This window comes from Dama dama, chromosome 4 (genome assembly GCF_033118175.1).
Source record: "Dama dama isolate Ldn47 chromosome 4, ASM3311817v1, whole genome shotgun sequence".
Taxonomy (NCBI): Eukaryota; Metazoa; Chordata; class Mammalia; order Artiodactyla; family Cervidae; genus Dama; species Dama dama.
Genome location: NC_083684.1, coordinates 59268249 through 59324076, shown reverse-complemented (window position 1 = coordinate 59324076; position 55828 = coordinate 59268249). Strand labels below are relative to the sequence as shown.

Below are 55828 nucleotides of genomic sequence, written 5' to 3'. Positions count from 1 at the left end.
ATGTCCTCGGAGCGATCCTTGTACAGAATCCTCCAGATGCCGTCCTTGTCCGGAATCTCCTTGGGAATGGTGGTGTGGTTAATGTCCTCCACAAACTCTACCAGGGCGCCCTTGGGCTTCTTGTCCCTCGCGGCTCTCATGTTCTGGGCAGGAAGACCAGCTGCAGGACAGCTTTGATAGCTGCCTGCTCCAGGTCCTCTCGGGGGCCCCCTGCACTAGTTGGGGCCTCCTGGATGACGAACTACAACTCTCCCTCCTGCTCCAGCCAAGTGTGACCCACGCAGCCCCTCCCAATCCTGCTAGTTTCTTTGGTCAGCATCAGAGCTGGCAGCAGGCTTTGGCTCCCGAGGCCCTGGCACCGCCCCCCTCTCCCATTGGCTACCTCCGGTTCCATGGCAACCGCTTTTAGGCTGTTGCCAGCGTCTGAGCATTTGTTTTGAGAAACCCAGTGAAAATGGGAACGTGTGTTTTGTTGGTTCACTGGACGGGTCTCACACCGAGAACTCCATTCCACTTACTCGGGGACCAAGTCTGTGGGGACCAGCCTTAATGTGGGGAGGTGATCAGTCCTCACTCGGGATAATCTGGGTCTGGAGTGAGTTTAATGGTGAGGGCCAGGAGGCGGGTGTGGACTGAAGCCGAGGCTGGGGTGGGGATGCAAGTGGGAAGTCTGGGTCCCGGCAGGACTAAGGGCCCTGAAGGTGGCCGGGTGAGACGGAGGCTGAGTCGGGGTCCAGCAGCGGCCCGGGCTTGGGGCAGAGGTACGGTTGCTGTCCGGGTTTTACAGCCCTCTGGGCTGGGGTGGGACCTTCTCTGTAGAGTGGAGCAGGTGGGGGGCAGGGCTCGGAGGTCAAGTCCCGCCCATGGGAGGGGCCTCAGGCCAGCCCAGAGCATCTTATGATAGTGACCCTCAGGAGGCCGCTTAATGGTATCTCAATACCTGCCCCATTGACACCCCAAGGGCTCCCCAGTATGATCGAGACTGCACCCCATGACACCTCCGAACTGCCTCTTCAAACCCTAGGGCCTGCTGTCCCTCCTCCCCTCCCCACACTGCGGTGGTGACCCAGGCCCCAGGCTTCAGGATGGGCCCCAGGTAACGACATTCATCCCCTCCTTCCATCTGGGCAGAATATGAGAGATAAAATCAGCGATTCCTTTCTCCCCAGCCCAGCTGGTGGCCGAACTGTAGGCGTGCGCAAGTGCGTTCCCACCTGCAAGCCCAGACGGAGAACTTTCCTGCCACTGGTTCTGCTTGGGGGCAGCAAGACCGCCTTTCCTGCCGCCCTGTTGGCATGAGACCTGGGTCCCCAGGAATGAGGGGCAAGAAGCCTCAGGAACCTACGGCAAGTGAGAGTGTCGGGTCTGAGAAATCAGGAAGACCCTTTCCGAGTCCCCTCAAGTCCTGCCCCAACCCTTGGAGCGGAGGTAATGTCTGGCAGGGCCCTGAGAGGCCCCTATGCCCCATCCTCTTGGGACGCTTGGAGAATGCTGTAGGGAAGCTGATGACACAAAACACTGGGTTTCAAGTAAAGAAACCAAATATGTCCTGGGATATGCTGAAAAGGGACTTCAGTGGCTCATGTCACTACAAAGTCCAGGCTGAATTAGCTTCACGTCTGGCTGGTTCCAGGGCCTCTACTTCCATTTATTCAGCAGAAGACTCATGACCAGCTCCCATTGGATCGGCCGGGCCACGTGCCTGCCTCTGCGCCAATCACAGTGACTGGAGAGGGACTGGGAGCTTTGATTGGCCAGGTTTCCGTGAATGACGGTTCGTGATCCCCACAGGAACCACCTGGATCACTCCAGGTGAGGGAGAGGATGCTACAAAGAGAAATGGACATGAATCACTTAGGAGATGGGGGTTGGGGGTGTTAGGGCGATGTGTTTGGACACTGGGCTGGAAAGCAGGAGATTCTGTCCCAGTGGGATGAGGGGCAGTAATGAGACTCAGTACCTGGATTGCGGAGGGCCTGAAAGGGAGTATGGGATCTTTTCTTTGGCTGTGGGTATTTGTTGGAGAATCTCTGGAGTCCTGATGGGGAGAAGAGCATTCACCCATTTAGCTGCTCACTGGTCATTCCCGCCTGGAGACTTCATTCATTCATTCAGTGTTCCTCTGGTGTCTCTTCTAGGACCCACCTGTACAGGTCACTGGGAACAGTGATGATTAAGATGGGCTCTGTCTCCTGGAGCTCAGAGCCTCCGTGATCACATACGGAAGTTAGTGCTAGAAACGAAAAGGCTGGATCCTCAGGGGAGGAGGGTCGAAATAGCTGGAGCTGATCCTGGATCGGGACCCACTTCCCAAAATAGGTGACATTGACCTGAGTCTGAAGGGAGGAGGTGACCCTCTGTGAAGTAGGGACAGGGAAACAGTGCTTTTGAAGGGGTTGGTGTACAAAAACCTCGGCGGCAGCATGAGAACCGGAAGAGCTGATGGAGTGAGGTGTGACTGAGTGGGGAAAGCTGCAAGGCCAAGTCCACGGGGAATTGTGAGCTGATCATGCCAGGGATGTGACCAAGGAGCTGTTGGGTCACCAGGACCAGAGCTGGAAGTTTCTCTGCAGTTTAGGCGCTGTGTGACGCTGGGAGAGTTAAACAACATCTCTGAGCCGCACTTTCCTCCTTTGTGGGATACTTTGAGCTAATGTGTTGAGTTAGGCACGTATAGGGCTTCGCACAGGTCCTGGGGTGCAGTAGGGCTTTACGTGGCGGATATTGGTATTAATCCTCCTCCTTCTCAATACTGTCCTAAATCCCTTTTTGTCTGGAGAGATGAGACGATGCTTTAGGGATTTGCTGCGTCAGAGCGCCCTCTGGTGGTCACAGGCGGACATAGCTCACAGAAGAAAGAAGGACCAGAGGTTTCTATCTTAAAGACCTTTCTTTCCTCTCTCCCTCCCTCCTTCCGGTCTCCCTGTCGTCTTTCCTTCCTTTCACATACATTCCCGCAGGACCCTAACTGGAGACCCAGCGGGGGTCCTGGTTTAAGGCAGGCGTTCCCCCCCCACCTCAGCTTGGAGTCGTCCCCAGTCTGGGAGTCTCAGGGCGCGCGGGGTGGGCGCGGGGCTGCTGGGTGGGGCTCCCTGACACGCGCCTACGGACCTGACCGAATCTCCAGCCCAGTGTCCCCACACACAGCTCCGGTTGGTGGTGGCGCCCCTTCAGCCCACGGGGTCCGAGCTCCCTGCGCCCCGGGGCAGGTCCGGGCTGAACCTGGTGAGCCCGAAGGATAACCTAGCGGGGCCCTCGGGGAGGGCTCTGTGCGTCCATGGGCAGGCGCGACCCTCCCAGCTCCTACGGGGTGGGGGGGGTTGAAAGTGCGCGAGGGGCGGGGGTCGCTGGGTCAGGGGACCCTGCATGGAGGTCTCCCTGTGGATCTGATTTTGTTCACGTGCTTATAGTTGCGGATGTGGGTGTTTCTCTTTGGGGCTGAGGCGTCTGTAGTTTATCTGTGTGTTTCACTTGTGAGGACTGGGTGTGTCTCTCCGTGGGTGTAGGTGGGGCGAGTCTCGGGGTGTGTGCACAGTGTGTGTGTGTGAGCGCGCGCGTGTGTGGCTATGTGTGTAGGCTCAGTCCAAGTGCGTATCAGTTAGTTTGTGTGACGCAAGTGTGAGTGTGTGAGCCAGTGTGTAAGTGTTTTGTGAGTGTGTGATCGTGCGATTGTGGCACGGGCTGACCTGAGCCTGGTGTCACACCTTGAATTGAGCAAACCTCCAACACCAGCCCCTTCAGTCTGGAGGGAGGGGCGGGGAGACAGATCTAATGTCCGAACCTGAAGTCGCAAGTGTCCGGCCTGGGACCCACTCCCTCAACAGTCTCCCCACCTCTCAGGGATGTTCCATGTGGTAGAACCGCGGAGACGGAATAGTGGAGGCTCTGGGAGCAGTAGGTGAAGGTCTGACGGTGCCACGTGAGCCGGTTGGAGTGTCTGCAGGAGAGGGCTGTGGCTCCCGCATTGACCACCAGGCGGCGCTGCAGGACTGCTACTTGACGCACCTGCGAAGGCGCTTTCCCAGAGCTCAAGAGCGTGAGCGAAATAATGTGCTCAAACAGATTCAGCTCCGATGTAGGCGGCTGGGGTCAACACTAACAGCAAGAACGATGCTATTTATAGATGTCAATACATGCGCGCTGATTATTTAAACGCAAGTGTAGGCGCTTTTATTGTACACATTTTACAGATGGGAAAACAGATTCAGAGAAGGTAGATGACTTACTCAGAGTCACCCAGAGCTGGAATATGAACCCAGGCGGTCTGGCTTGACTCAAGTCAGGTCCGTGTGACTCCAGAGTCCCTGGCTGGACCCGTTCCCTGCTGTGTCCCCAAACTCTGGAGGGAGAGGAGAGGGGAAAACTGGACGCGGAGGAGTGAGGGCTGGGGAAGTGGCCAGGATGACCTGGTGCAGAATGTTAGGGACCCGAGGTGCTGGAATGGGGACTCGGTATTGGGACTCGCAGTGGTCTCTGCGTAAGCTGCCCCCATTGCGATCACGGTAAGGTGTGGGTGATCTGGAAGCGACTGGCTGCTGATTCATAACCTCAGTAAGATTTGCTGAGGGCTGCTGGCGGGGGGAGGGGGTTGCTGGGCACCAGCATGCCACTACCTCTCCTATCTTCCTGATGATGGCAAGAGAACGTGATCCCCATTTTCAGGGACATGAATGGAGGATGGAGAAACACCAGCCCAAAGTATTAAGGATGGGACAGGTGCGTGCTGGCTACTTTTTGCTGCATAACCAACCACTCCAGGGTTTCCCTGGTCGTTCAGGGGGTAAAGAATCTGCCTGCAATGTGCAAGACCAGGTTCAATCCCTGGGTCAGGAAGATCCCTTGAAAAAGCAAATGGCAACTCACTCCAGTTTTCTTGCCTGGAGAATCCCTTGGACAGAGAAACCTGACAGGCTACAGTCCCTGGTGTCACAAAGAGTTGGACATGGCTGAGCCACTACACACACTCACATACACAAGCCACACCACAGTGTCATAAAACGCAAAATGTTTTATTATGTTCATGGAGTCTGTAGGTCAGCATAATGAAAAGGCACACTGGGGATGGAGTTTTTCAGTTCTGCAATGTCTGGTGCCTCAGCTGGGGTGGCTCTGATGACTAAGATCTGGAATCAGCCAGAAGCTTCATCAGTCATGTCTGGTACCCCATCTGGGGTGAACTGAAGACTGCGCTTAGCTGGAGATATTGACTTGAACACATACATTGGTCTCTCTATGTGAGTTGGGCTTCCTCACAGCATGGCGTTTATGCTTCAAGCAGGAATGTCCTGGGAAGGAGGTTTCAAGAGTAAATATTCCAAGAGAACTGGGCAAAAGCCTTATATCTGGCTTTGGGAGACACAGCATCATTTTTGCCGTACCTGTTGAGGCAGTCACAAGTTTGTCCAGGGTCAGATTCAGGAAAAGGGAATGTGAACAACCCCACTCCTAGACGAGGATCAAAGAACTTGTTGCCTTGCTTTAAAACTGTCATCAGTGTCTCTTCTTGGGGGAGTGGACAGGAAAAAGGTAAAATGTGATGAACGACCATCTTGCAGCCCTGCTCAGCAGGTAAAATTACAGATAAGATACGTAACTGGTATTGCTCTAAGACACTTTACCAACAGTGATTAGAAAGTGGGTAACATTAGGGAGCTTTCGATTGACCTGTAGACACTGTTATATTTAAATTGGATAACTGGGACTTCCCTGGTGGCCCAATGGTTAAGACCCAGAGCTTCCATTGCAGGGGGTGCAGGTTCAATTTCCGGTCTGGGAACTAAGATTCCACATGCCACGTAGCATGGCAAAAATACAATAAAATAGATAACCACTACTGTATAACACAGGGAACTCTGCTCAATATTATGTAACAACCTAAATGGGAAAAGAATTTGAAAAAGAATATATATGAATCACTTTGCTGTACATCTGAAACTATCACATTGTTAGTCAACCATACTCCAGAAAAAAATTAAAAATTTAAAGACATGAGAAATGAATGGAGATGGATACCATACAAGGAATCGTGCAAGTGCATCATAAACACCCCCAACCAGCAATGCACAGTTTGCAAGAACACATGGAAATAAAGGGACAGACATGAAAATGTACAAAACAAAGTTGTCCAGGGTGATAGAGGAATGGGAGAAGGGGGTGAGGATCAGATGTCATTTTAAAGACACAGAGGCAGGTGGAGTTGACAGTTCCTTGGATCTAGATATCCTGAAAGGCATGCCACCGGCCACTGAGACTCAGACACAAGGCAGTGAAATGAATTTTGCTTTGAGGATCTGCTGTTGTTTCCCTGGTAACCACTGGAGGGAGAGATTGAAGAAAGAGGAGCAGAAAGACTACGGAGTGGGGACAGACAAGCAGTGAACTTCATTCCCATGAATCATTTATAACCTGCAGGAGAAACACCCCCAATCACCTTTTTCTTATCTGAGGGCCCTAGGGTACCTTTTGTTGTAATCTCCAACTCAGTGGTTCTGGAATTGCTTGGTCTCAAGACGTCTTACATTATTAAAAAAATCAAGGACCCCAAAGAGCTTTTGTTCCTTTGGGTTCAATCTGTCAATATTTACCATTGGAAGAATGTCAACTGAGCAATTAGAAGTATTTACTTATGAACTTGTTTAAAAATAGCACTAGCAAACATACGTTACATGTTCACCCAAATAACATATGTATAGCTGTATTTTCCAAAACAAAAACAAATTGAGAAGAGTGGCATTGTTTTTATCTTTTGGGAAATCTCTTTACTGTCTGACTCCACAGAAACTGGTTTCCCATACCTGCTTCTGCATTTGTTCAGCTGCCATATCTCATGTGCTGTTGCCTCTGAAAAATTCCACTGAACACTCGAGAGAGAATGTGAGTGAAAAAGACAGATAATGTTTGAGCAGGATTATGAAAATGGTGTTGGTCTCATGGACCCCCCTGAAAGGTCCTTGCGGAATCCTTAGGGGTCCCATGACCACACTTTGAGACCCTCTGCTCCAATAGTGCTGCTATTGTTGTTCAGCGGCTGACTTATACCAGACTCTTTGAGACCCCAGGGACTGCAGCACTCCAGCCTTCCCTGTCCTCCCATCTCCCGGAGTTTGCTCAAACTCATGTCCATTGAGTTGGTGATGCTATCTAACCATCTCATCCTCTGCATCCGCTAGTATCCTTCTTAACAAGCAGGCTCAGTGTTTGTCCTCAAACACAGGGAGTGGGAAGAATTTTGCAGAACATTTGATAAGCTCTCTCTCTCTCTCCTTTTCTTTATTTCCAGCTTGGAGGCAGTGGCTAGGCCAGTCATGGGTCCCATCTCTGTCCAACAGAGCATCCTAATTCCAGGACAGATATCCAGAGAGGGGCTAGGCAGGACATTGGGGTTCCCAATGCCCTGCCTGGCTGGCCCTTGCTCTCCAATTTTCTACTCGGCTTCTGGGACCATGTTCCCGCTCAGCTCTGGCTCACTTTGATCAGGAGAGAAATGAGGGAGAATTCCATCTGCAGAACAGTGCGGCCAGCAAATGGAACAAAGATCCATTGCACCTGTCTTTCGTGAGTAAATATGGGCTTAAGTACGAAGAGAAATTGAAATTATGCAAGAAGGATGCCGGGGGCCCTAGAATAGAAGCTGCCACAGTCAGTGGTGATGAATACCACTTTTAAAACGATGCTGTGTGTTTGTATGTTACATGGAGTTAGGTTCTGAGCTGAGATCACTGTGAATTGTTTTTTTTTTTTTTTAATAGGTGAGAATGCCTGGTGGGATCCCCAAAAGTAGGGGAAGATGTGGATCAGTTCAAAGTTCATGACTGTTCCTGGCAGCCTACACACAGGCTTCCCAGATGGGGCGCTAAACACTTCAGGTGCCCAGATCACGTTTGCAAACTGCCCTCCGGAGGTCAAACTGCTGTTAATAGAAACTCCTGAAATATACTTCAGGGACTTGCCTCTGAATCTTAATTTCTATTTCTTCACCCCTACCACCACCACCTGACAACCATTGGTTTGTTTTCTGTATCTATAACTGTTTCTGTTTTGTTATGTTTGTCCATTTGTTTTTAGATTCCACATATAAGTAAAATAATATAGTATTTGTTTTCCTCTGACTTACTTTGCTCAGCACAATACCATCTAGGTCCATCAATGTTATCCCAAATGGCAAGGTTTTTTACTTTTTAAAATGGATCTTTAAATAATAAATTCCATTATATTTAGTGGAATATTACTCAGCCACATATATATATATATAATCTTCTTTATATATAAATACATGTGTAAATACTATATATAATATACAATAAAGATGAAGGAATCTTGTTTATCCATTTTATCCATTCATCTGTTAATGGACACTTAAGTTGCCCCCACATTTGGCTATTGTAAATAAAGAATAATGTAAATAAATGAAAATCTATTCCTAAAATTCATTTCCCCTGGTTTTTATGTATTGAAGGCAGCTATTAGCAAACTTATATATTACACATGTGGCTTGCCTTGGGGTCTTGCATTATATTTCTTTCAGACCACTGCTCTAGAGAGAAGAGTGACATCCATTTGGTGGAAAGGAAAGAAAAAGGGAGAGGCAGGGAAAATGAAAGCTGGGGGGTAGGTAGGAGAGTGAGTAAGCAGTTTGGTTTGCCCTAGGACCAGTTGCCATGGTAACCTTGCAATAAACTCTCTTCTTACATTAAAAACAACAAAAACAAAGTGTTTTGGTTTCTTTTTTAAAAATTTCCTTCTTTATTTATATATTTATTTGACAATTAAATGTATATATTTATATTAAATGATTGTATAAAGGGTCAAGAAAGAATGAATTCCAATTGCCATCTTTCAGGGAGCACCAGTTCTGGGCCAACCTCTGTTCCAAGGGCTTTCGGGGATCATCCCATTCAATCCCCATAAGGATCCTATGAAAGTGAAAAGTGAAAGTGTTAGTCGCTCAGTCCCCTCTGACTCTTTGCCACCCTATGGAGTGTAGCCCGCCAGGTTCCTCTGTCCATGGGATTTCCCAGGCAAGAATACTGGAATGGGTTGCCATTCCATTCTCCAGGGGGTCTTTCCAACCCAGGGATCAAACCCAGCTCTCCCATGTTGCAGGCGGATTCTTTAACATCTGAGCCCCCAGTGAAGCCCAAGGATCCTGTGAGTAGGGTTAATGGTTATGGCCATTTCACAGAGGGGCAAACTGAGGTGTAGAGAAGCCCAGGAAACTTCCCAGAGTCATAGCGAGGGCAGCAGCAGAAGCCCAATGGCTGGGCCACAGCGCGTAATTTATGTAGAGTTGGGGTGAGGGCTAGCAAGGATGATGAAGGGGAAGTGTGTTCGGGGTAGCTATGACATTCACCCATCCCAGCCTGTGGACCAAGTCAGGATCAAGGTCTTTTCCGGAAGTGATGTCTAATCTCACTGCTGATCACACCCACACACGAACCATATCCAAAAACACACAGTTAATAGTATACCGGCTCCAGAAACATCCGTAAGAGCGAGGCCTCACTGAGCGAGGCCGGACCCCATCAGTGAGGGTTGTGGACCCTAAAGGGTGCCAGCACCTCGCAGCTGAGGCCTGTGTATCCTTACTGAAGCCGATTCCCACCGAGTGAGGCCCGAAAACTCTGAGCGTGGCTTGCACCTCAAGAGTGAATCCTCGTTCCACCGTGGGCGGCCAGAGGCCCTTGATCTAGGTCTCTGCAGCCTGAACGCCACCTGTACACGGTGGAGGGCTAGCAGCGTCTACCTCTGAAGGAGATCGCGGGTCTCCCTAACTGCTGTCTCGCCCCCTGTGAATATGGCCTTTGGAGGGGCTCATCACTGATGGTGATCCCAACCCCCAGAGTCTTCCTTTGCTTGGGCTGGTCTAGAGCTGGATCCCTTCAGACCCCAGCAACTGCGACCCAGGCTGCAGCCCTGGCGTTGCCATGGTGACGCGGCCCAGCTGGGAGCAGGGCAAGCCTGTGTGCGCAGGCGCAGGGCCGAGCAGCTGCCTCCCCGCAGAACTGCAGACTGAGCGAAGGGCGCACGGCCAGACGTGGCCGCGGCTGGGCGACGGGGACGCGCCTTTCCCAGCCGCTCTAGGTGCCAACCGCGCCGCCCTCCCCAGCACCTGACCCGGGCGCCGCCGTGTCACCCCGCCTCGGTCAGGCACAAAAGGCGGAGCGGAGGGGCCGGTGGCACCCCTGGATTTGCCACGCAAACTGCCTGTGGGTGCTAGGACTCCCATGAGAAGAGAGCCTCGGGAAGGGCCGCCGGGTCAGCCGCCCGGGAGCAGCAGGAGCCCGAACCTGGCCACGTTCACCTGAACCTGAACTCCAGGCCCTGCGGCGCTGTTCCAGGGTGGCATTTGCCTAGGGCCCCGCAGCCCATGTGCGCCTCGGGCTCCCTCCTGCCCCGCGATCAGCGCCAGAGGCGGCACCGTGGCCACGGGCCCTCCGGGGGGACTGATGCAGGGGGCTGGCCCTGGACGTACACGGGGCCTCCCAGAGAACGTGGAGCCGGCGGCCATCCAAGCCGTCCTGCAGCCGGTCTTCCTGCCCCAGGGCACGTTCGGGCTGAGGAGCGCCAGGGCCATGAGGGTCGAGAAGGCCAAGGCCACCGTGATGGAGTTTGTGGAGAAAATTAATCATGGCGCCATCCCCAGGCAGATCCGGGCAGGGATGGCGTCTGGAGGGTTCTGTGCAAGGAAAGCGCATGGGACACGAGGGTCCTGAGGCAGATGAGACGGTGGCTGCTATATGAACTTCTCCCCTCCCCGCGAGGCGGCAGTGGCCAGGGTCTCCGGAGACAGGTCCACCCCTCCCGCTTTGGAGACCCAGGCCCGCGGATAGGAGCCGGCGGTCAGGCAGGCTGACCTCGCTCCTGGTGCAGCCAAAGATGCTAGAACATCCGGTCATCGAGATCGCTGAAACGGAACCAGAGGCAGCAGATGGACCCAGAAGGGCAAGAAGAGGGACTGTGGAGGGCGGCCATCCACAGCGGGGAAGCGGGAGTCCGAAGACTCTTCTGAGGAGAGCCTGGGGCTCGTGATCCAGGAGATGGACCGGGAGGGCCTAAGCGGGGATGAGGGTCATAGCATGCTGCAGGCCGCTGAGGAGGAGTTAACTTAGGTAGTGGGCCCTCTAGAGCCAAGGAGATGAGGGGCAAGATCCTCCGTGAGTTCTTGGCCCTGGCAACGGTGACGGACAAAGCCAAGAAGAGGAAAGATTTCCCCTCACCCCCACTCCTCACCCCACACCCAGGGAGGGGTCGACTGATCGGCCATACTGGAGACACGTCGTGGGAGACACGTCGGATGAGGAGACCACGGACAAGGACGCCTCCCAAAGCGAGTCCCAGGAAAACGGGGATCAAGAAAATCCTGAGTTTGTGGCCATTGTGGCTTACACAGACCCCTCTGCCCAGGACGAGGTGTTGAAAATCGCTTCAGTGATGGAGTCGCTGGGCTGAAGGACAAGGAAGACAAGAGACCCTGCTCCAGGTCCTGTCTGTCATGGCCGAGGACACCTCCGAACCACGTGAAGGTGCAGGAGGCAGGCCGCCAGGTGGCCACCGAGGTCCTGAGGAAGGCCAACGACAGCACCTGCTGGAATGAGTGCGTCTCCACCAAGACTGAGCCCCAGACCCCCCCCCCCCAAAGGGGAAGAAGGCTCCCCGAGGCCCCCTGGGGAGCTGGGGGGATGAGGAGGAAGATGGGGGAGGGGCTCCTGGAGCTCGCGGCGCTCCCGGAGACCTAGGACGTGGCTGAGGTGATGGAGGGGAAAAAAGGAAAAGGTCTGGGAGGGCGGGAGGTTGATATTCTCCAAAGGCCACCTGGGGGAGGCCTTGGCGCTGCAGGCCGCCCGCGGGAACCGGTAGTCGGAGGAGGCTTAGGACACAGGCTCGGAGGAGGCTTTGGAGGGCGCGGAGAGCGAGGAGTCCGAGTCCGAGGACCCGGCGGCCAGGAAGCCCCTGGCCCAAGCGGGCCCGCACGGCCTGCAGGGCCCTGGGTCGAGCAGGCGGCGTCAGCTCCCGCCCCGTCAGGGACCCGCAAAGCCCGAGAGGAGGGGAGCGGCGGCCGAGGCTGGAGGGGCGCCGTCCCGAGACGAAAACCCAGGAGGAAGCGGCGGGAAGCAAGAGCAGGAAGGAGCGCGCGGGAGCCGGGACGCAGGCCGAGGCCGGCCCAGGGCTCAGCCGCCCGCGGGCTCCAAGTCGGCGCGTGGGAAGAAGACGGGTTGGGGCAGGAGGCTGCACCCCATGTGCAGCTAGGGCCGCCCCGAGGGGGCGAGGCTGCAGCTGCCGGTGCGGCCCCAGCTCGGCGCGCCCCCCGCCCTCCCCGCCGCGGAGGCGACTCCGGTCGAACCATGCACTCCCGGCTCTTCTCTGCCCGCCGCCCACCGCTCGCTCTTTGGTCCTTTCAGTCCCTGCTTTGCAGGTGGCGCGAGCGATCCTGATTCAAGAACAATGTAACGTGTAATGAGCGCCCGCGGAGGCAGCAGCCCCAGGTGATGGGACGGTCTCAGGGCCCACCCAGGCGGCTTGGCTTTGGGTCTCCCGGCTTAGCACAGGGGCGAGTGTGTCCGTGGACACCGGGCACCGGGGGAGCCCAGCAGTGCCGGGGCGTTCTTTCTTGTTCTCCATGGAGCCCCGATCCCGTCCAGACTCATGCTTCTGGCCAGCGTCTGTTCCTCATCCCAATCTGATGGGGGCTGGCCTGTGTGATGGAGGTTCCAGCCGAACAAGGAGAGTGTCAGGGTGCAGCTGAGCCAGGAGGCTGAACCTCCTGCTGGGGGAGGAGAGGATTCCAGGAAGAGAAGCCTGAGAGCCAGGGGGGTGTGCTCCTGGGGGAGGGGAGAAGAGCTGGGGGAGGGGAAGGGAGGGGTGGGGACCAGGGGACCAGGAGCAGGGAAGGAGGAGAAGGAGGAGAGGGAAAGACTCTGCCCAGCTGAAGTGCAGCTGGTACAAACGCACCAGTTTCTCAGCGCCAAGGCCTCCTGCTGGTGTCCACAGGCTGAATCTGTCACTCGATCTGCAGTGTTTTCAAACAATGGGACTTCTTTGCCACACTTTCAATTTGGGACAATTCACATACGGTGTGTTGGCTTTTCTCTGCAGTACCAAGCAGTGCAACTCCCACAGGTCTGTGGCTCCCCCTAGATGTCCCACCAGTTCTCCCCTACCCACCTCCCGTGGGGTGACAGTCCCCTGGGCGTTGGAGGGAAGGGGTGAGGCGGGAGGATGCCCGGTGGAAGCGCACTCAGGAGGCAGAACATCCTGTGCAAAAGCCCCAAGCCACGGTGGAGATTGGGGTTTATTTATGTGTAACCCTTGAGGCCTCGGGGTCCAGGATTCCCTGCTGGGCATAGGGGAGACCACGTCTCCAAACAGGCCACCTGCCTTCACAGGGTTGGCAGTCTATTACATTCCACGTGACTGGAGTTAATTGTGAACTCTGCCGAGGTCCTTGGAGTCGGAGCGTGCAGACATGCTGGGAGCGTGTCCCCTTCTCGGTCCTGGGACCACTAGGAGGAAGCTGTCCCGCCCCTCGGTTGGCTCAAACGGAGAGAGGGACGTCCTGAGATTCTCGGGAATGTCTTCTGGTCCTGGAACGGCCCGGAGGGAGAAGCCAGAAAGCGATAAGCCTTTCCCACTGTTAAGTTCTCTAAGATCTGGAGCCCACGAAGCCCCGCCCCACACAGCACGCTCCGCCCCCCTGAGAACTAGGCCTGCGGAGGAAGCGTCAACCCAGGCGAGCGCGGCCGTGGTCTATTTATCCACTAGGAGGCGCTCTAAGACCAATGGCTTAAATCATGCGCACAAGGAGCCTTCTTGGGGTCCACCGCTTTGAAGTTCCTCCTGTTTTCTCAACGCCAGGCAGCCCAAAACCGACTTTCCAGTAAAGCTGCAAAGTAAGGTCCTGAGATAAACTGCACCCACATCTCCTGGGAACTTCTTAGCAATACATATTCTCAGGCCCACCCCAGACTTACAGTCAGTTCAGTGGCTCAGTCGTGTCTGACTCTCTGTGACCCCATGAATCACATGCCAGGCCTCCCTGTCCATCACCAACTCCTGGAGTTTACTCAAACTCATGTCCATCGAGTCAGTGATGCCATCCAGCCATCTCATCCACTGTCGTCCCCTTCTCCTCCTGCCTCCAATCCCTCCCAGCATCAGGGTCTTTTCCAATGAGTCAACTCTTCACATGAGGTGGCCAAAGTATTGGAGTTTCAGCTTTAGCATCAGTCCTTCCAATGAACACCCAGGACTGATCTCCTTTAGGATGGACTGGTTGGATCTCCTTGCAGTCCAAGGGACTCTCAAGAGTCTTCTCCAACACCACAGTTCAAAAGCATCAATTTTTCGGCACTCAGCTTTCTTCACAGTCCAACTCTCACATTCATACATGACCACTGGAAAAACCATAGCCCTAACTAGAAGGACCTTTGTTGGCAAACTAATGGCTCTGTTTTTTAACGTGCTATCTAGGTTGGTCATAACTTTCCTTCCAAGGAGTAAGCGTCTTTTAATTTCATGGCTGCTATCACCATCCCCAGACCTACAGACCTACTGAATTATGTCTAAGAAGGCCAGGCCAGGACTGCAGCCTGTCAGGAGGACCCAGCTGGGCTTTAAACCTACCTCCAAGAATTTCCCTTTATCCCGCCTCTATTGAGGCTGGGGCATGGTTATTTGCTGTCTGCTTTCCCCGGGGTTAGGATGGGTTAGGGGACACAAGACAATACAGAGAGAAGTCCCCCAGCTCCCAGGGTTTGTAGCAACCCGATTATAAGTTCACTGTAGTAACTTGATACACTGCTCACTACCACACCACAATCCACTTCTTTGGCCTGTTCCTATTGCAATGATTTTTCTCGAATATATCCAGTGACCAAGCTGCCCCAGATTCTTGGCACGCACAGCCTGCTCTAGCAATTCACAGCTCTTGATGTGAAGGGCCCCTGAACCCACACTTTGGACATGTTTCCCAAATTATTCTTCTGTACACGGTAACCAAGAAGGGATGAAGCCTGTGAACTGCAGGACCTGGACCCACCAAGCCTGCAGAACCCAGGGGTGTGGGCATGGCAGGAAAAGTGACTTAAACACGGGTCAGCATCACGGAGGGTGGGAGTAAAGGGGACACAAGGCTATGACAAAATCACCCCGGAGCATTTTTCAGTTGCCAAGCCAGAGCCAAGAAATAAGTTGGTAAATATTTTTATTTGCATGTTGACCTGCGCCCTCTTTTCCAGTTCCAGGAGGCAGTGAGTGAAAGTGTGCGGGCAAAAGGGGGAAGAAAAGGGGAAAGAGGAAGGGATTTCTCCTTTGCTTCGCTCCCTTTTCCAGCTGAGCACCTCGAGTTGCATTTGAGGAAGTTAAAATCATGGGGGATGCAACTCCATTGTATGGGTTTCTTTCATTACATTCCTTGGGTTACTATAAAGAGTCTCTCTATATTAAAAAAAATCAATGCGTAGGGAATTCCCCGGCAGTCCAGTGGTTAGGACGCAGCGCTTTCACCACTGGGGAGACCTGGGTTCAATCCCTGGTCAGGAAACTAAGATCCCACAAGCCATGTGGGAAAAAAGAAAAAGAAAGATAGAAAAAAAAAAAAAAATCAACGCATAGAAAATATAATTTTAATAAAAAGGGGAATTCGGTAGAGACGTGAGAGGCACTGCCGGGCCCTCACTCTACCTCCGTTTTCAAGTGTGGAGAGTCAGAGACGGGCCGTGAGTGACCCACACGGTGGCCGGCTGGGGTCCTCCGCGGCCCCCCCTGCCCTCGCCTCACAGCTGATCCTCTTGCTCTTCATGGTCTGCCCCTGCTCTGGCCTCGGCCCGCAGGACCCTGAGGCTCCTGGCCTCGCCTGCCCTGGGGACTCTCTTGGGTAGCGTGGGCAACCGGGGAGTGTGCCAGAAGGCTCTCTGGCGCTTCCGAAACCATGAAAAACGTCCGGGGGTCTGGAACCTCACTGTCTTGACTGGTTTCCGGGTTCGAGCTCCTGCGGTGGCCCCTGTGGCCCTTGCGGCAGCTGAGGATTCAGCCTCCTGGACAGCCGGGGTCTCGGCCCTCTGATTACAGGCAGCTTCTGCCCTCTGGACCGATCCAGCTTCTACCCCATCAGGTCCGGCCTCTGCTCCCTGGACAACCAGGACCTCTGCCCTCGGATCCTCTGCAGCTTCTGCCCTCTGGTCAGCCGGGGCCTCTGCCCTCTGATTGTCCAGGGCCTCTACCCCTTGGACAGGTATGGCCTCTGCTCCTGGGACAGCCAGGGCATCTGCTCTCTGATTATCCACAGCCTCTGCCTCCTGGACAGCTATGGGCCCTGCTCTCTGATTATCTACTGCCTCCCCCCTCTGATTACCTACAGCCTCCACCCTCTGATTATCTATAGCCTCCACCCTCTGATTATCTATGGCTTCCCCCCTCTGATTATTTACAGCCTCCACCCTCTGCTCATCTGCAGCCTCTTCCCCATGAGCTCTGGATGCTGTTTCCTCCCTCCTGCGACGTCTGAAGGAAGCCCAGTTGATCTGGGGCCTCCATCGCCTTGGGGGGGTCTCAGGCACCCGCCCATCTCGTGCATTTCCCACGTTACACCCCAGGCTGGCGCTGCCTGGCACCGATGCGCTGTCCCTCTCCACCCTGGTAGAGGCCTGCCTGGCCTCGCCCACCCCGGGGCTGGACTTCGGTGCCCAGCCCTTCACCCTCCGCTTCAGCTTCCCCCAGGACACCTGGCTGACACACTCCCGCCACCTGTCCGCTTTGGACTGCTGGGGCCCCGGGCTGTCGTCAAACATGGGCACGGGCAGGTTCACCCGTCGGCGGGGAGGCGGTGCGCTGGCTTTCTTCTCCCCTCGCCGGAGGAAGGCCTCCACCAGTTCCTCATCATCCTCGCTCTCCAGGTCGCTCCCGAGGAACTTGCTACCCAGGTAACTGACGGGCATTTTGCGCACCTTCCTGCCACTGCCGGCGCCTTTGCGGCCCTTGTCAGCCTTGTTCCTGGAAGTCTCGAAGTCGCTGAACTCGCTGTCGCTGGCGTTACTGCTGTCGTACGTGCCCACGACCAGCCGCGGGGGTGGGGTCACCATCTGCTGGACTCTCCTCCTCACTCGGGGCTCCTTAGGCTTTCTGGGGGGCTGGGGTGGATGCGGGGTGCTCTTCTCGATGATGCGGGCCACGTCCTCCAGGGTGCGGCCTTCTTCTTCCAGAAACTGGATCAGCCGTTCCCGAAATTCCGCCTCCTTGGTGGCCGGCTTGGAGATGACCCTCCAGACGCCTCCGGCCAGCCGGACCTCGCGGGGGATGAGCAGATAGTCCACGTCTTCCCCAATCTGCAGCATCCCCACCGTGGAGTCCTCCTCCCGGCGGAACACCTTGCCGATTTTCTTAAAGGTCCCCACGGGCTTCAGGGCTTCCACGAGGACGTCCAGATCAACGTCTTTGCAGACGTCCGGGACGCTCCAAAGGATGAGGCAGTCGGGGGACGGGAGGAAGCCCCAGGGGAACCAGCCCCCCACATGGCTTTTCTCGAGCGTCTTTAAGATCTCCAGGGTGAAATCTGGGCTGGGGGCAATGAGCCCAAACTACTCGTAGCCTCGAGTCTTGGGCGGGGGCAGGGCGTGGGGGTGGGGGTAGGTTGCTCTCCCTGCAGCGCTGCCCGGAGAGTCTCACCTCCCACTTTTCTCTACAAGTCCGGTCTCGATCCGCTCCCCGCTAAGGATTAGTGAGAATCAATTTCCAGGATCCTTACGTGAGCCGGGGTGAGGTCAGTTCTGAGGCTCCCAGCCCACTGCAAGTTGCAGACGCGGTGTCCCGGCTCCAACTGCGGGCGCACGGGGCTGTCCGGTGGTTCTTCCTGTTCCACGGATGCGCCTGGAACTTGAGAGAGGACTTCTTAGACAAAGGCGGCTCAGCCTTGGCTATTCAATATGGCTGAGGCGCTCGAAGGCCGCGGCGCAGCTCCCCAGGAGGGTCTCCCACTCCTAGACAGGCTGCCACCCCAGGCCAGGCTGACCTTGCCGCGCCTCCCGCCTCCCAGCCGAGGAGCGAGCGCGCGGGCAGGAAGTTCCTCCTCGCCGGCCCCCAGGATGGGGCCCACCTTCCCCCTTCTCATCTTACACTCCGGGACTCGGGAAGACTGACAGGGGGGCCGTCCACTCCCTTCGGGACGCCCTCATTCCCCTCCCCCACAGGGGTGTGGCCGCGCCCCGGGCCTCTCTGGGGCCCCGTCTTCCTAGCCGATCGCCCCGCGCGGAAACGAAGCCCACGTCAGCAGCTTTCCCGGGGAAAGGCGGCCGTTCCCAAACCTGCCATCCCAAACGTGCGGGTTCCAGCCACTCCCGGAAGGTGGGCGTGCAAATGGGGCAATCCTTCTGAAAGCCGTTGGCACTGTGTATTACTATTTTAAAATCACGTGACTTTTGGTATCAGCAGTTCCTACCTATAGACCCAGACGGGCATGTAGAGAACTTGGTATCAGCTCCAGGATGGAAATTGGCACACAGTAGGTACTCTAGAATACTTTTGAGTGAATGAATGAATGGTTGGATGGGATCACAGGCTTCACTGCACAAGAGACTGGGCAAACTCCCGGAGATAGTGAAGGACAGGGAAGCCTGGCCGTGCCTGCAGTCCATGGGGTTGCAAAGAGTTGGACACGATTCCCTGGTGGCTCAGACGGTAAAGCGTCTGCCTGTATTGTGGGAGACCCGGATTCGATCCCTGGGTTGGGAAGATCCCCTGGAGAAGGAAATGGCAACCCACTCCAGTACTCTTGCCTGAAAAATTCCATGGACTGAGGAGCCTGTAGGCTACAGTCCATAGGGTCACAAAGAGTCGGTCACGACTGAGTGATTTCACTTCAGGTAGCCACCAAACAACAACCACCTGATCATCAGTAGAAACTCTGTTCTAACAGTAAAATATTAAGCAGCTATGAAAAAAAAAAGTGACTGAGGATAGTCACCTTTTATGGAGCACTGCTGCTGCTGCTGCTAAGTAGCTTCAGTCGAGTCCGACTCTGTGCGACCCCATAGACGGCAGCCCACCAGGCTCCCCCGTCCCTGGGATTCTCCAGGCAAGAGCACTGGAGTGGGTTGCCATTTCCTTCCCTAATGCATGAAAGTGAAAAGTGAAAGTGAAGTCGCTCAGTCGTGTCCGACTCTTAGTGACCCTGTGGACTGCAACCTACCAGGCTCCTCCGTCTATGGGATTTTCCAGGCAAGAGTACTGGAGTGGGTTGCCATTGCCTTCTTTGTTATGGAGCACTAGCTATGTGTTAATACTAGACATCACTCTATTAATACAAATTAACTCATGAAATCATCACCAAAGCATTATGAGACAGGTAATACGATGCTCACCCCCATTTTATAGCTGAGAAAATCATTTGCTCAAGGTCACATGGCCAGGAAGGATGGGAACCTGGATTTGAATCTGAAATAGTCTGAGTGGGACTCAGTGTGGGAGTGTGTGTGTGGGGGGAGCAGGAGGCATGTTCACATGCATAGGCCAAATGGCATAGACAGGAGCATGTTCTGTTTGGGTGTATGACTGAGTGAGTGAAAGTCAGTCAGTCATGTCCAACTCTTTGCGACCCCATGGACTATACAGCCCATGGAATTCTCCAGGCCAGAATACTGGAGTGGGTAGCCGTCCCTTCTGCAGGGGATCTTCCAAACTCAGGGACTGAACACAGGTCTCCCGTATTACAGGTGAATTCTTTACCAGCTTAGCCACGAGGGAAGCCCAAGAATGTTGGAGTGGGTAGCCTATCCCTTCTCCTGCAGATCTTCCCGACCCAGAGATCAAATCAGAGTCTCCTGCATTGCAGGCGGATTCTTTACCAATTGAGCTATCAGGGAAGTTTTGGATGTATGCTGCTGCTGCTAAGTCATTTCAGTCATGTCCGACTCTGTGTGACCTCATGGACTGCAGCCTACCAGGCTCCTCCATCCATGGGAGTTTTCAGGCAAGAGTACTGGAGTGGGTTGCCATTGCCTTCTCTGATGTATAAACATTGCCAAAAGTGGCTGTGTATGGGGAGAGGGGAGGGGGACGGGGGACCCCCAGAAGTGGCAGACATATTTACTTTTCACTCTATATTCTGTTAGATGGCTTAGATTTTTTTTAGCGATCGAAAATGTTCATTAAAATAAGATAAATTAGGACTTCTCTGGTGGCTCAATTAGTGTGCTTCCAATGCTGGGGGCACAAGTTCGATCCTTGGTTGGGAAAGTTCCACGTGCCCTGCAGGTCAGCCAAAATAAATAAGTAGTTACACTTTTGAGGATTTCAAATTTGTTTGTTTGTTTTTTAAGTTAAATTAAATAGAGGGTCCTCAGATGTGGCCACAGACCTATAGTCAGAATCCCTGGGACTTGGGGACCAGGATTTGCAAAGCTTCCCAGGTAACTTTGAGGCCCACAAAGTCCTATCATACCTGCCTCCTCACTGTTCATTCAACAAACAGGCTCATTGCCACCTCAGGGCCTTTGCACAGGCTGTTCCCCGAGTCCAGAAAGTTGTGTTTCCCCCTCCTCTTGGCAATCTCCCTCTGCTCAAAGGTCATCATTTTACAGAATTCATACTGCATTGCCCTCCCCGTCAAACTATTGGGTGACCTCTACCCTCTCCAGTGCCTTCTAGCCCAAGAATCCTTAACCCGTTCTGTGCCATGGACCCTTTTCAAGATACTGTTTCATTGCGTAGGATTGCGTCCATGAGATTACAAAGGAGACTGATTATAACGAAATAGAATTGTTAAAGAAAAATCTCAGCAACAACAAAATCTGTAAACTAACCACGTTAACATAAAAATGAACACGTGTAATTTTAAGTCACCACGTGTGATTTTATTTCACTCTTGAAGGAAACACGCAGCTGTTTAGGGAAAGTGGGAAGGAAGCGAAAAGAATGGGAAGGGAGAGAGGGAAAGAAGGAAGAAAGATGCTTGGGGGGGCGGCGCCGGTGGTGGGGGGAGCGGGCGGTTAAGGTCTCTGCGAGGCCTTTGCACAGTTATTGGCTCATTCCGGTTGTTTTTGTTTTTGCAGAGCCAGGTCGTTAGGCTTCGCTGGGTTTTCTCCTCCTCCTCCTCACAAACTCCATCCCAGTCGCCGCCCGGGCTCAGCCCCCGTCGAGCCTCCCTTTTGCACAGTTTCTCGCCTCGCCGCCCAGCGGTCTCCATGGCAACGAGGTGCGCTCCTCCCCTCGGGTGGGCTCTAAGGAGGTGGGCGGAGGGAGGGGCGGGGCACCCCCTCTTCTCTGCTAATTACTTCCCTAGACTTTATTCCCCGAATCGGCTTCCCTGAGAAGCTGTCTTGTGGAAGCTGGAAACTAAAAATTTCTAGGACACCTCTGGTTGAGGAAAGCTGGTTTTTAAGAATCCAACTCTGAGGAGTCAAGCCTTCCACGTGAGAATGACCTCGCAGATTAGGCGCCGGGTTTTGTAACCGGTAGAAATCGTGTGTGGTGGGGGAAGGGGTGGAGGATTATCCTAGAAATAAAACCCTCACATGTTCAACATTCTTAACAAAAATTGCCAACCCCTGAGCCGTCCCGCTGTTGGGTGTTTTAGATTGCCTTCAGCTCTGGCAGGCGAGATTCTTCAGCCGCTCCAGAAAAAAAAAGATAATTATAGCTCCCACTTTTATACTTGTTTAAAAGAAATGAAAAAATCCAAAGAGGATGGAGGAAGAAAACAAAACGTGGCTCAGATTTCTCTACCCAGCTATACTTGGTTGCCACTTAAAAAAAAACAACAATAAAAGTGACACATTTAAGAAAACGCTGAAGTTACAGAAAGGTGTAAAATGAAAAATGTCTCTCTCTCCCAGCCCCAAGCCTCCAGTCTCTCTTCACAAAGTAACCACAGTTAAATGCCTCTGTATTTTTCCAGAAAACAAACAAACAAACAAAATTGCTTGCATGGGTAGAATTTATTTACCCCATGAGGATTTTTAATATCCTGAATTATTTTCATCACATCAGTTACTTCCTCCTGGTATCATCTTATTCATTTATTTATTGTTTCACCCTATGAAAATACTGGGGATTCCCTGGTAACTCAGCTGGTAAAGAATCCACCTGCAATGCAGCAGACCCCAGTTTGATTCCTCAGTGGGGAAGATCCCCTGGAGAAGGGAATGGCTACCCACTGCAGTATTCTGAGAGAATTCTCAGTATTCTGGAGAATTCCATGGACTGTATGGACCATGGGGTCACATAGAGTCGGACACGACTGAGTGACTTTCACTTTCACTTGAGAATACTAGCCCCATGAGAGCAGGGATATTTGTCTGCTTTCTTCAGTGCTGAATTCACAGAATCTAGAACAGTGCTGATGGGAGCTCGAAATATTTGTTGAATGAATGAATGAGGGGATTGGGCTGGACCTAGTGTTATAAAACTTGCTTTTTTCACTTAATAGCATGTCTTGAACGCTTTCCATATCAAGCAGATCCATCTCAACTTTTCTCAACAGCTTCCCCCTTGTGTAAGCCCTCAAGCCTGGAATGTAACAATACTGATAATAATTCATTTTTTTTGAGAACCTGTTTTGCCCCTGACCCTGTGTATTTTCTCTTCGAATCCTGCAACCCCTCCGAAACAGGTATTATTCCCATTTTCCAGATGAGGAAAACTGAGGCTAAAGGCAGTCACACAGCCAGGAAGTGGCAGAGCTTTGAACTGCTCAGGTTTCTGAGGTTCTAGCTCTGTACTGTTTTATTATTATTATTTTTTGCCACACTGGGTTTTCATTGCAGCGTGCAGCTTCCCTCTCTTGTTGGGGCCCACAGGCTTCTTGGTGCGTGGGCTCTCTAGTTGTGGAGGGCAGGCTTAGTTGCCAGGGAGCATGTGGGATCTTAGTTCCCTGAGCAGGGATCCAACCAGCATCAGCTGCATTGCAAGGTGGCTTCTTAACCACGACACCACCAGGAAGGTCCCCTGCCCTACACTCTTAAGCTCCTTTATTTGTCCTGTTGCCTGTGGAGGGTTGGGGGTGGGGAGCAAGGTTGACAGGCAATCTCCAAAGACTTCTCTCCCAGGTGACATATGTAACCTTGACACAGTCACTCAGTTCAGTTCAGTTGCTCAGTCATGTCCGACTCTTTGTGACCCCGTAGACTGCAGCACGCCAGGCTTCCCTGTCCATCACCAACTCCCAGAGCTTGCTCAAGCTCATGTCCGTTGAATCAGTGATGCCATCCAACCATCTCATCCTCTGTCATCTCCTGCTCCTCCTGCCTTCAATCTTTCCCAGCATCAGGGTCTTTTCCAATGAGTCAGTTCTTTGCATGGGGTGGCCAAAGTATTGTAGTCTCAGCTTCAGCATCAGTCCTTCCAATGAATATTCAGGAATGATTTCCTTTAGGATTGACTGGTTTGTTCTCCTTGCTGTCTAAGGGACTCTTGCCACAGTCCCCATAGGAACACAGTCCAAGGGACTCTTGGCACTAAATTTGTCCTAAATGCACATAAATCAGATCCCTGTCTAGAATGAATAGGATATAAATTATCCACACTTTTGAACCAGATACTACTGGGTTAACTGGCAGCACATAGTAGGTCCTCAACAAATATAGCAGGAAGTAGCCTTGTGGTCCACACTCCGCCCACATAATCGGGTCACTCCCATCTCCCACCCCCCCAATCCCAAATCTAAAGGCTTTTGGTGAGTACAGAAGCAAAGCTGGCCATTAGAGCAACCATATAGTTAAAGAAAGATTCATTCATTCATGTGGTGTTTTTCTCTAAAGTAGTGATTCTCAAATCTGGTTGCACACTATAATCGCTGGGAAGAGTTTTAGAAATCCCAGTTTCCTGAGTCTAACCTATTGGATCAGAAGGTCCAGTCAGAAGCGGATAGGGTACTGCATTAAAAAATCTTTCCAGGGACTTCCCTGGTGGTCCAGTGACTTTGCATTCCCAATGCAGGGGACCTGTGTATGATCCCTGGTCAGGGAACTGGATCCCACATGCTGCAACTAAGACCTGGCACAGTCAAATAAATAATAAATATATATATTTTAAAAGTCTATTTTTTAAAAAGTCTTCCTAAATGACTCTGATAGAGGTGATGGCTGGTGGGGCTGGGCAGAGGTAGGAGAGGAATTGAATGTCCCCATAGGAACTTGACCGGCTGCAAGTACCACAGTACCAGCAAAAAGCCAGATTGGAAATTAGGGTTTGTCCAATGTTAGCAATGGAGACAAGCGCTTTAGAGTGGTGGAGGTGGGGAGGCCTCTCAAGTTGAAAAATATCTACCCAAAAATTTTACATCCTAATCCCTGGAATTTGACAGTGTTGCTTTATTTGGAAAAAGGGTCTTTGCAGATGTCAATAAGGATTTGAGATGAGATTGCCATGGGTGCATCTGGGTGGACCCTACCTGCCATCTGGAATGTCCTTATAAGAGAGAAGCAGGACTTCCTTAGTGGTTCAGTGGTTAAGAATCTGCCTGCCAGTGCAGGGGACATGGGTTCGATCCCTGGGCCAGGAAGATTCCACATGCCACGGGGCAACTAAGCCCGTGTACCACGACTACTGAGCCCATGTACTATATACAACTACTGAAGCCTGCATGCTAGAGGCCATGCTCGGAAACAAGAGAAGCCATCAAAACAAGAAGCTGCAACTGGAGAGTAGCCCCTACTCGCTGCAGCTAGAGAAAGCCTGCACACAGCAATGAAGACCTAGCATAGCCCAAAAACAGAAAAAAAAAGAAAGAAGCACAGGAAGATGATGCAGACATAGGAAAGAGGCACAGAATCAGAGGAGGTGATATGAGGATGGAGGCAGAGACCAGAGTGATGGGGCCCCAGCCCAAGAACCCCTGGGGTCACCAGAAGCTGGAAGAAGTAAGGAAGTCTCCTTCGTAGAGCCTCTGGAGAGTGCTCAGCTTTGCAGACACCTTGATTTTGGACTTCTGGCTGGCAGGACTGTGAGAGAATAAATCACAGTTGTTCTGAGGCTGCTGGTCTCTGGTCATTTGTTACAGCAGCCACAGGACAGGACCCCAGACCCCCTAGTGTAGCTACTAATTCCTTAGACTCCAATGGAGAAAACTTTAAATTAGAGCCTTCAACTTTTATTCCTTGACCTTGTCTCTGCAGAATAATTATTGCTGAAGTGAAAGAATTCTTGCGCTGTGTCCTGACCCCCAGCAGGCTGTTTTGGGTGATGGGAACCTTGGAAATGTTTTAAAATGCCTCCCATCACGGCCTGCAGAATTTCTGTCTGCTGCCTGCCCCTGGTTGCCAGCCTCATACCAGGGCGATCCAGTGGTTAGACCTCCCTTCTCTCAGGAGTCAATTAAACCGTTGGCATTTATATATCTTTCACTGAACTTTCTCACAAAGTCATCTCCTCCTTACTGACCACTTGATCTTACAGACAACATCTTTTTGAGTCTTCATGACCACCCTCAGCAATAGGTACTATTATTATCAACCCATTTCACAGATGGGAAAAATTGAGGCATGGAAATGAAGTACTGCGGCCCACCTCCAGACCACCCCACTGTTTATTTCATTGTCAGCTTTACTGAAAGTATACTTTACATCTTATACAACATATTCTTTTAAAAATGTCCCCTGTGGTAAGTTTTAGAGTCATGATCACCACCATCAAGATACAGAACCCTAAAAAAATCAACCCCCCAAAATATATAGAACCCCCCAAAACTTCCTTGTGCTCTTTGTGGCAGTCCCCTTTTGCCTACCCCCCGACCACTGATCTGATTTCTGTCCTTCAAGTGCTGCTTTTGCTAGAATTTTATATCAAAAGAATCATATAGCAGGTGCCCTTTTTGTCTGGCTTCTTTCACTTAACATTGTGATTTTGAGATTCATTTGTGTTGCTGTGTGTATCTGTAGTTCATTTTTTTGTTAGTATGTGTGATTACTCCACAGTTTATCTGTTCATTGTCAGTGGCGATCTGGGTCCTAGCAGTTTTATGATTAAAGTGTGTTAGTCTCTCTGTTGTGTTTGACTCTTTGCGACCCCCTAGACTGTAGCCCACCAGGCTCCTCCGTCCATGAGATTCTCCAGGCAGGAATACTGGAGTGGGTTGCCATTTCCTACTCCAGGGTTTATGATTAAAGCTGCTATGACTATTTCAGAGCCTCTGTTTATCACTGCAGATTGTATAATCTCTGGTTGCAAAGAATCTATAGCATGGGTACCATTAGCCCCACTTTACAGATGAAGAAACTGAGGCCCAGAGCAGTGAAGTCAGTTCCCTGAAGGCACACAGCTAAACAGGTGGCAGAGTCAAGAATTGAACCCAGGCCTGTGTAGCTCCAAACCTTTTGCCTCTCCCTCTATTGTGTGCTCTGTTGATGCCAGCCACAGTTGGGTACTATCTCTTGAAGGTCAGAACCTTGGTGGATTCACCAGCCTACCCCTTGGCACCCCACATTCCCAAGCAGCCTTTTGTCAGCACACAGAGAACGTATTGTCTCCTGAGGAAGCTGGGTACATATTTATCAAGTTCTGGAACCAGAGATCTAATACCAGGTTGACGTGTTCTTTATCAACACAAAACGTCAACTGTCACTGGACCCAGAATCCCAATGGCCCACACTGAACAGCTTCCCCCTGTCGGTCACTGCTAAATCACTTACAGGTCTGAACAAATTTACTCCTCCCATAAACCTGGTGAAATAGGTTACTATTATCCCCATTTTACAGATAAGCAAGCTGAGTCACTGGGGGGTTAAGTGGCTTGTCCAGGCTCACGCTCTGCAAAGTGGAGGAGCCAGGACTCGAATCTAGGCCATCTGTTCAACACTCCTCGTCACCTCCAAACCTCCACACACCAGACTTGCTCCTTTAACTGGCAGGCTGCCTAGTGAGGAAACCAATTAGAGGAATTTCAGAGTTAGTTCCACTATGCACTTGCAGAGATATTTATCTTGTGTTGTGTCAAGGTTTTGGATCAGGAGATGTGGACCTGTAAGTCCCATAGCTCAAGGGATGGGAGGCCACAACGAATTAATGAGGATGAAGGACTCTCCCCAGTGCCTGCCAACACAGGATAGCTGTTACTGTTTTGTTTTTTTTTAAATTATTATTATTATTATTATTTTTTTGTCATACATTGATATGAATCAGCCACTGTTACTGTTTTTATTCAAGAGAAATTTTTTCACCTTTCCCAGCAGCCACTGGAAGCCCACGAGATAGGAGAAAGCTTTGTGTTTTGTGTTCTGTTGGCCATGAGATCTGATAACACCCCTTTTCAAAACAGTGCGGGGGCTTCCTTGGAGGCTCAGTGGTAAAGAATCCACCTGCCAATGCAGGAGACACAGGTTCAATCCCTGGTCCGGGCCAGATTCCACATACCAGGAACAGCTAAGCCCCTAACTGTAGAGCTTGTGCTGTAGGTCCCAGGAGCCGAACCTACTGAGCCCATGTGCCCTACGGCCTGCGCTCCGCAACAAGAGAAGCCACCGCGGTGAGAAGCCTACGCACCACAACTAGAGAGCAGCCCCCGCTCGCCCCCCCTAGAGAAAAGCCGACACAGCAACAGAGACCCAGCACAGCCAAAAATAAATAACATTAAAGATAAAAACAATGCAGCCCTGGAAAACTTCAGGCACCCCACAGAAGCAGTTTTCAAAGCATTTTTTTTTTTAGCAGTCAGATTGCTTCTCCAAATTAAATCTACCTTGGATCCCCCAACACATCAAAGAATGGGCTATGATTGCATTGGATGCTTTTGCTCAGTCCCTAAGTCATGTCTGACTCTTTGCAACCCCATGAACTGTAGCCCACCAGGCTCCTCTGTCCATGGGATTTCCCCCAGGCAAGAATACTGGAGTGGGTTGCCATTTCCTTCTCCAGGGGATCTTCCCGACCCAGGGATTGAACCCACGTCTGTTTTGTCTCCTGCATAGGCAGGCAGATTCTTTACCACTGAGCCACCTGGGAAGCCATTTATTTTATAAGTTCATATTTGTATGATATCATGTCAACCACAAAGAACAATGATTTTTAATTGAACCCACATTTGAAAACAGGGGTTCACAAAGGCCAGTTGCAACCTTCCATCAGCTAGCACATCTAATTTACTTAGGGTTTGCGTTGTGTCAGCCGTGTCTGGACCCACACAGATAAGCAGCTTCAAATGGTAACCATTTTATGCAACAGTTTGCATACTATCTCAGGATACTCTTCAACTGGTCTAGAAAAACTCAAAAGAGAAGTGGTAGGAGTTTGGGGTTTTATGAGCAGCCTTGAACAATCACTCATGTAGTGTCTACAAACATGAATGTTATATGGGAAACACCCCAAACCCACAAGAAGCACAAATGCAGTCTTAATACTGCAATATGATGAGAAGAAATGTCACACTTGGCCTTTGTTGGTATACAATGAATGTGCCTTGATGGGAGATAACACACCACAAATGAATGTGCCTGAGGGTTGTGTAGCCTTTATTCTGTAGACTGTGAGGAAACAGGAGACAAAATAGTACAATATTCTGTGGGTGAGTATGCACAGGTTGGCAATTTACAAGGAATACAAAGATCAGTTGTTCAATCAAGTCTTGTCTGACTCTTTGCAACCCTATGAGCTGCAGCACACCAGGCTTCCCTGTCCTTCACCACCTCCAGGAGTTTGCTCGAACTCATGTCCATTGACTAGGTGATTCCTTGGTGGCTCAGATGGTAAAGAGTTTGCCTGCAATGCGGGAGACCTGGGCTCAGTTCCTGAGTCAGGAAGATCGCCTAGAGAAGGGAATGACAATCTGCTCCAGTATTCTGGCCTGGTGAATCCCATGGACAGAGGAGCCTGGTGGGTTACAGTCCATGGGGTGGCAGAGTCGGACACAACAGAGACAAAGATCAGTAGAGAGCTACAAACTTTTAAACCATGGATGCTCTTGCAAGTTGTTCAAATATACTTGTGAGGATGGCAGGAATGGCTTTATTCCAACCATTGCCCAAAACAAATGCTTCTGAGGCTGATGGTAGATAGCCAGCCTGCGGAACGGACAGAAATCAGAGTCTTGCAGGCTTTAGATCATGTCAAAGCAAGTGAACTCTGAAACTTCCTCTGTCTTGACAGCTGCTGTAAATGCAAGGTCTTAACAGGAGTTCTAACTACCTGAGGGTGGGTGGCTTGCCTGCATCCTGGCTGCCAAGGTCGGGGCATGGGGAAAGGACTTCCACCTCTTGGTTCCGGGAGGGGGGCAAAATGGAGGTAGCCTTGCAGAAATAAGAAAGGGGATTGGGTGATGGAATTCACAGACATGACTGACACCCACTATCGTAGTACATTGAGTGGCAGGGGAGGGGGGCGGTCTCCACTATTAGAATTTGGCAGGTAAGGATCTGAGTCTGTCTCTGTAAATTGCATTTTAAAAATTATTTGTTTGTGGCTTTGCTGGGTCTTTGTTGCTGCATGGGCTTTTCTCTAGTTGCAGAGAGGGGGGCTACTCCCTAGCTGCAGTGTGAGGGCCTCTCATTTAGTGGTGGCTTCTCTTGCTGTGGAGCATGGGCTCTAGGGCACTCGGACTTCAGTAGTTGTGGCACACGGGCTCAGCAGTTGTGGCTCCAGGGCTCTAGCGGACAGGCTCACTCAATACTCTGGCCCAGAGCACACAGGCCCAGCTGCTCTGCGTGGCATGCATGATCTTCCCAGACCAGGGATCGAACCTGTGTCTCCTGCACTGGCAGGAGAATTCCCCAGCTGCATTTTAAAAAAGAAATTCAGCTCACATCTTTGCAGACCCTTGAACTAATGGAAGTTTACAAGCTTCTAAGTCAGACGTCCTGACAGGAGGTCTGTCTATCCACAGACACTTGCCTTTTACTTGATTGTTTTTCATTGTGGTTTTCCCTCACCATTACGGGGGACTCAGCTTATAGACTTGGGGACTATCCATTAATGTTGTAATTGTTTTTTTTTTTTTTTTTGCCATGCAGAGACGTGTGATCTTAGTTCCCCAACCAGGGATCGAGCCCATACCCTCTGTAATGGGAGGGTGGAGCCTTAACCACTGAACCACCAGGGAAGTCTGTAAATTGATCATTCTTGAAGGTAACCTCTTAATTATTACTGATTTTGGACCATTCCCTGGAAGCCTTGTCTTTTGTTCTTTAGAGAGTAGAGCACAAGTAGAGCTTCTGAGATTTAATTTGGGGAGAACCATATCCTCACCCTGGATTTCCCAGGTGGCACTAGTGGTAAAGAACCCACCTGCCAATGCAGGAGACTGAGAGACGTGGGTTCGATCCCTGGGTGGGGAAGATCCCCTGGAGATGGGCACGGCAATCCACTTCAGTATTCTTGCCTGGAGAATCCCATGGATGCAGGAGTCTGGCGGGCTACAGTCCAAGGGGTTGCAGAGTCGGACAGGACTGAGGGACTTAAACACATGCACATACCCTCACCCCAAGTGCCACTCAGAGCAGAAAGATCCCACCGCTGGTCAATCCTGTAAGGGAGACCCAGCCTGCAGAAGACAGTGACAGCTTTTTTCCAGTCACACACAGAGCAGTGAGGTTTCCATACCTGGTAAGGAGACAGCTCACATTCTCTGCCATGGTATCTGCGTGCCTTGTGCAAAAGAGTGGCCCATTGTGGACAAGCTTGCACCAGATGTATATTAGAAGTGAGAGTGAAAGTCGCTCAGTCATGTCCGACTCCTTGCAACCCCATGGACTGTACAGCAGGCTCTGTATTGGAGTGGGTAGCCTTTCCCTTCTCCAGGGGATCTTCCCAACCCAGGGATTGAACCCAGGTCTCCCACATTGCAGGCAGATTCTTCACCAACTGAGCTATCAGGGAAGCCCAGTTCTTATAAAAGACAAAACAAAACAAAACCAATGGCTCTAGACTTTGCAATGGGCGGATTTCCAGCAGAGTCCAAAGCTGAAGGGGTCTGGGCCTCCTCCCCGCAATACCCACCCAGCAAGAGGGTTTGTCCCCAACATCAGGCCGCTATGAATGGCAAAGGGGATCATGGCCTTGCTCCCGAGCATGGATCTCCCTGAAACATTCTTCCTGCTTGGCTATTCCTCTACTCTGGTAAGAGACCTTCTGCAAAACCCTGGAATTCCAGACCCTATTTCCTCTTCCGCTTTTCAAAAACACCTGTTTACACAGGCACCAGAAGCAGCCCATAGTCTCAACATAGCAACCCTGTGACCGGCTGCTAGGTTCCAACTGTGACTGCGCAGTTGGTACCCTGGCATCTCTGGGTTGTTACACTCTGTGGACCTCTGGGACTCATCCTCACTCAGAAGTTACCCTCACCCCACTCAAATAATACCCACATGGGTATTCAGGTATCACTCCCACAGCTATTCCCTTTTCCAGATCTTTCAGACCCAGGGGATGAACTCAGGTCTCTTGCATTTGCAGGCAGATTCTTTACCTTCTGAGCCCCCAGGGAAGCCCCAAATGTTGTGCATAACTACTCAAATATTACCCATTCGAGTTTGTGTACTCACTCATACTCGAGATGTTACCCACACACTCAAGTGACCCATGCTCACTCATATGTATTCAAGTATTCAAGCAACTCAGACAGTTACCCACATGTACTCAAATATCTAATATGAATGAGGCGAGGGCAAGAGGACAAGGTTTGGGTCTCTTTTGTTCCCTGATGTATCCACAGTGCCTGGAATAGTGCCTAGTGATGCTTTCAAACTGTGGTGCTGGAGAAGACTCTTGAGAGTCCATTGGACAGCAAGAATTTCAAACCAGTCAATCCTAAAGGAAATCACCCTGAATATTCATTGGAAGGACTGATGCTGAAGCTGAAGCTCTAATACTTTGGCCACCTGATGTGAAGAGTCGACTCACTGGAAAAGACCCTGATGCTGGGAAGGATTGAGGACAGGAGGAGAAAGGGGATGACAGAGGACAAGATGGTTGGATGGCATCATCAACTCAATAGACATGAGTTTAAGCAAACTCTGGGAGATAGCAAAGGACAGGGAAGCCGGTGTATTACCATCCATGGGGCTGCAAAGACTCGGACACAACTTAGCGACTGAACAACAACACTGTAGGTGTCCAGGAAACATTTGTTGAGTGAATGAATGGTCCATACTCAACCAGATGTTATCCACATCGGTTCGCATGGTACCCACACCCACTCAGATGCTTCCAAGTAACTCAAATGTTAACCACTCACTAGGACGGGGGGAGTGTGGTAGGTTGCAGTCCATGGGGTCACTAAGAGTCCGACACAACTGAGCGACTTCACCTTCACTTTTCACTTTCACACATTGGAGAAGGAAATGGCAACCCACTCCAGTGTTCTTTCCTGGAGAATCCAAGGGATGGGGGAGCCTGGTGGGCTGCTGTCTGTGGGATCACACAGAGTCAGACACGACTGAAGTGACAGCAGCAGCAGCAGCAGGAGGGGTAGAACCTTGTGTTGGATATGCTCAGTTCTGTATCCCCAGCTTCTAGAACAGTTCCTGAGACATGGTAGGTGTGCAATACACACCTGTAGAGTGAATGAATGAATGGACCAGTGATCCCCACTCAACTAGCTGTTAACCGCACCCACTCAGATGTCACACACAAGTTCACTCAGATAAAAATATCCACCTTCACTCACACTAGTCAAATGTTACCCATTCTTACTCAAAAGTTACCCACTCTCTTGAATGATACCCATCCTCACCGCATCATCCACACTACTCACATTCCCCAAATTTACTTAGAGGGTACCCGCCTTCCCAAGTCGCTACCCATACTCACTCAGCTGATTCCCAGCCTCACTCAGCCACCCCCATGCCCACCCCAGGTCACCTCACAGCTCCTTGTTAGATGCGTGATGCTGTCGACGGTTTTTCTTGTGCTTCCCCTTGCCTTTCTTGCCACCTCCAGCCTTGCTCTCCTTCTCTGGGGAGTCCAGAGGTGGCACTTCGACCACCCAGTCGGTGGCCCCAGCCCCCGGCTTCTTCCCTGGCCCCTACACATAGCACTTCCTGGCAGGAAGCTCTCTGGGGCCATCACTGTTGGACGCAGTTCCTGTCTCAAGACCCCGGACACATCCTCCACCGTCCCGCCCTCGCTCTGCAGGAAGAGGGTCAGCTTGGTCAGGAACTGCTTCTGGGGCATGTAGACCACGCTCCAAGTTCTGCCCTTGCCCTTGATTTCCCCGGGGATCACGGCGTAATTGATGTCCTCAGCCAGCCTAAAGGTGGCTGCCCTAGAGCTCTCTTCTTCCACAAAGGCCTTCCCAGCCACTTCAAAGTTTTAGGGTTGGGGCAGGGGGCTTATGATCTCTTCAAAGTTCTCATGATTGCAGTCTTCCGGGATACCCCGGACCATCAGGGACTTGTAACTGTTCACCTCAAGGGCCTGGCATCCATGCTCCAACAGTGCAATGTCCTTGCCCCCAAACAACATCTTGCCCAGCTCTCCGAGGGGAAAGTATGCCTGCTGGTGCACACCTGAGCTGCCTCGGGAATCCAAAAAGTTATCCATGATGCCACGCTCAAAGGTGAAAGGAGAGGCCTCAGAGGGCCCAGTTTGTCCACCTTGGTCAGAGATGCCCTTGGCCCTGCCCATAGGGGTGCACGCGTCCAGCCTTCTGTAGTCTTCCTCCAAGGGGGCGCTTGGGAATTCCTAGGGACTTAAACAGTGTGATGCAGCTGGTGGGTGTCTGCCAGCCGTCTGGGGGATCCTGAGTCCCAGGCCAGGCCGCACCGTGAAGGGTCTGCAGATGCTGCTCCCTCATTCTTGGCAGTGGTCTTCAAAGGTCTTGCAGGATCTGGCAGTCTTAGCAGATCTGGGACTGCTGATCATTCCGGGGTGCTGCCACTGGGGTATCGTGGGTGGGTGTCCAGCAGATAGGAAGGCTCATTCTTTGCCACTGGCCCAAAGGCTACCCTCACCGCCCTGTGGCCTGGCCGAGACATGGATGCGGCCGCTCACTGCACTAGCTCCCGCAGTGACGTCACCGCCTGCTGCTCCGAGGCCCAGCGGTCTCCATGGCAACCGTTAGAGCATTACCTCCGCAGTACACTCTGCCCAGTCTTGTAGAAATCAGAGTCCGAGGGGCTCATTCAGGGCTGAGAGGGTCAGCCTCCTGCCTTCAGAAGTACACTCTTTTCTCCCTTGAGAAAATGACTGATTCAAGGAGTAGTGGGACAGGGAATATACAAGATGATCTTGGAACATTTTGGGGGTCAGAAAGTAAGGAAATACTAAAAAAATGATGAGAACAGGTGGAAGGGCACAGAGCGAGCTTGAAGGGCTCCCACAGGGCTCCCACGGGTCAAATCTGGACGTTTTGAGCATCAGCGTTAGAAATGAGGGCAACAGATCATAGCCCCTTGAATAAAATAAGGATCCATGAATCTGTGTGGATATAAATAAATAGATAAATGGAAAGTTGGGTGGAAGAATGTGGGCTCTTACTTTTCCTTGTACAAAACATGAATCAAGAAGAACAAAAATACTTTTTTTTTCTTTTTCCCTCCTGGGCCACAGTGGCATGTGCCATCCCAAACGGGATTGAACCTGTGCTCTCTGCCATGGGAACACTGGACCACTGGACCACTGGACCACCAGGGAGTCCAGGAACAAGTGTGTTCAACTAAAAAGATCCTGCATGTCACAGTGAAGATCTCTCGCTTGCAATGAAGATCCTGCCTGCCCCAACTAAGACTCAATGCTGCCAAATAAATAAATACTTTTTTTAAAAAAAGAATCCTAAGAGTTCTCAACACAAGGACAGAAATTTTTTTTTTTCCTTTTTATTTTCCTTCTTTTCTTTTTATTGAGAAGAGGTGGATATTGGCTGAAATTACTGTGGTAATCATTTCACAATACAGGTAAGTATTTCACAATACACGTTCAACTTATTCAGCGTGTGTTAGTCGCTCAGTCGTGTCCAACTCTTTGTGACCCCGTGGACTGTAGCCCACCAGGCTCCTCTGTCCATGGAATTCTCTAGGCAAGAATACTGGAGTGGGTTGCCATGCCCTCCTCCAGAGGATCTTCCCAACCCAGGGATCAAACCCAGGTCTCCCAATTGCGGGCAGATTCTTTACCATCTGAGTCACAAGAGAAGTCCAAAACTTACACAATGATGTATGTCAATTATTTTTCAGTAAAACTGGGGGGAAAAGAGACTTGTAACAAAGATACTTCTAATAAACTCCTTGCAAAAAACTTTGTTTGCCATGAATGTATGAATCCTTGGGGCACCATTGCATATCTCTGGGTTTACGCACATTCCAAGTTGAGAGGGAGGGGACAGAATGGTTCATTTATTGGATCCACCAATATTGCCTGAGAAGTCTCCCTGTTCCCGTCTCCAGGCGACAACGTGTTGGGCATACTTGAGTGAATCAAACAAGCTCTGCTTTTAGGAGCTTAATCCAGTGGTTATGACTGGCCAGGCCAGCCTGTTTACAGCCAGGGAGAGAAACACTATAATTATCACGAATATAATATTCTGATCCTTGGAGTGGGGTGTAGAATACAGAGTATAATAATTGGGACATGTTTTGCTGAGGTTTAAAGAAAGAACTAAATAAAATATTCTGGGGAAATCTGAGCAACTGATCCTATCTGGACTCACCCGGGAAGGCTTCCTGGAGGAGGTGACACTGGAAGGGATCTTGAAGGACACATATAATAACCACAACAACAATATTGTTTTTTATTTTTTTTAACAATATTGTTTTTAAAAGGCATCATTGCCGTCACTTACATAGGGTATGCTCCGTGCCAGACAACATTCTAAGCCCTGCATCTGTCATTTAATTTTTTAAACCACTTAAAACAAAATTGAAATATAGTTTATTTTCAATGTTGTATGGTATAGCCATAAAATGGAATATTATTCAGCCAAAGGAAGGAATGGAATTCTGATACATGCTTTAACATTGATAAGCCTTGATGACAGTATGCTAAGTCAAAGAAGCCACACACAAAACACCCATGTGTATGATTCCATTTATATAAAATCTCCAGGACTTCCCTGGTGGTCCAGTGGTTAAGACTCTGTGCTCCCAATGTGGGGTCATGGGTTCAGTTCTTGGTCAGAGAAGAACCTGCATGCTGTGCAGTAAAAAAAAAAAAAAAATCTCCAAAATAAGTAAAGGTAGAGCTAAATAAATAAAGTAAGAGATAAGTAAATAAGTAAAGCTGTAGAGATATAAAATTGATTAACAGGTGCCAGGGATTGAGGGAGGGGGAATGAGGAGTGACTGCTTAATCAGCATCAGATTTCCTTTGGGGGTGATGACAATTCTTGGACTCGATAGAGGTGATGTTTGCACAGCATTGTGACGGTACTAAATGCCACTCATGTACACTTTAAAATGGTTACTTTTAAGGCTTCCCTAGTAGCTCAGTGGTGAAGAGTCCTCCGCCAGTGCAGGAGAAGTAGGTTTGCTCCCTGGTCCAGGAGGATGCCACATGCCCCAAAGCAATGAAGCCCTTGTCCACAACCACTAAGCCTGTGCTCTGGAGCCCAGAACCATGATTACTGAAGCCCTAACGCCCTTGCTCTGCAACAAGAGCAGCAACTGCAATGAGAAACCCACACACTACACGAAGAACAGTCCCTGCTTGCTGCGACTAGAGAGAAGTCCTAGAAGCAACGAAGACTCAGCGCAGCAAAAAATAAATAAATAAAAGTATTTAAAAAATAAATACAAGTAATATATGCTTAACAATGAAAGTGATAGGGCTTCTCTGGTGGCTCAGATGATAAAGTGTTCGCCTGCAACGCAGGAGACCCAGGTTCAATCCCTGGGTCGGGAAGATCCCCTGGAGAAGGGCATAGCAACCCACTCCACTATTCTTGCCTGGAGAATCCCATGGACAGAGTAGCCTGGTGGACTACAGTCCATGGGGTTGCAAAGAGTCGGACACGACTGAGCAACTAACACTTCCACACTTTATTCCTGCTTAAAAATGGTTAACTTTATATTACATGAATCGTACCTCAATTTTAAAAAATTTGAATAACTATCTTTGGCTCAAATGTTTAGAATGTTGGTGGGTCTATTCACTACGATGGGGAAACTCTGGGGAGAAATGAGCTATGAGGTCAGGAATTCCGTTTGGGTGGGTTCTTAAATTTGATATGCCTCGCAGACATCCAAACAGAGTTAGACATACAAGCCTGGAGTGGAGGGAGGAGATGGGGCGGGGATATAAATTTAGAAGTCATTGGCACATGGGAGGAATTTTAAGCTGAGAAGCAGGGTGAGATCATCTAGAGAGAGTGTGGAGAAAGGAGAGAAAATAGTGGATCAATGTCAGGCAGAAGAGGAGAAATTAAGAGAAAGGATTAAGGATTGTGCCAGAAGGGAGGGGGCAGGAGAACCCCAAGAGTGTGTATCTGAAGAACAAAGAAAGGAGTAGCAAAAGACTGGAACTGGCCCAAATATCCATTTATAAGGGCTTCCCTGGTGGCTTAGTCGGTAAAAAAAAAAATCTGTTTGCAATGCAGAAGACCCAGGTTCGACCCCTGGGTTGGGAAGATCTCCTGGAGAAGGGCATGGCAACCCACTCCCGTATTCTTGCCTGGAGAATTCCATGGACAGAGAAGCCTGGTGGGCTACAGTTCTTGGAGTCGCAAGAGTTGACTTAGAGACTAAACCACCACCACCATCCATTCATAGACTGTTTAGCAAATCATGGTACATCCATATAATGGGAGACACACACATGAAAAAAAAAAAAAAGCAGGAAAGAGTTCTCTTTGCTGGTATGGCTAGATTCCCTTTCTGGGAAACAATATACTGAAATCCTCAAGATGTACTGCTTACATAGTAAAGCAAGGTGTGTGCGTTTAAAGCTAAGGGGGCAGTTACAAAGAGAAAAGTAATGATTCATGCCAGAGTAACCTAGCAGATTCCACTTTAATCCAGTAATCAAAGTGAACATCCCCAGTGGTAGAATATACTGAAATCAGGTGCCCTTGCAATGACAGAGCAAGGAGGACACGTCCAGGGAATCACTTCCGGGGAATTCCTGCCAAAAACACATCTGATCCCCAGGAGACACCAGACAAACCCACACGCAGGGTCATTGCACAAAAGAGGCCTGCTCGCTTCAAAGTGTCAGGGTCACAAACATCCAGGAAAGATGGGAAGGGCTCCAGAGTGAAGGAGCTGAGAAAGAGATGGCTGAGTCCAACTTCCAGTCTCACATGCCATCTCAGGCTGGAAAAATACAGTTTCTGGAAAGGATATGACTAGGGCAAATGACGAGACTGAATATGGACTTTGGATTGGATAAGCATGTGGTGCTAATGTTGAACTTCCTGAATTTTTAAAAAGTAATTTTTTCTTTATCATTATTTATTAAGCACTAGCTTAATACTGCAGACATTTCAAATCACCAGTCAACAACTCATTCTCCCCCACCCATCCCACCCCAAATTCTTGATAGAGAGCTCTTCAAGTAAAGACACATGCTCTTCTCTCTGCTGTATAAAGCTTTAAAACTTTAGGAAATAAAGGCAAAGAACTGTGTACATTTTTCTGTAAATGCTGCCCACAGCTGTGGAGACAGTGTCTGCCCAAGGCTGTCTTTATTGTCCAGGTCCTGAAAGACTCTTGTTCATGAATTGTCCCTTCACAAAGCAAGTTCACCACTTGCTGGGTTTATCATTCTGAGAGTCAAAAACTTTCTCACAAAATCTCAGTCCAGTCTCTTGCCTCAGCTCTTGTAAGTAGGCCTTCATCACTGCATTTTCCTGTTTGTTTGCAGGTTTGGTGTAAATGGTATTAAGTGGAAAACCAGGCTCCCCCGGAATGGGAAAATTAATGATTCCCAGTGTATACATTTCTTTCTCGCCTTGGCTTTTAGAATTGCACTTTTGGAGTTTCTTTAGACACTCAGAAATGTAGAGAGTTATATATATCAAGGTCCTATCGGCTTCATTCTTAATTTCATAGTTTTTGAAGAAGACATTGGCCTTAAAGTAATAGATAGCTTCATCCACAATATCTGTCTCTTTTGTCTCTCTAGGGGCAGGTCCTTTGAATTGACTTCTGATGGGCAACAGTGCCCTGTTTCCAATGAGTTTGGTGTCAGGGTCCATGAGGGAAGAGTGGTAAGCCGGCATCTTGGAAGCTCCCGGGTCTCAACCCCGATGAAGAGAATCTGGTTAGAGCTCGGTGTTTCTGGTCTGGTCAAAAAAATAGTTTTTAATTTAGGTTTTACTCTATTTCATTTATTTTTATTTTTAGTCTTTGCCGTGGCATGTGAGATCTTAGCTCCCGGACCAAGGATGGAACTTGTAGCCCCTGCACTGGGAGTGTGAAATCTTAACCACCGGACCACCAGGGAAGTCCTGAATTTCCTGACTTTTGATAACTCCCATGGTTGTGTGAGAAAAAGTCCCTCTTATTTTTAGGGAAGGAACACTGACATATTGAGAGGTAAAGAAGCATGATGTATGCAACTTATTCTCAAAAGGTTCTGAAAAAAAAATACTATATATAGAGAAAAGGACGGGGAATGGAGTGTGTCAGTTTCCTAGGGCTGCCATGTCAAAATGCCACAATCAGGATAGGGTAAAACAACAGAAATATATTCATTCACTTTTCTGAATGAGACCGAAAGTCTGAAATCGATAGGGTCATGCTTCTGCAACTTCTAGGGGAAATCATTCTTGCCTCCTTACCTCTTTCTAGCTTTTGGTAATTTTTTAATTTATATATTTTTCTTTTATTATTTATTTAGGCTGCACTGAGTCTTCGTCAAGGCGCATCAGATTTCTCGAGCTGGGGCGCTCCAGGGCTTCTCTAGTTGCGGTGACATCAGTTCAAATTCTGGATTGGGAAGATCCCCTGGAGGAGAACATGGCAACCCCCTCCAGGATTCCGGCCTGGAGAACCCCATGGACAGAGGAGCTTGGTGGGCTACAGTCCAAAGAGTCACAAAGAGTCAGACATGACTGAAGTGACTTAACATGCACGCTGCCGGCCAGTGGATCTTAGTTCCCCAACCAAGGACTGAACCTGCAGCCCCTGCATTGGAAGGCAGACTCTTAACCACTGAACCACCAGGGAAGTCTGCTTCCGGTGGTTTGCTGACAAGCCTTGGCTTTCTTTGGCTTACAGCTGCACAACTCCCCTTTCTCCCTCTGTCACGTGTGCCTCGGTCTTGGTGCACGTGACTGTCTTCTTCCAGGACACCAGTCACATGGGATTCGGAGCCCGCTCTACTCCAGTAAGACTTCATCTCAACTGATTCTGTCTGCAACCACTGTTTCCAAATAAGTTCACATTCTGAGCGACTGGGGATTATGACTTCAAGACTTCAATATATCATTTTGAGGGGAGGGACACATCTCCTAAAAGGAAGAAAAAGGAGGGCTGGGGAGAAAGAGTGAGAGAGGGAATGATGATTTATACATGGCAGAAAATTACAGGGATGCAGTTCTTAATCCCGGTTTGCACCTCAACTGTAAGCTTGAAATTATTTCAAAGTAAGAATTTAACCAGCAGAGAGGATTTTGGGGACGGGGAGGACAGCCAGATAAGGGCAGAGAAGCAGCTGTTTTGTTGACTTTACACAATGGAAGCCCTTGCACCTTGGTAAGAGTTACCCTGTTTGAGAAGTGGGGACAGGAATCAGATACAGAGGATTGGAAGAGTGAACGAAAGGTGTATTTGTCCAAACCCAAGGATGGCGGTTCTTTGAAGGTGTTTAAAACAGGGGAGGGACTTCCTGGCAGTCCAGTGGCTAAGACACTGCACTCACACTTTGAGGGGAGCAGGTTCGATCCTTGGTCAGGCAGCTAAGATCTCACGTGTTTCCAGGCATGCCAAATTTTTTTTTTTTTAAGGAAAGGAGAAGTGGTAGCTGGAGGTGGGGGTCAGGAAGGGAGTCTAAAAAAACAAGCAATGACGCAAGAGAGATTGTTAAACAGGTTAGCGCGAGATGGAAACTTCCCCGAGTAGGGGAGACGGGGACCCCATTGCAGAGAAGGGACTGGCTTTTGGTGGAAATGTGGCCATTTCCTCCAAGAACAGAAGAGAGAGGCAAGTATATGTTGGGAAAGGTGAATTTCAAACTGAGAATCTAAAGAAGCAAATTTTAATTTAATTTTATTTTTAAATAAAAATTTCTATAGTGCTCACACAGCAGACCCTGTCCTAAGCATTGTAAATATGACTCATTTTATTTGCAGAAAAAATCCTCAGAGAAAGATATGGTTATAATTTCATCCCCATCTTGCAGACGAGAACACTGAGGCCCAAAGAGGGGAAGTGTCTTCCCCAGGGTCACACAGCTGGTAAGAGGCAAGTCTTCCCAGAGTTGAGCAGTTAGGCTGCAGAATCTGGACTCAAACCCTACCCCATAATACCTCTGCCTGTCTCGCCTCTGTTAATAAAGGAAGATGCGCGCTCAGCAGCTGGGGATTCGGGCTCGGTGGGGGCACTTGGAGGTTCGAGGACAGCGGAGAATCACCAGCCACAGTCTTGGAGAGGAAAACTTTCTAGAAAAACAGGAGGGTTATGCATCTGAGGTTTGTGGTCCCGGGTTTTCTGTGAAATTGGGGAAGCTGGCTGTGGGAGCTCTCTCCCTGCCTTGTGGCAGGCCATGGCATTTGGACGAGGAGTAGGCTCAGGCGTGGGGGGCCCCAGGCCCCAGCCCATCTGCAAATCCTCCCTGCGCTCTGGGCCTTGGAACCTGGCGCCGTCTGGCTTGTTGCTCCTTCCAACCCGCCCAACTGGTGCCGTTGGAGCGGAGCTCTGAACCGGCACGTCCCCAGGCCGAGGGCGAGGGAAGGGCCTGGAAGGGTGTCCACAGGCTGAGGTCCAAGGGAAACAAGTTCCGCTCCAGGAGCAGAGCCCATTGGCTGGGGGAGGGGAGCTGTGGGGACGGAGGGAACGGAGGGAACTCGGGGCCCAGAATTTGGAAGCTTCTCTTTGAACCCCCAAGACTGGGTGGGGTAGGGGGGACAGGAGTGGGGGTGGGGCTGTGGCGGGTCCCCGCCCACGGTTCTGGCGAGTAAGATAGGCCCGGGACTCTGGAGTCAGCCAGATGGGAGTTTGAATGTCAGCGCTGCAAATTACATCCAAGTTTCTGGATGTAACTTGAGGCTCTGCAGAGGGCTGAATAATGTCCCCCAATGCCAGTTGCTCTGCTGATCCTGCAAGCGTGTCACTTCCTGTGGCAAAAGACTTCATAGATGTGACCAAGTTAAGGATCTTGAGATGGAGAGAGGAACCTGGATTATTCAGGTGGATACCCAACAGAATCGAGAAGATTCCTTGTAAAGAAAAGAGCGAGGCAGGAGGGTCAGAGGCAGAGAAGGAGGGAAGGCAAGTTCCAAGTGATGCAAGAAAGGGCCTGGGCCAAGGAGTGCAGGCGGCCCCTGAACACTAGAAAAGGCAGGAAAGTGATTGGTGCCCAGAGCTCCATAAGGAACGCGGCCCTGCTGACCTGCACAGACTTCTCACCTCCAGGACTTAAGACAATGAATGTGTGCTGTGTTAAGCTGCTGAGATTGTGGTGATTTATTGTTATTGTTGTTGTTCAGTGGCTACTTGGTGTCCGACTCTTTGCTACCCCATGGACTATAGGATGCCAGGCTCCTCTGTCCTCTACTGACTCCTGGAGTCTGCTCAAATTCATGTCCATTGAATTGTTGATGCTGCCTAACCATCTCATTCTCTGCCACCTTCTTCCTTCTCCTTTCGCCTTCAATCTTTGCCAGCATCAGGGTCTTTTCCAATGAGCCGGCTCTTTGCATCAGGTGGCCAAAGTACTGGAGCTTTAGCTTCAGCATCAGTCCTTTGAATGAATTTACAGTAATTTACTACCATAGCAGAAATTTGGTAGAGCAAGTTTCTTCATCTCCTAGGACCTCAATTTCTCAGTCTGTAAATTGGGGATAACTGAGTCATCACAGCATTGTAATGAAGGGTTTTTTAAAAATAAACATTTAAGTATATATATATATATGTATATATATATATATATATATGTGTGTGTGTGTGTGTGTGTGTGTGTGTGTGTGTGTGCGCGCGCGCGCTAAGGTGCTTCAGTTGTGTCCAACTCTTGGCGACCATATGGACTGTAGCCCACCAGGCTCCTCTGTCCATGGGATTCTCCAGGCAACAATACTAGAGTGGGTAGCCATTCTCTTTTCCAGGGGACGTTCCTGACCCAGGGATCAAACCCAGGTCTCCTGCATTGCAGGCAGGTTCTTTACCGTCTGAGCCACCGGGGAAGCCTTTATATGTTTATTCAGCTGCACCAGGTCTTAGTTGCAACACACAGGATCTTTGTTGCTGCATGCAGGGTTTTTAGTCATGACCCCTGGTCCCCCTGCATTGGGAACGTGGAATCTTAGCCACTGGACCATCAGGGACCATCTCCATTCTAGAGAAGGAGAAAAAACAAAAGAAATGAATAAACTCTATGGGCGATAAGATGGTGGTAAGGGCCGGTTAGTTAACAAATCAAGGAAGGGGCTTGACAGAGCTGGAGACTGGGTCAGGGAAACTTTGTGGAGAAAGGGACATTTCAGTAGAGACCTGAAAGAGGTGAGAGAACAAGTCTCGTGGAAATCAGGAAAGAATCTTGGCAGAAGGTTTTAGCAAGTACAAAGGCCCTGGGGTAAGAGCATGCCTGGAATTTTCAAGAGAAAAAAGCAACAAGGCCAGTGTGGCTGGCAGTGAGAAGTAGGGGGAAATAGGATCAGAGAGATGGCAGGTGGAGGAAAAGCAGATCGTCTGAGGCTTTGGGTCCAAGGCAAGGTCTCTAGCTTTAAAAAAATCTTTTGGCTGTGGCATGTGGGATCTTAGTTCTCCAACCAGGGATCAAACCTATGTCCCCTGCATTGGAAGCGCAAAGTCTTAACCACTGGACCACCAGGGAAGTCCCAAGGATTCTGGCTTTTATTGGGAGTGAGCTAAAGAGAGACATAATTTGACTTCAGTTTTAAAAAAGATTCCTTCTGGCTGCTGAGTGGGGAACACACTGCGAGGAATAAGAGTAAATCTGGGATCCCAGTCAAGCTACAATCACAGGAATAATAATAGGGTTTGTTGGAGCAATAAAAGAGGCTGTGTTTGTAGAGCAGGTGCCTGGCACATATGTTAGATCTAATTATTACTGTTGCATTATTATTGTTGTTCCTGTTATTTCTCCCTTGTCACAGAAGATTTCAGAGTCACAGCTTACTATGGATTGTCCCCCAGGCTGTAAATCCTGGTCCCCAGAGAGAAGAATCATCCTTACCCCTCACAGAACCTTCTGTTTCCTTCTCTCACACTACCTTATTCATCACAGTCATGACACTGGGCTCCAGTGGTTATTATGGTAACCCAACAATTGTTCCCTGCCTCTTTCTTCACTACCCACCTCTGGTTTTGAGGCTGAAAGTCAGGGACTCATTTTTCCAGCATTCTTGACTTCTACTCACAGTCACTGACACCATTATGGCCAAAGAGATGAAAGCAGAAGTCAGCTGGGAAGCTTCTGGTAAACTTTTGTGTCCCAGATAACAAGGGTCTTCCTACCTTGACTATAGATGTGATGGTCAGAGTTGTGGCAGCCATCCTGTGGTCATGAGGCAAGAGTCATGACCATGAAAATCAACACTCTAAGGAATGATGAGGCAGAAGGACCAAGAACCTGGGACATCAGATGTCATTGAACCAACACCTGAAACTACCTTATTCCAGATTTTGTGTTATGTGAGAAAAATAAGTACCTATTTATTGATATCATCATGTCCTAGTATTTGCCATTAAACACATTCTTTACTGAAGAGAAACTGGCCCAGAGAGCCATGGGCTGAAACTCAGCATTACCCAGACAGTTGTCGGAGGGGCTCAGACAGAAGTACAGGAGGGGGCGGGCTCTCAGACCTTAAGACCAGAGAGAGACAGCCTCAGTTCTTCTTTGGAAAAAAGAATTTGGGGAATGTGAACTTAGAATGTGCCAGGAGCTTCTCCTGAAAAACAAAAATTGGTCTCAGATTCAAAAGATAAAGCCAACAGGCAGAGACATGCAGAAAGGACAGAGTCAGAAACAGAACCACTTACATTCCCAGTTGTCCTAAAAGTGCCAACAAACAAACAATAAAACCACCCTGCTCTTCCCACATTGTATTTCCAAGAGCCAATTCAGCTTTTTAAAAACAGAAGCCTGGGGTGGGAGGGAGATTTGAGAAAGAGGGAAAATAGGTATACTTACGGCTGATTCACTTCGTTGTATGGCAGAAACCAACATAACACTATAAAGCAATTATCCTCCAATTAAAAATTAAAAAACAGAATCCTAAGCTTCTAGACTAAAAGTGAAATAGCCTAATAAATACAGCCTCTTAACTCGGTGCAGTCAATACATAGGGGAAATGTTTGCTATCAGTCTTCCCTGGAAAAAGACTCTATGAATTTTACACCAGAATCTACCTGTGACTTGTAGGTCCAGAGCTGGGAAAGGAATATGTACCTTTCTATGAGGTAGATTTCACCTGGGGAAACCATAAACTTCATTTCTCTTGTTGTATCAGTTAGTCAGGGTAACATTAGCTGCTATAACAAACAAACCCCAAAATGTCTAATGACTCAAACAATGTTAGGAATTTATTCTTGCTCAGGTAAAGTCATGGTTGTTCTTTACTGCAGGTGATTTTCCTCAAGGTGTTCAAGGAACTCCAAGAACCCGAGTTCCTTTCACCTTTTGGCTCCCCCATGTTCAACATTTGGCTTCTTAGGTTCTGGGGGTCATCTCTGTTCCAGCTGGCTTGAAAGAGGAACAGATTTAGAAAATCATGGGCAGGAGGTTTAAATTCCCTTCCATTCATGTCCTGTGGCTTAGAACTCAGTCATGTGGTCACACTTAAATGCAAAGGAGGCTAGGAAAGTGTCTTCCAGAGGTGTACACAGCAAAAGAAGGAATTGGGTTTGCAGAACTACTAGGAATCTCTGTCATGCTGCACAATCCTAAAACAATAATATAAAACACAATTACAGATAATATAATAATGATGATGATGCAGTGAAATGGGATGTTGGTCTAGCTAGCATCTGTTTTAGAACCACTACCTTCATGTTCCTCAGGAAACCATGCCTCTCGCCATCTCCTCCCTGTTATTCCCACGGCATGAACTCTATATCTGGTCTCAGGGTCAGCACACGACCCACTCAGTCAAGAACAACTCAACCTGGGACTTTTCCTAGAGTGACTCAGAGAGGGGTCTCTTTTTCCTCTTTCCCCTGGATGAATCTGGGAGGACAGAAGCCCAGAGTTGCTTATACTGTGCTGTGAATACAGCCAACACCCAAAAAAACTCTAGAGACAAAGGGAGACCGATTCTCTGAGGCCATTGCTCAGTGCGTGGATTCTGCCGTGCATGAAATCAAACTGTCCTTGAATTATGTTAGCCAAAAAAAATCCCTTTCTAGTGAAAGTCACTCGGTCATGTCCAACTGTTTGTGACCCCATGGACTATACAGTCCATGGAATTCTCTAGGCCAGAATATTGGAGTGGGTAGACTTTCCCTTCTCCAGGGGATCTTCCCAACCCAGGTATCCCGAGTTGCAGGTGGATTCTTTACCAGCTGAGCCACGAAGGAAGTCCAAGAATACTGGAGTGGGTAGCCTATCCCTTCCCAACCCAGGAATTGAACCAGGGTCTCCTGCATTTCGGGTGGATTCTTTACCAACTGAGCTATCAGGGAAACTGAAAAGTCCCTTTATAAGACAATTTTATTTTATTTAAGGCAGTTTGAACTGTGGTTCTGTTATTTGCAATGGACTGATATCCATTTAATTCCCAGGTGGCTCAGCAGTAGAGAATTTGCCTGACAATTCGGGAGACTTGGGTTCCATCCCTGGGTTGGGAAGATCCCCTAGGGAGAAAGAAATGGCAACCCACTCCAGTATTTTTGCCTGGGAAATCCCATGGACGGAGGAGCCTGGTGGGCTACAGTCCATGAGGTCACAAAAAAGTAGGACACGGCTGAGCGACTGAGCAGGCAAGCATGCGATAAAACTGCCGGCACTCTCAGTATTACTGTAATTATAATAATAAAAAGTTAAAGGGACTTCCCTGATGGTCCAGTGGTTAAGAGTCCACCTTCCAATGCAGGGGACTTGAGTTCATTTCCTGGTCGGGGAACTAAGAGCCTACACCTGCGTGCGTGCTAAATCGCTTCAGTCTTGTCCAACTCTGTGCGACCCTATGGACTGTAGCCCGCCAGGCCCCTCTGTCCATGGCATTCTCCGGGCAAGAATACTGGAGTAGGTTGTCATGCCCACCTCCAGGGGATCTTCCCGATGCAGGGATGGAGCCTGAGTCTGTTAATGTCTCTTACATTGGCAGGCGGGTTCTTTACCACTAGCTCCACCTGGGAAGCCCCAAGATCCTACATACCGAGGGACACCTAAGCTGGTACGCCACAACTACAGTCCACGTGCTGCAACTACTGAGCCTGCGTGCTCTGGAGCCTTGGAGTCACAAAGACTCAACACAGCCTAAGTAAACAAGTAAATAAATAAATGTAAAAAAAAAGTAGATGGATTCTGGGTCCATCTGGAAAGTGGAACTGCTAATATTTCTTAAGAGATCCTGTGTGATATATAAGCATACACGAAGACGGTTGTCTGGCTACTTCTGCTGTTACCACACACACATACACACACACACACACACACACACACACACATGTGTCACACCAACATAAATGCATACAGTTGAACACACATATGCACACATATACATGTATACACACCCAACCATGTATATGCATATGAATACACATAAATACATATGCATCTATATACAGATAAAAATATACATACACTTACACACATGTACATATGACGTATGGACATAGACACATGTACATACACACCAGCACACACAGGCACACACATAGAGAGATGTGCTGAGATATTCATAAGCATTTCTTCTCTTTTAGAAGGAAAAATGAGAATGTGTTGTGGTCGTTGGCTTTGGGGGAGGCAGAGGGAGAAGGGTGATGGAGTGGGTGCTATTTTCAATTTTGCACTGCTTGAATGTCTAACGCTGTGCTTACCTTATTTTTAAATGCCCACAGGGGCTATTTCAGCAGTGGGTTAATGGGTCATTTCTCATTTTCTTCTTTATATGGTTCCTTATTAAATAAAACCAAACCACCACAACCTAAAAATAAAATGTGTTGGAAGCCAAGACCATATTATTGGCAGCAGCCACAGTGATCCTCTTTTCTTTTCTTTTTTTTTTCCCCTCTTCCTTTTTCTGCATCTCTGATTGCTCTTGTAAATCTGTCACTGAATAAAACGGAACAGCCCAGTACCGGCACAACCCGTGCCTGTGAGATTGTTTAATCCAGCAGCTGCCACCTCTCACATTCCTCAGGCTCCAAAAACCGACAAGAGCATCTGCTAAGGATTTATTCAGCCTTGTGACCTAAGAACTTGGTAACAAATGCCTGGGTAACAAGTTTGAGCACAATGGTTTTCTATTCTAGATGGCTTCAGGTTGGCAAGTTCAGAATATTTTGCTTGTGAGTTTCTCATTTGTGGTAAGAAATGACAAGTTTCACAATTCTGCTCAGAAACTAAAACAAAAAACAAAAAAACTCACCCCACTGCACCACTTTGACTCCTTCTGGATCTGCGTTACCAATATTAGAAATGACAAAAGTTTCACAATTTGATCAGAAATTAAAAAAAAAAAATTCCCCCACCACACCGCTTTGAATCCTTCTGGATCTGTATAACAGAGATTAGAATGGACAGTTGTTTAAAAATTGTTAACAACAACAAAGAAAATTGTTACCAGAGCTGGGACATTGTTGAAAAGCAAGTTGAGACCAGCTCATTTAACAACCATGAAAATGTTAAAGAAAGAAAGAAAGAAAGAGAGAGAGAAACAACAATGAATAAGTTTTGGAAGTGGAGGAAGGAAGAAAAAACACTTCAATGGAATGATTTCCAATCTATGCATTCAGTCTGTCAGTCAGCTTTTTAGACTTCTTGATTCTTTGATCCTATCCAAGCTTTAAAATTCAAATGTATCAAGTTTGCCCCTCATAGTTTCTGAGTTCTGTTTTTCTGCTTAGAAAGAGATTCCTCCAACTTCTAAGTGTATGTTTGGTTTTGTTTAAGTGCATGTTTTGATTCACCATTTGTGTGTGTGTGTGTGTGTGTGTGTGTGGAGTGCTTGATGGCTTCCTGGTTTGCCTTTCAATTTTGGATCCATCTGGATTTCAGTGAAAGGAACACAGAAATCTAGCTTTTATCCCCTCAGTCTCCAAAGAACGGTTTGGACATGTGTTTTTTATCTTGCCTGCCGAATTGCAACACTGCCTTATTCAAAACTGAAAATCTGGTACTTGTGGGCCCCAAGTGGTTAGGATGATTACCCACTGATGACGCATTTTATTATCTGATAGGGCTTAATCTTGCCTCTGCCATGCATTTTGCTTCTTCAAAACTTATCTGTTACTCTCGTATGGTAACAATTTTCGACAGTTTATCTAGCAAGCATATGTCAATTTTCAGGAGGTGAACAGTGGGGAGCTTTCATTTTAGAGTCAATAAGAATCTCAGCTATTCACATGGCTTAGCCTGAATGTCAAAGTCATGGGGAGGCACCCAGCTCATGTCCCCCACAGCATGCGATCACGATCAGGTGTTACACATTCACTGGCTCTTATAGAATTATAACTCAGGGATTGGAACCTTCTCCAGGACGGCTGTGCCCGAGGTTTACTTGTCATGGAGTTGAGCGTGACAAGGCATGTGCTTTGTAGAAATAGTTGGTGGAGTTTTACAGGCACAGACCTGCCCAGACCAAAAGTGTTTAAAAACTAACCAGCATCCACAGGCATACACCTTCCAAGACAAAGAGACTTTATAAGAAGTGCAAATATTTGTCCATAAAATGGTAGGAAATGCTGCCAATAACAGCAGAAAAATCTGGTTAACTTAGGAATATCTGTAAATGTGGTTTGAGGGTAATTTCACTTTTTTTTTTTAAGTACAGTGTTGCCTTTCTCTGAGGAATCACCATGACAGCTGGGACCCTGGACACATACAGTAAGTCCCCTACATATGAACAAGTTCCAATCTGAGATCGAGTTCATAACCCCAACAAAGATAGTCCAGTTACCCAACTAACACAATCTACCATATAGTACTATAATAGGTTTATAATACTTTCACACAAATAATGCATAAAAAACAAGCACAAAACATTTTTAATCTTACAGTAAGTACCTTGAAAAGTACAATAGTACAGGACAACAGCGGGCAAACAGGTTGCTAGCATTGAATGAACAAGCAAGAAGAGTTACTGACTGGAGGAGGGAGGGGGGGAGGGAGATGGTAGAGCTGAAGGGTCGTCAGCAACAGGAGACGGAGGGGAAGATGCAATTTCACACACACCTGATGTTGATGGGACACACGTTGGGACACGCGTCTTTGAAAGTCTGCAACTTGAAGGTTTGTATATAGGGAACTTACTGTATTCTAAAAAAACAGATTGCTCAGTACAGTGGGGCTCAGTTTTGTGTGCTCCCCACACCACCCCAATTCCATTTTGATCCAACCAACCACACCCCCGAATTTCTCCATAAACTTCCTGCCCGCAAGGTTCCACCCTTTGAGGGTGTGATGGATTCTGTGTGTTCGAGGTCAGTGCCATTGTCTACTATGTGAAGACGAGGACTTTTCCGGCGGGCAAATGTGTGACGCTGGCAGAACTCACAGTTGTCTACACCCGGTTGCGGCTTTATACACAGGCTCTGGAACCTTCTTTCCACCAGGTCTTCCTTAACACCTGCAGTTTCCTCACCTGCATGAACCAGTCCCAGTTCCAGGCTGTTTTGGGGGAGGTGAAACTCTGTGAGAAAATGACCCAATGTGATGCTTAAAAAGTTTGTAGGAAGTGAAAATGTTAGTCGCTCAGTTGTGTCCGACTCTTTGTGACCCCTCGGACTGTAACCCGTCAGGCTCCTCTGTCCATGGGACTCCCCAGACAAGAATACTGGAGTGGGTTTCCATGCCTTCCTCCAGGGGATCTTTCTGACCCAGGGACTGAAGCAAGGTCTCCTGCATTGTAGGTGGATTCTTCACTGTCTGAGCCACCCGGGAAGCCCCCTTGAAGGAGTTACCACGGGACACATTTAAGACTACGTTGCAGGAGAAAACTGCTAGCGGCAGGTCCCCTGGGACCCCAAACAAAAGTCCTTTTGAACACTTGACAGCTATGGTCAAATGGCCTTTAAACCAGTTCACACTCCCAATAACAGTGAGTGACACTGTTTCATCACACCCTGGCCAGCACTGGCTATTACACAACTTTTGAACGTCAGTCAGATAAGTGGACAAAGAAATGTCCTGGTTGTTTTCTAGACTCTTGGCTCTATTCCATTGATCTCTCGGGTCATCCTTATCTCAGTCCATTCTTATCTCATGACTGTTTCTTTAGCTGGGCTTCCCAGGTGGCGCAGTGGTAAGCAATCCGCCTGCTACTGCAGGAGACTCAAGAGGCGCAGGTTCCATCCCTGGGTCAGGAAGATCCCTTGGAAGAAGGAACGGCAACCCACTCCAGTACTCTTGCCTGAGAAATCCCATGGACGGGGGAGCCTGGCGGGCTGTAGTCTGTGGGGTCGCAAGGAGTCCGACATGACTGATTAAGCATGCACTTTCTTTGAGTGTGATGTTGAGCCTCTTTATGTGTTTACTGTGGACGCTTGTTTATCCGTAAATTTCCAATTCGAGGTTCTTGCCTATTTTTCTCAACTGTTCTTCTTTCTCTTAATGTTTCTTTCTTTAATTTCTTAAAGGTCATTTAATGACCTTTTTGTAAAGGGAAGCATGGAATCTCTATTCTTCCCCAGTTTGTCACTACCTTTTGACTTTATGTTACTTTTTTTTTATGTTACTTTTTTCCTCAGGTAGAAACTTTAATTTTTCTGTTAGTCACAGTGGTGAAGAAGCAGGCTTTCTTTGATGGTTTTGGGTTACAGGAGACTGGAGCCCCTCGCTGGGTCTCAGGGGTGCCGACATTTAAGTAAGATCTTTGCACTTTGCAAGTCCACTCAGCTTTGACAATCTTCCTCCCCTCCAGATGATGTGGAAAAAAGGGAACCCTCCTACGTGGTTCGTGGGAATGTAAACTGGTGCAGCCACTGTGGAGAGCGGTATGGAGGTTCCTCAGAAAACTGAAAATACAATTACCGTATGACCCAGCAATCCCACTACTGGGCACATATCTGGAGAAAACTCTAATTCTAAAAGATACATGCACCCCAGTGTAAGAACGCCGCGGCAAGATGAAGAGAGCACCGGAGTGTTAAGAGGATTTATTGGGCAATCGCTCCCAGGGAGAGCTCCCACGGGCGAGCATGGGGGAAAGCGGGAGTCTGCTACCTGCGGGAAGATGGGCGACACCTATATACCCTGGCGGATACGGAAGTGGCGGGACCTTCCCATATATGGTTAGAATCGGGCTCTAGGGTGCTGATTGGACTTTTCGGTCTCGTGTCAGTTTTTGATTGGCCGGAGTCTCGGCGCCTTCGCGTCCATCAGTCTGCCTGGCAACGGTCTGTTGATTGGTGGATGTCTGTCCCTGGGACTTATCCGGGACTTTCCAGCGGGGGCTTCTCAGTCAGCATTTTCCGGCTGGCGCTTTCCCGCCTGCGGTCAGCGTGACCTTTCACCCAGTGTCCACAGCATCACTATTTCCAATAGCCAAGACACAGAATCCACCTAAATGTCCATTGACAGATGAATGGATCAAGAAGACGTACATAATGGAATACTACTCAGCCATAAAAAAGGATAAAATAATGCCATTTGCAGCAACATGGATGGAACTAGAGATGCTCATACTGAGTGAAATAAGTTGGAAAGAGAAAGACAAATACCATATGATATCACTTATATGTGGAATCTAAAATATGACAAATTAACCTGTCTATGAAATAGACTCAGACTTGTTATTGCCAGGGGAGACGGGCCTCTGGGAGGAATGGAGTGGTAGGGTGGGGTTCGAAAACGTAAGCTATTATTTATGGACTGGATAAACAACAAGGTCCTAATGTATAGCACAGAGAACTATATTCAGTATTCTCTGATAAACCATGATGGAAAAGAACACTAAAAAAGAATATATATATATAACTGAATGGCTTTACTGTACAGCAGAAATTAACACAACATTGTTAATCAACTCTACTTCATTTAAAAGATTAAAATAAAACAATTTTTAAAAAAGAAAACTTCCTCCCCTTCAAGATGATCAATGATCCAGCCAACTTTCCCTCTGCAACTTTTGCAATGTTATTTTCTACATTTGATCTGTCTGGAATTTATTTTGATATCAGGAGTGAGCTGTTTTTCCCCAGTTACCTATTATCCCAAGACCACTTTCTGCATAGTTCCTCTTTCCCACGCCAGTTTGAAACTCCACCTACACTGCACTCTGTAGATTGGGGTCGCTCCGTCTGTTCATTCTGTACTGAACTATTCTAATTATTGCAGGCTCATCATACACTTTAATATTTATCAGATACATAGTCCTGCAGCCAGGCCTCTTGCATGACTGACATATCTTTCTGTTTTCTGCATGTTTATTTTGGATGTCTCCCTCCCTATTTCTACACGTTGACAGTTTTAAAAACAGCCAGCCTGCCCACATAGGAAATGCTTCAGTTAAGGGCGTAGGAATCATGGAAAAACAGTGGGAGGAAAATTTTTGCTTCAGAGATTTGCCCTTGAACATTCTGTAAGTGCTCACATTTCTTATCAAAGTGTGAAAGTCACAGGGGAAACACCCAGAACAAGCCTGGAGCGTGAGAGCAGGCCTTAATCACTGACATTAGCTACACATTGACCAATGTTCCACACCGTTCCCACTGAGGTGGGGGCCCCACGGCTTTACTTTACTTGAGCGTGACCAGACTTGTACTCTCTGCAAACCCTCTTGCTTTTCCAGTTTTGCAAGAATAGAAGAGCCCAGGCTGGAATTTTAAAAACTGACCCTTGGGAAGCTTAAAAACTTTCCAACTGAAAACACGTTGATGAAAAAAAAACTCAAATGCACATCGAAGAGAAGACAGCAAAAGCTTTCTTCCAAAATCTGCAGCATGGCTCATTTACGAGGCAGCCAGAGAGGGCATTTGGCTCCGTGGCTTTTTTTGGGGGGTGAGGGGCTTCACATCGAGGCATGTGGGATCTTACTTCCCTGACCAGGGAGGGAACCCGTGCCCTCTGCATTGGAAGGGTGGAGTCTTAACCACTGGACTGCCAAAGAAGTCCCTTGTGGCTTTTTTAATATAGGGAAAAGTATAAAGGAGAATGTCTATAGTACCACCTCCCCCTGAAAAGGTCCATGATCCAGACTTCTTTTACTACAATTTTTTTAAATAGCATTGAAATTCACATGACATAAAATTAACCATTTTAAAGTGTCCAGTTCAGTGGCATTTAGTAATCACAGTTTGGGGAAACCACCACCTCTATCTAGATCCAGAATATTTTCATTGCCCCAAAAGGAAACCCTGAACTCATTAAGCAGTAGAAGTGTGACAGTCTTAGGGGAAACCCGTTGGTCCTCCCTGCAGCCCTGATGACCACTATCTACTTTCTGTCTCTATAGATTTCCCAGTTCTGGACATTAATATAAATAGAATCACATAATATGTGGCCTTTTGTGCCTGACTTCTTTTACTTTCCCTTCTCCAGGGGATCTTCCCAACCCAGGGGTTGAACCCAGGTCTCCTACATTGCAGGCAGATTCTTTACCGGCTGAGCCACAAGGGAAGGCCAAGAATACCGGAGTGTAGCCTATCCCTTCTCCAGGGGATCTTCCTGACCCAGGAATCGAACCAACGTCTCCTGCAGTGAGGTTCAGCCACATGTAGCATATGTCAGCACTTCACACCATTTTATGACGGGATATTGACTACTTAAAAAAACACCCAATATGGGACTTCCCTGGTAGCCTAGTGGTTAAGACTCCCGAGCTTACACTGCAGGTGGCATGGGTTTGATCCCCAGTTGGGGATCTAAGATCCTGAAAGCTGCAGGTGCAAACAAACAAACAAAACACCCAATATGAGTGCCTGGTTAGAAACTGACAAAGTACAGGCAGCCAAAATAAAGTATGGACAGCTGAAAAGCCCCCCTTATATCCCCTTCATCTGGCCTCCAGCTGGCCTCCACCCAGTCCCAAGCTCTAAGGGTGAGCTTAGTCACTCAGTCGTGTCCAACTCTTTCGATCCTATGGACTATAATCCGCCAGGCTCCTCTGTCCATGGCATTTTCCGGGAAAGAACAGTGGAGTGGGTTGCCATTTCCTCCTCCAGGGGATCTTCTCGACCCAGGAGTTGAACCCACGTCTCCTGTGTCCCTTGCATTGCAGGTGGATTCATTACCTGCTGAGGCATTGGGGAAGCCCCACTCCCATTTTAAGGGTAATCACTATAAAATATATATGTACCTGTACCTTCCTAAAACAAGTATATTTCTATGCATTTATTAACATAATAATGTTTGTTTATTCCTTCTTATAAAATATTCAGCAAAAGAGATCCTAATGCATCTTTTTTTGGCAGCACGGTTTGTTCACTGAATAATATGGCTTGGATGAAACTTACTTCTGCAAGGTGGATGGGGAAGGGGATGGGCGGGGGATGGGCAGGGCACGGAATAGAGTTTGGTGGAGGGAGCCTTAGGCATTTAGGGGGCTGCACAGGTGGGTTCCATTTGTGAAAATGCATCCAGCTGAACACATATGATACATCTACCTTTCAAAAAAAAGATTTTAAAAATATGGCCTGACAATCAGCGCTCAGAGATCCATTTTATCCTGACAACCGCACAGTGTTCTTTTCTATGGTGGTGC

At 49.0% G+C, this 55828-nt stretch overlaps 5 protein-coding genes across 5 annotated transcripts; 2 read left to right on the top strand and 3 right to left on the bottom strand.

Annotated features, from left to right (window-relative positions):
- Positions 1 to 9923: 9923 nt before the first annotated feature.
- On the top strand, positions 9924 to 12246 carry PNMA8B (PNMA family member 8B). The gene is given in 12 exon segments (XM_061140578.1): positions 9924 to 10080; positions 10318 to 10644; positions 10647 to 10747; positions 10749 to 11098; positions 11241 to 11438; positions 11440 to 11508; positions 11510 to 11627; positions 11630 to 11698; positions 11700 to 11753; positions 11755 to 11955; positions 11957 to 12158; positions 12161 to 12246. Coding segments are annotated over 12 exon segments (1932 nt in total).
- Positions 12247 to 15182: 2936 nt separating this feature from the next.
- On the bottom strand, positions 15183 to 18104 carry CCDC8 (coiled-coil domain containing 8). Its single transcript, XM_061139660.1, has one exon. It carries the CDS (start codon positions 17325 to 17327, stop codon positions 15771 to 15773), a length of 1557 nt encoding a protein of 518 aa, XP_060995643.1. The 5' UTR covers positions 17328 to 18104; the 3' UTR covers positions 15183 to 15770.
- LOC133055123 (nascent polypeptide-associated complex subunit alpha, muscle-specific form-like) lies at positions 17560 to 35085 on the top strand. The gene is made up of 4 exons (XM_061140577.1): positions 17560 to 17576; positions 17935 to 18333; positions 21039 to 21181; positions 34459 to 35085. The coding sequence occupies exons 1-4, from the start codon at positions 17560 to 17562 to the stop codon at positions 34566 to 34568; spliced, it is 669 nt and encodes a 222-aa protein (XP_060996560.1). The 3' UTR covers positions 34569 to 35085.
- PNMA8C (PNMA family member 8C) lies at positions 32354 to 34321 on the bottom strand. The gene is given in 2 exon segments (XM_061135948.1): positions 32354 to 32979; positions 32982 to 34321. Coding segments are annotated over 2 exon segments (762 nt in total). The 5' UTR covers positions 33535 to 34321; the 3' UTR covers positions 32354 to 32770.
- A 3496-nt stretch (positions 35086 to 38581) lies between the features above and the next one.
- LOC133051487 (actin-related protein 2/3 complex subunit 3-like) lies at positions 38582 to 39061 on the bottom strand. The gene has a single exon (XM_061135937.1). The coding sequence runs from the start codon at positions 39059 to 39061 to the stop codon at positions 38582 to 38584; it is 480 nt and encodes a 159-aa protein (XP_060991920.1).
- Positions 39062 to 55828: the final 16767 nt, after the last annotated feature.

Bases quoted from the DNA above. Each gene is read 5' to 3' on its own strand.
- CCDC8 (XM_061139660.1), bottom strand. From the start codon at position 17,327: ATGCTGCAGATTGGGGAAGACGTGGACTATCTGCTCATCCCCCGCGAG.
- LOC133055123 (XM_061140577.1), top strand. The intron at 18,334-21,038 runs GTGGGCGTGCAA...TTGTTTTTGCAG, and splicing joins GTTCCAGCCACTCCCGGAAG to AGCCAGGTCGTTAGGCTTCG. The intron at 21,182-34,458 runs GTGCGCTCCTCC...CCTGGGCCACAG, and splicing joins GCGGTCTCCATGGCAACGAG to TGGCATGTGCCATCCCAAAC.
- LOC133051487 (XM_061135937.1), bottom strand. From the start codon at position 39,061: ATGCCGGCTTACCACTCTTCCCTCATGGACCCTGACACCAAACTCATT.